The sequence below is a fragment of the Hypomesus transpacificus genome, chromosome 23 (genome assembly GCF_021917145.1).
Source record: "Hypomesus transpacificus isolate Combined female chromosome 23, fHypTra1, whole genome shotgun sequence".
NCBI classification, from domain to species: domain Eukaryota; kingdom Metazoa; phylum Chordata; class Actinopteri; order Osmeriformes; family Osmeridae; genus Hypomesus; species Hypomesus transpacificus.
The window spans coordinates 4,415,813-4,487,901 of NC_061082.1; positions in this window are offsets into that span (position 1 = coordinate 4,415,813).

Here is a 72,089-nt window from a genome sequence, read left to right on the forward strand (position 1 = left end):
AATGAGAAAACTGGATCTGCATGTACAAATTGACTCAAACAAATCGCACGGAGAACGAGAGGGATTCTTCTGCATGAAATCACCCCCCCCCCCCCCACAGCTTGAATGTTGTCTCTTTATTTCTCACTCTGTCTCTCTCCTTCTCCATGCTCTAGAGTACTGTAAGTGATGAAGGGTGTGTGTGTGTGTGTGTGTGTGTGTGTGTGTGTGTGTGTGTGTGTGTGTGTCTGTGTGCGCACATTGATGTGTCTCTGCCTATTTGGAAGTGTGTGTGTGTACACACAGCCAGCTGGTGTGTGTGTGTACGCGCGTGCATACACAAGTGTTTGTGTGCATGCCTGTGCAAGTCAAAGACACTGTGAGAAGGGATGTGATAATGACAGCAGTGAGACACTGTGAAATGGAGACGTTCTCAGGGTCTGGGCTCTGACACAGTGAACATAAAGAGGTGGGGGATATTTAGGGGCTCAGAGCTATAAACTATACCCCTGGAAGCCATCATTGTCCTCTCAAAGTCACTGCCAACATCAATCTTTGGCCTCTAGGGTCTGAACGAGCCTACACCTGGAAATATAGCGTGTCAAAACAATGTCCCTTTAACTTCATCTGTACCTTCCTCACTCTACACACAGACAAAGTTTAGGTTTCAAAAAGTGCTTAAATGCGAAAAAGAAGGGCAAGTTCTTAGTTCTGTTTTTTTGGGGGGTAGGCCGCCTGAACATCAATAAGTCGACATATTGAGATTATTATACATTTTTTACGCTCCACTCTTATCGCTGTACTGTAAACGTCTCTTTAACAGTCTCTAGGTTTGATGGGAGCCTCTCTCTATCACACTTCCTATCTGTCGACCGCCCTGCATCCTCGTTCCAGCCGAGCGAAGAACAAATGAATTAATCATTCCTTCCGCATCGCAGACTCCGCAATCAGAATGGTGCAACTCCATTAATTTCTGCCGCCTCGAATGCCTCATTTTTAATTATCGCTGCATTAGCAATGATAAAGTATACATGGCAGGCTTGCTGTGCAGGTGTGACCCTTGACCGCCCACTCTTTGTTTAATTAGCGCTGCCAGAGTTCCAACTGACAGCTAAAACAGAGGCCTGAGGTAGAAAAAAAACACAATTCAGACAGAGGCATCGTCCTCCAACACTATCTCTCTACTCGTCGCTTCCCTCTTTGTGTTGAGGTGCTTTGGAGAACATGCTAGAAGGTGAAGCTGGGCACATGCCTGTTTGAACACAAATGCCATATGGAGTTAGTTAGCATGCGCAACAAGGGCACAATTAAAGCTGATGTACGCCTCACGCGCAGCTGTTGAGATTTGGAGAGGATGCCGGTCGGGGATGGATGGTAGTGTTTGCGTGAGCTTCCTGCTTCCTGGTTGGGTCCTGCAGGAAGTAGCAAGGATTTATCGGATTGTCGCGACCATCAAAGCAGATTATTTATCATCATCCACACACCGCTGGGTCATGTGACTGGCACCAGGACCTCCCTCATGACACTGATGCTGGCAGATGTATCACGCAAAGTAGATTGTGTTACTTCTCGCATGAATCTAGCAGAGAAAATGCTGCTGAGTGCTCATCGTCTATCCCTTTATACATTTCCTAGAAGGTGATGTTATATGTTTTGTTTCAGAGAAGGGTCTTGGTACGCTACTATTACAAGCAGATGCTAAAATGACCCACGCCAAGCCTTCTCCTCTTACACAACCCTGTACAACTAAATTGGTTACTATTAATTGCCCCCATTGAGATATTAAAAACGATACTGTATGCCACGCAAGACATCGAAAGAGCAAAAAGGTTCATTATTGATGTTCGTACAGTCTTGGCATCAAAGTCTCACAGTCCTTGTTTATTTAATTATTGTACATCATACATTAAAAATCCACATTACAAAATGAAAAGCCAAACGATTTTTATTGAAAAATGAATGAAAGTTAGCCGCACATCGAGATACAATTCATTGAGTGCATATTCATTGACTTGCCTTGAATTCGATCTGTGGGTGCTCGTCTGTTTAGTATTTTATATGATTCCCCTTGACACCTTTTGTTATGAAGGAAGAACAAGAGAAAGGATAGAAATGAACAAGAAGAGAATTCAAAACAGATCTGGAAGAACAGACAGGAGCTCAGAGACTGAGGCAACAGACTGGGTGCTACCACTATATTAACACACACACACGCACACACACACATCCTTGGTTAGCATGCTAATTAACACTACATGTAATTTGCACATTTTTACAGGAGGTCTGTTCGCCTCAGTGAAGGCTGGCGCTGGCAGTTTCCACAAACACAGAGAGGCAAATATAGAGATTCCTCAGCGCCCCTTTGGCTGTTTCCCTCCCTCAAACGTCAGGAGGTCCACAAAGTTCTCCGCTTCATGCTTCATTCTTTAATAAATCACCCCCAACAGATGCCCGTTGTCATTATCCTGTGCTATGTGGCTACAAGCCATGACTGTCTAATTGTTATAGTGGTGTTGACTGATAGAACTAGTGTCTTTCACAGTGAGCCACTGGTTGTATTCTGACGAGGACGTCTTGTGAGATGGAAAGAAGGTTTTCTACAGGAGCTCTAAACTCCTCTTAGGTCACATGTAGGGGGATCGCAGCAAGTCTACAAGACAGTTGCTGTCTTATTTACAATAGTGAATGATGTTAAAATGTGTTATGTCAAAAGGAAAATAACACAGTTACTGACAGGAAAAAAAGAAAGATTTGGGAAGTATTGCAGTGTTCTGTGCCAACACTCAGGCACAATAGTTTTGAGAAGAGATAGTTTAATGTTTACAATATTCACACTGTAGATAGAACCCGATGAGTGGGATGAGAAGAATATCTGCCAAATAAGAATAGTTGCCAGGTTATTTCACTAACTGAGTTAAGTGTATTTCACTTTTGCTCTGTTGGCATTACAAGCAGAAGGGTATTTTGGCAGATTGTGAGCTTGGCATTCACTTGTGTCTTTGGTCTGCTGAATGAGTAATTGAGATATTCACTCCTCATATGACCTCACCAAACTGTAGTCAGGGATGCTAACAATGTACTTTACATCTCAATTCTTATTTAAATGTGACAGTTGTTGAGCAGTTTTGTACACTCCACACTCTGTAGTATGCATAATCGTTATCAGTGCTTCCTCCAGTCAAAGATGAAACATCACATTGTTTTTTATTTTATTGCATAAAAACCAAAAGTGATTTTTAACAGCCAGTGGTTGATATTCCTGGAGAAGTTGACAATGACAGCATCACATGTTCACAGATCATCCGAATTCTCATTCATGGGAAAAACAAATCGAGACTCCTTTGACAAGAACATGAATTCAGGCTTCCCCTGAGGATCACTCTGGCTTCATCCTGGCGTTGTGTTAACAGCTACAACTGAATATCTTTCAAATCCGAGACAAACTTCGACAATTTAAAGGAAACAAACTTGCTCACGACCCTGTAGGCATCGTCGCCATGTCCCTGGCTTCAGCCTTTAGTTCCAGCTCCTTCCACCAGCATACCTGTTCAGTTTAACACACCTACGCCATTCTGTCGCCTTTTCCACGTGCGTTTGGCAGCCCTGCGACGCCGCCATGCGAAGCCTCAAACGTTTTCTTCCACATCTCTTCTGCCACTTCTCTTGCCATCGTTCACAAGGGGTTCGTAGCTGGCTGCTGGGTTGCCATGGGAACTCATTTTTATTTTTTCTATCACTTTGTTGAACTTGGCAGGGGTTCCTCTGTGCCGACACTTAAAGGGGTGCTGTATCACTGTCTGCCGTGCTTTGGGAAGAAATTGCCTCAACAATACCCAATTATTCATTGATGTCCTCTTATTTTGACATTGTCTGTGTGTGTGTGTGTGGCCTTGTGTGACCGCGTGAAACTGCGAGCATGTTTGTGTAACAGTAATGTTGAGGTATTTGTGTAAGGCTTGGAGTTATTAATGTCCGTCTGCCTATTTCAAATATGCGTTCAATGTTAGTGTTTTTACCAGACAGGCTCTTGTTTGTGATCTGCCAGCCCGACTCCCAGTCCACCCCTGCAAACCATCAGTACAGTAGGTCACACTGTACTGATCCCATAACATCTCACAGTTTCGTCCAGACAATATTGATCGGGTATTGAATGGCCCTCCATGGGTTGTATTGCATGTATTGATCAGCCATGTGTGAGGCCTTGTCTTGACTTGTCCTTAACTCAGATCTATCTCATGACGGTGAACCCATCAAACACCCCTTGATGGTATTCATCATCGTGACCCTGTGACATGCATGCTAACACACACACACACGTTTCAACAAAGAGATGTTGGTGGCCTGGGTTCAAATCCAGCCCAGGCCCTTTGTAGCCTGTCCTCTCTCTCTCTCTCTCTCTCTCTCTCTCTCTCTCTCTCTCTCTCTCTCTCTCTCTCTCTCTCTCTCTCTCTCACTCTCTCTCTCTCCCTGCCTTTCATTTCACGGTTCACTTAAAAATCCATCCAAGAAAGTATAAAAAAAAAAAAAATGCCCCAAAAATATATCTTTAAAGAGAGTCAATACAGAGGTGCAGGGCAACCTGGTCTTATTTATTTATTTTTGATACTGTTAGCCCAGTGTTGACAGCAAGGCCCTGGTCTAAACACGTTGTGTCTGGCCCCTGGTCTGGCCAGTCGCTGTGTGGACATCCACCGTCACTACGACCCCATAAATCCCAAGGCTTCTCCCCAGGTCTTTCAAAGACAACAATGGCAAGGACATAAATCTCCAAATATAGACCCAGGCTTTGATACCCGGGTCCCTGAGAGCTTGTTTAGTTAACTGTTGCACGAAGGCCTGCACTGACGTAGGTCTCCTTGGTCAAACACGGGCGGTATTTTCGCTGTGTCACAGCTAGACATTGAATCATCTAGCCTGTCTGTCAAAATGTCCGACACTAGTAAAAAAAATTAAGGGTTGTGAAGCAAGACTTAAAAATGGCAGACCAGATGACAAACTGCCTTTATATCGGTTTTGTATGAATCTACATAAAAGGATAAGTTAGACTTTTGCTTTTTACAAATGTTTATCTTTGTTGTGTCCTTAGTTAAGAGGAGTCTGGTGGCTGAGCGGTTAGGGAATCGGGCTAGTAATCAGAAGATTGCCGGTTCCCGGCTGTGCAAAATGTCGTTGTATTCCTAGGCAAGGCACTTCACCCTACTTGCCTCGGGGGAATGTCCCTGTACTTACTGTAAGTCGCTCTGGATAAGAGCGTCTGCTAAATGACTAAATGTAAGTTGAATTTTGCGCCCTGTTAAAAAGCAGCGAAGCCATCTGAAGAACTTCACTCACACCCACTCAACACACGATAGGGTGAGGAGGCCATGTAGTCACGGAAACACAGAAGATCTCTCTATTAGAGAAGGGGGGAAAACTGCAGAAACGATATTTACTTGGGAAAACTTTTTCTCAAGCATTTGACTTTTTGAACTTCTAAATGGGTTACTATCCATTAATGCACAATATGCGTTAAATCGCTGAAATCACTCGAATGCTTTCCACGACCTCGGGAACAGATACAAGTCTCTGTTATCTATTTATTTTCCCTCTCAGTAAGTCATTAGTCATTCTACATCTCATGTGCTCATTCTCTCTCTCTGCCGTAGTTATAGGAACACGCAGATGAAACGAGGATTGGTTTATAAGTAATAGTCTCCTTCATTTCTCTCCCTCCTACGGTGAAGACATAGGAATCATCGCCTGTTCTACTCCAGAAAGGACTGGCCCGTCTCGCCATTGTTCTTCCTCCGGCCAAACCTAATTAGACGGCTTTGATTCCGTATGAACAGAGGACGAGCCCAGTTGGTGTCTTCCTTCTAACGCATCCTCCAGTGGCTCCCTGCATTGATCCACGGCCACTCTGAAGTCGCTACGCTAGCTTTTGCCACGCAGCGAGGGGCTATCATAAAAGACAATGAGCGCATGTGAAAAACCAACTAAAAAAAACCCCAAGCCGGTTTTTGTTTTTAATAAGGGTCGCCCAGGGGCGCCCAACACCTGGAGGCTAGGTTAGCGTGCTAATGTAATGCTAATTGTTACACAAACAGCTAAGTGACATTTGTTGGAGCAGTTTAACAGAGGCACGCGCTCCTTGGGGGAGATTCCATTGTGTGGGGATTTACAAACCGACTGTATATTTGGGCTTCCACTGTGACAACTAAACTAGCAACGTCCAAACGGGGGTCTTAGAAGAGCCTGAGTTACAGTTCTAAATCATTTGCAGCCAGTGAGGTAGTTGGGCTGACAGACTTGTGTTTGTTTTTCATCAGCGGCCTGTTGAGCTTGGCTGTGGGTTTACAGGGGCAGACTGGGGGGGGGATGCAGGAGGGGAGATTGTGGGTTTTGTGTGGAGGGAGACTCCAGTGGAGTTGGGAGTGTGTGGTCATGGTGGGCACCCTGTAAAGCATTATGCTGGGAACACATCAACACACACAAGCCTGGACACACACACACACACAGACACTGGAGAGCATGAGTACAGTACAACCCCACACACAGACTCACAAGGGTCTCTGCCAGCTCGTAGTCAGAAATCACCACACCCGCACACTCACACTCAGACTCAAACAGACTGGCGTCGAAGCCAACAGTCTGCGATGCTTTGGAAGGGCAGAGATTGGGACTGTGGCTGCAGTCACCTCTCTGGGGAAGAAGGTGCCAAGTACTTGTCCATTACAACTGGATCTGCACACTTTCAAGTCCTTTTCCCCTGCAGTGGGCCCACTTGAGTGCTGCGAGGATACAGACTGGGAGGAGGGTGTTTTTGACATTTACCAAAATTGCCTCAAAGCTTTTCTGGTCCAGCAGTAGCACACACACTGACTCTTTGGAAACCCAGAGACAGGGTTCGAGAATCTCTCCAGGGAGCACCTCACGTTAATACTCAGGTCCGTCGATTCAGCATGCTGCACATTGTACATTGTTTTAACACTTTGGCTGTGATTAAAAATGTGTATAATCTCCTTCTGCAACAATACGTTCAGAAAGAAGACTTGCTGTAATGGTTTGGGCAAACACTCAAGTGAGATTTCCTTTACCCCATCAAGTCATTATTGGACATAGGAAAGTACACATGTTCAAAAGTCATTAAATGTCAAATCTGCACCAATGATTCAAGTTCAAGTTCAAGTATTTTATTTGTCAATGAGTAGATGAGACTATTTTTAATTAGCACCAGCAAATCGCTAGCATTTACCGCTAACGAGATAACACAGGAAAGAGCTGTATTTACGCCCATATATACCCCCTTTTGCCTCCACCTCACCTAGCTCTTCCCCCTCCTCTCCCCCTCTTCTCCTCCTCCTCTCCTCCTCCTCTCCCTCTCGCCTGTCGGCTCTCTTGATACCGCAGCTTCATTTCTTATGAATACACCAGAATGAGCTTTATTAGCTAGGTCAAGCCTCTGTGGGGATACTCATGCTAATTTAGCTCATTCTGAAGGGATAAGTAGCTGTTTAAGTATTACACATGCAAACGTCGGCCTGTTTATGCTATTTTGAAGCGCATACAATGAATATATGATTCAGAGACGGAGCCCCGAGGACGCCGTCAACCGGCGGACGGATACTATCTAAAGAAGCAGCAGTCGTCTCGCTGGACTCCGTCCAAAGCTTTGTTGTTGGAAAAATACAAGTGGGAAGATAATGATAGGGGAATAAAGAAAAGAACGAAAGAACCAGTAAAAAGAAAAAATGAAGAGGATATGAAAAAAATATTTCTATATTAAGAAGACTAGAAATAGAGATGTCACAAACAGATAGAAAGGTGAGTGCTTTCTGAGGGCGCCTTGTGCTGTCCTCTGGGCCCCTGGTTTGATGGGCCCCTGGTCTGATGGGCCTTGGGCCTGGCATGTCTGTGTTCGTTTGCTACCTGGAAAGCTCTCAGTCGGAAAGGGGGAGAGACAACACAGCAGAAAGACAGAGAGTGAATGAGAGAGAGAGAGAGAGAGAGGAAAAGGAGAAAGGGAGAGAAAAAGAAAGAGAATGACTAGAAAGAACAGCTGAGCCAACAACAGTAGCTTCAAACCCCAGGCCTGAGGAAAGAGTCAGAGAGCGAGAGGGAAAGCCAGACATGCTGAAAAGAAAGGAGGAGAGTGTTCCAGGTCTGGGGCCTGGGGCTGGAGCTAGGTCTGGGGGCTGGGGGCTGGGGTCTGGAGCCTGGGGGCTGGGGGCTGGGGCCTGGGGGCTGGAGCTGGGTCTGGGGTCTGGAGCTAGGGCTGGGGTCTGGCCAAGATAAGAGGTACAGTAGCTATCGGGGAGAGTCGGCCAGCCTCTCTCCACCCAGACCCCACACATCCTCCAGCCAGCACCAGGATCCATCTGGAGAAGCCTGCAAGCAGAGCCTCTTCCCTGGGCCCCCTCAGCAACATGGCTCACCCTTGTGTACTCAGCACATGATAGTACAGTCAACAGGGAATGTTGAAATTCTGGACACAGACACAGAATGCATGTTACTTGGATTGTGTTCATGCATGATGATCCTGGGTGAACTTGTTCAGTCCATCACAGACAGAGGTCATACTGAACTGGTACGGAATACTGAACGGGCTAACATTGTTTGTAGCCAAAAGTGACCAAACTATCCTTGCCAAAATGAAACACTAAACAGAAAATCTTTTGTATTCTAAAACAAACTCTATATTTACAAAGGGCTTGTTATGTTGTTTGTCTTGGAGATGCTCCGACACATGATTGCTTCTGGGTTGCTAAGGACACGCTTCCATCCACATTTGGCAGACGGTCGACCTAGCAACAGGAATTGATCATTTCGGCGTGACCACAGCTACATTCCGCTGCATCACGTGATGGCTAAGTCACGTGAAAGAGAAACATGCATGAAGGCCAAAATAAAATTCACGTTCCATGTCATGTAGTGTGCTCCAGACAGGAGTGTAGGCTTGGCCCACAGGCTGTAGAGGCCCTCGCCTTGAACGCAAAGACGAGCTCCATTAACTGAAGACAGCACATCAAGGAGATAGGAGAATGATGCATCTCCCCGAAACTGTAATTTCCTTCCAAGAATGACCAGATTTAAGCTCTGAACCAGACTGAACATCCCAGACGTTCGGCGGTGCTAGATGGCAACATTTCTTTGTGGTAACTCTGTAACAGCTCTGGTTCACATGCAGTCCTGGTTCACAGCGTTCAATACAAATGTGCTGGGGCACGTGAGGGCTCTGGATGTTTTGGAGGCAGAGAGAGACGCACATGGAGGGAGTGTGTGGAAAGAGTTTGTGTGAGTGGGTGTAGTTTGTGTGAGTGTGTGTGGGTGAAAGGGGAGTGTGTGTGTGTGGAGGGGGGGAGTGTGTGAGGGTGTGTGGGGTAACTTAGACCCTAAGCAGAAGATGCAGCCCATCAGAACCTCAGATGCACCCCTCAGAACCTGATGACATGATGAGAGAAGACCTCTAAGTGCTTTGCTCTCTTTCCACCGCCATCTCTTGTCCCTCTCCATTCTCTCCATTCTCTCCCTCGCTCCGTGTTCCTCCAGGGAAGATGAAAGGACATGTGGGGAGGGGGATAGTGGGGCGTGTGGCGCTCGGACTGAGATGGAGTTGAAAAAATATTGTTTTCTACCTCATGTTGGTTTTCTCCCAAGATGGCTTCCCGGTTTTTTAAATCCATGTAACTGCCAACTGGAAAATTATGTTTAGCTTAGACTTGGATTTATTTTAAATCTTGTGCTTCCAGTTAAATAATTTGTCCAACCACTATATATTTTTATTTATCTAATTAAATTTGGATAAACGTGTTAGCAGAAGGTTGACACATGCATCCTTACAGTTCATTAACAAGGAGAAACACTTGCATTGGCTTTACAACATGTATCACAGTTTTTGGCCTGAGTTAAAGTCTCATTTTATTCCCCAGCATCACATCGGCACATCTGTTTGAAAAAGAGTAAGAGTGAATTTTGAGGCTGAACAAGCACATTCACATTCATAGTATTTCTGCTCCACAAGTGAACAAGCTCTCTAATGTTCTCTATCCAGGCAGGATGAGTCATCAGAGGCCCTTCGTACGGTGCGCGCTCTCAAACCGTGGCGGCTTGTTTTGGACTTCATTGACAGGGAGGACTGAACCTTCAGAGGGAGACGAGGAAAGAAAAACTATTATGCATCCAGAATGTGGAGGGCAGTCTCTGTGGAGGTGAGGGGGGTGAGGGTGAGGGGGGTTAGCAAAGCTCAGTGTGCCACACAGACCAACCAGTGTTTTTCCACGCCGAAAAGTGCAGCGCTCCCGAATTTCACTTCACAGGGCCATTTGCCAATCACAATGTCTTGCTGATTATTTTCCGAGGATTAGGGGTATTTTTCCGGTAGAATGTAATAGCCTTTGTATATATTTTAACCTCCTTTTAATCAGCGGGGAAAGGGAACAATCACTTACATCACTGAGATCTGGACGCTGGTCTCCTGCCCCCTCTACCAGAGGGCGCTGCTTATTGTTCCTAGGTCTCAGTCTGCCCTGGTTTATTTTATCTGACTGAGAGAAATTCCAGTATCAGCCCAAATTCTAGGGGTTCTAGAGGTCTGAAGTGTCTCTGCTGGCCCCCTCCTCTAAGCAGATGTGAACGGGGAGGAAGGAGGGGGAGGAGGGGGTTGGGTGTGGGGCTGGAGGGGGGTGTACTGGGTAGGAAGGGTTGGGAGAACGAACCATGTTCTCCAAATTGGAAACATCTCTGAAGCTGAGGAGTGCGATCTCTTAAAGGGCCGGTGAGAGACATGACTGGTGCCGACGGATGGAGAGGATGTTGGGATGAGGGGCGGGGGGGTTGAGGAACAAGCTGCCGGGACGCTTGTGAAAGAGGGAGCTCTTCAAACGCCATCGCAGGACCGCCTCGCCGCATTCGCCTGCACACACGGACAAACAAAAATAAAGTATGTGCACATAAAGTAGTCTCAATATCTCATATGATCATGGTGACTTGTATTCATGATGACAGACTACTCTAGAGAGTAAGATTCTGAAGATTAATGTCCAAAAAACACATGCACTCGGTAGAAGCCCCTGAAGAATTATAGCTAAAATGAGGTTATACATTACATAAATCTGAAAAAACTTTTCAAATAAAAGGTTTTCTAATTTCTAATCTAATTCCAATCATTTCCAGAGGGATTAAAAATGTTATTATTATCATTCACCCCTGAGACGAAAACATGGTCTTCAGCTTCACATTGTTCACTCTTTAACTGATGTCTTCTACTCCCTATATAATATCTCTGACATCACTGATGTTTTTGATCAGTATTATTTTGATTTAAGCTCTGTTAGATCTCTCCCCACACCTTTGCTTCTCTGCCAGAAGACATCTCCTTCTGCCTTTGTTGCTGTCTGCGGAGTACAGTAGGCCTCCTCTGCTGTCAAGGGACACTGTGTGTGTGAGTGTGTATGTGTGTGTGAGATTGTTGCAGACAGAGACAGCTCTGTCTAGCACTCACACACGGGCCATCAAAGTCAAGCACAAGACCATTAGAGGCCATTTGGGAGAAAACATCTAAATAAATAAAAGAATGATGAATGCATCTGATGTCAAGCAACGTGGGCCTTTCTGTATTAACAAACCAAATATACGATACTTACATTAATAGATTAAATTGACAATTATTTACTGAATGAACACAACTAATTGTTTGCCACGTAAAATGCATCTTATTTGTATGAATTCGCTAATTTAGGACATTACGTTTCTTGTTCAACCAATTTGTATGTTAAGTGGTTTTCTTCACATTTGTTAACTTAAAAGCATGGCTTGAGTCACTTTGTCAACAGTATTCAGATGATAAGCCATGTTTCATGGACCAACTCATCATCATCGGATCTGATTCCACACAACAAGCTGCATTTCTTTGTCACAACACACAGTATAGAATATCGATCACCCAGATAAACAGTTCCAGACAGTTCATTAAATTAATTTGCCAATTTCACGAACGTGTGACAGTTATATGCTACAGCATGCCTAACAGTTAAAGATATGTTGTCTAAATTACAACAATAACACAGCACACTAAACAATAATAGAGTAAAGCTTTGACTGAATCACAAAGACTGCAGCCACTTGAATTTATAGCGCTCGAGTCAGAGCACAAAAGAGAACTAAACAGCAGGTTCTCACCACCATAGAAACATCTGTGAAAAATGCGATTCCACCGGCCTCTCTCCTCCTGTGTGTCTGGGATTACGGCCCCCATGAGCCACACACCCCGGCCTGCTGGCCTCACTGCCCACTCTCACAGGACCGGTCAAACAGGACCCCATTCATCGGGCGGCCATTGCAAACGCCTGACTTATGGCCGCGGTGCCATTTCGGTGACATCTGCCAGACATCCAGGAATCCGCTTAAAATCAGCTCTCTTGCTTTTCCTCTGGCCCCCCTCACTCTCTTTCTGTCTCTTTCTCTCTCTCTCTTTCATTAAGTCTGTCTGGGATGACACAACTCACCTTTTTCATCCTGCCCTGTGTGAAATTGTCTTTAGTTATATTGTGAGGAGCAGAAGGGGCGGCGGGGTGGGGGTGCCCGGGAGCCCAAACGGCGGCGGCACCCGTGGGGAAGCAGAACGAAGGCGACCTGTGTGTTTACATTTGTGCGGTGCCACCTCCCCACTGAGACATTGAGGTTGTATTATAAGCCTGAAGCGAGAGAGAGAAACAGAGAGAGAGAGAAAGAAAAAGAGAGAGACACAGAGAGAGAGACACAGAGTGAGAGAGATAGAGAGAGACACAGAGAGAGAGACAGAGAGAGAGAGAGAGAGAGAGAGAATAAGGCACCACGGTCCAAGAGACTATAACTTCCCTCTCTCATGTTAAGACTGAGTGATGCTCTTTCAAAGTGGAACACAGAATGAGGGCCCCTCTGCACTGGGAACAGAGAACGAGGTCTGACCTTTACACAAAGTTTCAAACGAAGGCTTATTTTAATGTGTGTGTGTGTGCATAGACCTACATGAACGTATGAGTTAGCTTTTGTTCGTAGGACTCGTCGTTCCCAACACTAGATCCATGGATCTTCTCTAAAATCCTCTCGTCCTCTTTTCGTGCTCGGTATTCACTGACAACACTGCCCCTGCTGGTCGGACAGGGAGCATTACAGCACGTATCTGTACGAACCATCGAATGGATACTCATGCTACTGACTGGGCCCTGCCTCTTGGACTGCCACTGTTGTACTTGAAGTTTTTCAAAACCATATTTAATATTTTACAATTAGGCTGAACGTCTAGTGTCTTAAAAAACACTACTGTGGTGTGCTGTAGTGTTCACTGTTTAACAAGAGACGTTTTGAAACATGAATCCTTTTTTCGTCCTTACCGAACTTCAAAAAAATGCATGCAAGAGCAGGGTTTTTATGAAGTATTTATATGCAACCTTTTGTGAGGTACTCTGGGTCCAGTTGACAGAATCAAAGAACTGGAATGAAGTACAGATGAAAAAAAAAATATGTTTGCTTGTAAATGCTTTTGCCAGTGGTGAAAACTATGCTCTCATGAGTTGTCAGTATATATATTTGAACTCCGACCATTTTGTGTCTTAAAACTCTTAGCCTGAAAGCAACCAACAGTACTTGTTTGCTATGGAGTAAATAATGTGAGGAAATAAAAGCATGCTAAAAATACAATCATAGAAATAAATAAAACAGATGATGCATTTGAGTGCTCCATTATTGATATTGAGAAAAATAGTAACAAGACAAATAATGGATTTGGGATTCTCAGGTCACTGTTTTTATAAACCCGAGCAAATTAGCATTAATGCAAAAGCATTCAAGTCAGGTTGAAAAATACTTTTTTTTCAAGCTTATTGCTCCATCAGAAAATTGATGAAGAGGTCAACCACTCTGAAAGCGTTATAAATGTTATATTTTATATTTGACAAATGGACATGGATATAAAAGTACAGCTTGCAGTGTCTGCACTGTGCACAGTGTGACTAAAACTCAGTGGCCTCTACAATCCTCCAGAGTAGCTGCTGAAATATTAATGTGTTTCATCTCTGCTCTAAGGAGGGATTTCTTATATCAGCTTGTACATTTTGACTTTCAGGTATACAGGTACAAATGTACAGGTACAAATGTATTTTTATTTTTCCTTTCCCATATTTACTTGTCAAATATGGCAGCAAACACATGTTAGTATTGACCCACGTAAAACCAAACTACAGTACATATGGTGAGGTAGCTACTGACGCATCCTTGATTTGCTCCACACACACACACACACATAACTTTAATTTAGAAGAGGAACCAAAGTAGCAGTAACATGATTATGGGAGATATGATTAGCCAGATTAGATGTAATTAAAGGATAACTGCAGAGGGCAACCACTTGAGCCTCTAATCCATAAAACATGAGTTCTTTTAGCCAATATTTGGGGGATTTGCTTCTGACAGAAACTGAAACAGGCTTGACAGCCCTTAAAAGAGGTTCTTACTGTAAAAGATGAAGTTCGATGGATGAACTTCAATATACTTTATTTTTTTATGTGTACCCGATAAAAAAAAAAAACTGAGAACATTGGGCCATCATTGTACATCTTTCCCAAGAAATCAAATATTTTTGAGAGGTGATTTGTTGAACTTTTCCCTCCCCAAAAAAATACAACATTTTAACAGGTTAGGGATAATCCAGATTGACAGTGAAGCACGATTAGTGGTGGGCACATTATCCTGCTACTGTCCTGTAATTTCATGTTCCCAATCCCCGTCGTAGACCATAACAGCGGCCCGAGACTCCATGCTAGAGTCAGGGTTCCAGGATTAACTCTGGGGAGGAAAAGCATGGGGGCAAACTCAGCTCTTAACCGCCAGTCCCCCCCAGCCCCCCACCCCCCTCTTCCTCGCTTAGGTCCCCCCGCCCCCTCTCCCCCCCAATAAAGTCTCACCAGCTGTTGCCCTGTGCTAAATCCAGCTCAAGAGAAACAGATCTAAAAGGCCCAATCAGATAATCTGAATGTGGGGTTAGTGCGCCACCAACACGCCTGGTTGAGACAGACAGTACACCCTCCCTCGGCTGACGAGTCTCTCTGGAAACACACTACCACACAGCTCCCAATGCCAGCCAGCACAGAAAAACAAAATGACTTTCACAGTTATAAAAAGGCACAGCACCTCTTTAGACATTGAAATTGGTCACAGGTCGAGATTTTTTTGACGGGAACGGAGTGAGAGAGGAGAACGTGGGGGCAAGTCTGCAGACGAATGAAAAACTAAAGTATATTTCCTTTGTACAGTTTATTCAAACGTTGTTGTGAGGAGAAGTGAGGGTTGGCGTGGTGAATGCTTGGTGGGACTGGCAACTGAAAAGCATGTGACAGTTTAGGGGTGAGAAATAAGGCCTTGGGACAAACACGTCTGGAGTTCAGGAACGGGGCAGGATGGCCAGGCAAAGAGAACTGTCCATGCCCACAGTCTGGACCCAGAACACCTCCCTCCCCTCATCACCATCAGCAGCATCATCACTCACCTCTCCATGAACCCAGACAAATCTATTTATTTGGCCGGGGGTCAAGACATTTTTAAATAGGATTTTTTTATATACGCTTTATAAAACAATTTAAGAGGGGAATGTAAGGACATGCTGAGCAGAGATAGTGTAAATCTCTGATCTCAATTGTGGATGCAGTTTAGGGACAACAAGATACTTTGGGGGGCAAAGTATATAACATTTACATTATAAAGCAATATAATATTACATTATACTAATAATACTCTATACTGAATTGAAAATGAGTAATATTAGTTATAAGGAAAATATTTACTCAAATTCGGATAATAATACAAGCTGAAATCCATCTATTTTAATAAATAATTACACTGCACATAAAAAAAATAATTAAAAAGCTGTGACAAATATATATATAGGGTTATTAAGGTTGGGATTTTTATCGTATTTTTCTGATAAAAAGGTGTGTATTTGTATAAACCGATTTGAACAGTACCTGATGCTGGCAAATTTGTATTTGTATTTTTACTATAATGTTATTTATTTTAAAGAAAAATAAGTATTGGCTCTGTAGTTGACTCATCTTAAAAAGGAATATTTGAGGATTTTGTGTTTTATTTCATCCATCTGTACTTTATTACTGTCAATAAAAATGTACAACATACTGTTGTACAGTATTCTTTTAGATAAAAATACATTAATAAACTTATAATGTAAAAAACGTATATAAATATCATCTTTAAAATTGAGCAGGAAAACAATTTATACAGTAGCAGTTTATATAGAAAATATGGCACGAGATGATAAAACTGGTGATTGTATTTGTTTTTCATTCAATTTCTCGCGTTTCCATACTTTGGCTGTCGTCCCAGACCTCATCACGAGTCAAACTGCATAATTACGTACAATTTACACAACTTTCAGTGTTCAACATTCACATTCAACCCTTTTGAGACGCATATTGAGATGTCATTTTTGTTGTTGTTATTTTTCAAAACTTTGATTACAAGAAACACCAGATAATATGAGATCATTAAAAATCTCTTAGAGCGATTAAGTTATTCTCTTACACGGGGGATATTGGTGGCAGGCATTATTAAGCGGGTCAACTGAAATTTGGGTACATTAATCTCCCATAGAACCCTGTCCTCAGCCAATGGGACGGCTTGATCTGCCTGGCTCCCACAGTTACCAAGAGTTCATCAGGAGTTCATGATGGTGGCAACGATGGCAGTGAGGATGGCGATGGCAAGTGGGGATGACGCTTCCATTTTGAAGCAGACGTGCTCCACTTTCGGTTTGAACTCTTAAACGCGGTCACTGTGGCCTTAAAAAATCATTTGCGGATGACGGGCGCTGTTGAATGAATAGTTTTGACGTGACAGATTTGTGTTTTTTCTTCATTCATTCATTCGAATGTTATTCTACAATCAAAAAGGACCGCACATCGTTTATTATAATTTTATTTTCTCCATATTCAAAAGTTTTTATATTTACAACTATTTATATCTATAAATTACACCAAAATGTGTACTAAGTAAATACACTTAATTCAAAATAGCAATAGTTTATTATCTTGTAGTAAGCAGTATTCACAGCAATATACTTGTTTTCCCATGCTGATCCCTTTATTACAATTCCACACAAGTTACGTACTAGTTATGTACCACAAGCACTAACCTAGTTACAATACCAGACATCCTCCGTAATCTGTACGTGTCCTCCTTTCACATGTGGTAGTAGACTGGGGAACTACCGCCATCAACAGGGCACCCCGTATGTGCTGAGTTCCCCCCACAGCTTTGTGAAACTCTTTCTATGAAGAGTTATAAAGCCAGACATAGGCACACTGGGTCCCCACATACGTGCATGAACCCACTCGGTATCGAACACTTCCATCCACTGGGACTGTATTGTAATCATGCAAACTGGCGACCTTTTACACATGTCGCGACAGCCATATCCACAGATTCGACGAGGAAAGCCGTATGCCGTGTAAAGAAGGATGGCCCTGGCGAGTTCCCCGTCTCCTCTGAGAGCATTAGAGCAGTAATACCTCAGAGGACGCGTCCCTGCCTCTAAACCCCTCTGCCTGGGCCCGCGGTGAACCTTTCACCCCTGCTAATGTTGCCAAGTTCTTCTCTTTAAATACTAAGGGAGGAGAGATGCTTATTCAGGTCACATCTGAGTAATGGAATGCCAAAGGGACCTGTCTGTGTGCTGAAGTCGAGGTGTCGGAAATCACTCAGGTCCCATTCATAATGTGGATCATCGTGTATATGATCATGCGTTTGTGTGGTGTGTGTGTGTATGTGTGTTTTTGCAATGAAAAACTGTGCTTGATTGAATGGATTTGCCAACAGAGGAGGACGTCTACAACAGCTGAACATGGATGCCGGGGACGACAGAACTATTTATGATCAAAACACAAAAAGATCCTTTTCACCATAAATTACCAAATTAATACTAACATCCCCAGAAAATTACAACCCCAACTGTCACTGGGATGCCATGCCTGTGATATGGAAACAATTCGGTTTTGATTAGTCAGTCCCGTTGTTCAATATAACGTAGCGTGCTTCAGTAGTTAAACTAAATACAGCTCAATCAAAAGGCTGCTTGATATTTCAATAACGATCTTGGGTGCCGGGTGTGATTGAACGGCCATTGTCTTCTTCTTAAGCGCCCTCATCATATCTGTAACCCGGTAGCAGGGTGCGGAGTTTGCGGAGAGCCAAGCTGTTATGTAGGTTACAGCTCCGCAAAAGTGCTTTAAGCTTTAGACGGAAATAAATAAATAAAGTGTTTGGAGAGAGGTGAGTGCTCGGTCAGCTTGTCTGCACATCCCAGGCAGTGCCATGGCTGTGTCACATCTGAGAGCAGTCATTAGGCCGTTACTGATCTAATGTGGAGCGAGTGTGCCGTCTACCGTACAAACTCAGCTTGCCAAACTCCCCTCGCTGAACTTCCATACAGGCTCGTCTCAGAACAGGCGTGCAGTTTTATTTTTTCGATAAGTGTTGTTGGTTGCAGAGATTGGCCAGAATGATTCATGCCGATTGCTCTGCATTTCATTTAAAATAGGAAGGCTAAATCATTTACCCCTGCTGTTTGTGGCATACTGTATGTTATTTGGAAAGTGTTGTAGGGAAGCTAGGCCATGACAGAAAGACAGGAAGACAGTTTCACAGCACGATGCAGTTATCACTGCAAAATATCCTTCGGTTATGAATGACTAATGCAATTGAAAGGCTACTCCATTAGACAGACATTGAATGTGACACATGTTTTCCCCCTTAATAAATGAACTTAGGTGTACAGATCAACACCTGGAAATTACATTACGTCTCAAGCCAACTTCGCCTTTTATCAAAACAGGCATCTTGAATTGCATCGTTTTTATTTCCTGTGATTTTCTCATTATTTATTATATACTCTACCGAACGATAGGAGTGAGGGACAGCGAAGGAGAGAAAAGGTGGCTGGTCACACCTGTTGATCTTTTCCTCCTCCACGAGGTGCTAGCCCAGGGCTGTCATTGGCAGATAGTGTGAACTTTCCCTCCGACGAGCCAGACCATAAAATCACTGCTGGGGCAATGTGTCAGATGAAATACAATTCTACTGCACAGGCAGAAGTGTGGTCTTATGTAAACGTGACGGTAAAGGGCAACGTGACTTCTCTGAGATATCTGACGAGTTTACTTCCTACACTGACGGCAGTGTACCTCGTGAGAGTACATCCTACCCACGGATCAACAGGCCACTTTGAAGCACTTGTACCCTCTTTGACAGAAGTCACAGGAAAACGCATTAAGAGGTGTGTTTGATTTGTATGTGCATTTACGTCTGTGTGAGAATGTTGCTGTTTCCCTGTGGTCATGTCAAACACAAACTTCTCCTTCAATGGTTGAGATGTAGATTGACCTCGCCATGACCAACCACTCTCTTCCACTCATTCGCCAAAGGGCATACACGGAGAGAACACAGACACTAAAAGTAGGAAAGCAGAAAAAAATAATGTTTCTGTGCTTTTTTCCATTTCAAGAATGTTTGCTCTCACCTTGAAAAATATGAATGTTTTATGGTGGTAGATGCAAGTGCAAAGCATTCATTCTGAAAAGCTTTTTTCTGACTATTTGTTAACTTTACTATATCTTTCTGTAACTACCATGGTGCTTCAAGTGCAAAAAAGGAAACAAATTCAAGTCATTGGAGTTCGTAAAATATATTTTTATATACAGTAACTTTATTATTTTCAGCCTTTACAAATCTTTTGTGTGATAGAGACTTAAGACAGATGAAAATGACTCGATATGAAATGCCGAGCTTACACTCATTCTAGTAAACAAGTTAAGTAATATGAGTTTATGTCCATAACATATGTATGTATTGTGTACAGTATGACCACAGGAAAGGTTTTGGCAATCAGTTGCGTTTGCTCTCAAGAACGTTCAACGGTTACACAGTAATACATTATTCACAATGCACAACATTTTTTTGTTGGATATATAAAAAGTGTTTGGAATCGATTTCTGCCTGATGACGTTATTAAACGCAGAAATTATGTGGTTGTTGGCATGCAAGAATAAGGGTGGCTTTTATGAAGGTTATTATGCACATTAAATTCCTGTACTGTTCATATTATGTGATTAATTATGTGTTCTCAATCCAAAATTACTGCGCCATTATCGCTGATTATATATCCACAATAATACTCATATTATAACTTGATGTTGTGTCAGATTGTTTATCCACTTAGTTCTTGTGAACATTACAAGTTTTGAACTTCTCTTTCTTATACATGTACTGAAGGCCTCATTGACCTGAGCTCATATAACTACATGTACATTTACATTTATTCATTTAGCAGACGCTTTTATCCAAAGGGACTTCCAAGAGAGAGCTTTACAAAAGTGCATAGGTCAATGATCCTCAACAACGAGATAGCCCCCAAAACATTGCGGGTAGCCAAAACATGAAGCACATATTTTGAAAAGCAAATAAGTGCTAATAGGAAGAAACATGTAGCATGTAGTCAAACAAATTTAAAATGGAACAACACAAACCTGAAAACTGTAAGAGTGTACCTCTAGGAAAGCAAGCAACAATAATATAATTTACAGCAAGTACAAGTAGTTAATTCAGTAAAAAAAAGCATGACGTAATATTTTGACAACAAATACTATGATATTATATTTTTGAATATGTAATATGTATGTGGAGGTCTAACATAGTAAGGGTTGTCCATTGGAAGAATGAGCATAGGCCTAAACTACATTTTATACTGTAATTGTAAAGAGTCATCCCTTAACTTCTAAAGACCGGAAATGTTATTTGACCGCAAACACCACAGGTGTACAAAAGTTAAATAAAATAAATATAATTGAATGACCTTCTTTAAATATAACTTTGTGTGTTCGGATCACTGTGTGGACAGAGTCATGGACACTTATGACTATCAGATTCAATTAACAATCATAATTATTTGAGACAAAACCGTTAAATCGGTCAGATTCTAGCGGACCACAACAGGAAGGTTGGATTGAAAATTGATCAACAACAATAATGCAAAGATATGCTGCGTGTTCACAGTATTATACTAATTTTCGTAGTGACATAGTAGCACTATTTTTAAGTATGTTAGATTTTGCACTACAAATCGTAATTGTAATCGTAATCTTTGTTAATTTAATTTTAGGTGGAAGTATTTCCAACTATGTCATAAATAAAATATGTTATGCAGTAAGGAACAATTTCTACTGCTTAAGGCAATATGTTTATGGTACATAGAAAGTACAGCGGTGGCCAAAAGTATTGGGAGCGACATACATTTTGTACATTTAACATGATTGCTAAAATAATTTCAGTGAGTCATATCATCAGCACAGGGGAAAGTGTGAACTAGTTCTAGCCAGGTGAAATCACTCTATCATTCTGATTGATTTTTAAGTGCAGATTGACTGCTGTAAAAGAGGGGACTGTTTGCTTATATTGAAACCTTTCGCCCCCAAAAAGCTTAACAAATATGAAATGTGTCTTAATGTATTCCAGTATTCTATAAAAACATGTAAAAACATTTTGCTCAAATACTGAACCAGCAAACTTTCCAAAACAGAACATTTGTCATAAAAAAAAATGTGTTTCAGTTAAAGCAATATTAATTATTTTGACTGAAAAAATAAATAATTGTATTTTCTGATTCCTACATTTCTAAATGCTGGTAATCTAATTACAAATAACAACATATTTATATTTGTAAAATGTATACATAATTGTATTTAATTTGTCTATTGTGTTTAGTGCTAAATGCCATATCATCATAGATAACATGTAACAATTTATTAGATAATAGTTGTTGTTTTCTTGCTTTTAAACATCATTTATTCTCATGTAATTGATGCAATTCATGATGATTCTGTGGACATTTCTGACTTATTAGAGTTTAGACTTGTGGCATCTTTTATTTAGTTAACATTATTCTAATTTACATGTTATACTATCAATCAATGAAATGTGTATTTTTACAATATTAAATTACACAAGTTAAATAAAATGGTGACCAAATTAAACATATCTACACTGTAGCCAGGCTGAGTAGGACATCAATTAAATGTACGTTAAACTTATTGCACTAATACAGATAGTTATATATTTTAATGGCAGAAAAGGACTTCTAATTTTACCCCTTTACATAACCTAATGGCAAACCTGTACCGATCTATCCTGTATTTACAGCACTCACGCAAGTCTAACTCCCAGTCTGACAGGGGCCAGAGCCCTCCTTCCCTGGCAGGTTAGTCCCACCTGAGGCACAGGCTCTACCCCAGCTTCACACTGTTACGTAAAGGCCTGGCCACCTCTCTGGAGATTCAGACAGACACAGTACTCAGTCTAGAGATGGGCGGTTGAGAGAAAGAGAGAGAGGCATCACAACCCCAAGTAATTACGGCCCATAGCAAAACGGCCATTTTACTAACGCAGGCACATGCTGACCTACATACAGCTTGATTGAGCTTGATGAAACAGCGTTTCCCTTCGACCCGCACTGTCGTGTACGTACAGCACGTAAGGCCGAGTGTGTAAGCGCATGTTTATGTGTGCGGGCGGACGTGTGTATCTGATATGAACAGTGGGTCTACTATTTTCCAGCTGTGAGAAGCCGCCCCGGGTGAAATGGGATAGGCCGCAATCACATAGGTATGGCTGTAATTGATGGTCTCCACTGATGATAATTGCTGCGTTGACTCTTATGCTGGTCCTCCGGTTCACCTAGGCTAGGATCCCTTTCTGAAGCAAACCACTGGCTACTCAGGATTTCACCTTTGACCCCGTGTTTTATCAGTCTCGTTTTTTCCAGGAGTTTGCTTTCCAGACTGATGATTAGGGATGAATCACAGAGAGTCAGGAAACCAATAGAATAGTGTTTTTCTCCTAAATGATGTTTCTATACTGTACAGTGTATGTTCCTGTACTTTGGAGGAGATCAAATAAACTGTTAGGGTTGAGTAATATTGTATATGTTAACATGTGCATACTCTTGTTGTTTTAATAGTTATTAAAATAACTATTAAATATGTTAGTTTGAATAAAACTAATTATAAAAACAGATACTGTATATATACTGCTAATAATACAGCTATTACAATGACTACTCCAAATAATTATAATAATAGTAATAATAGGTAATAATTTGATCATAATGAAATTTGATGACAAATGTAATAATAGTAAAACTAAAATTGTATTTGTGTGATACTAATGATTTAAATGGATTCCGCAATGGTAATTAAATGTAACCGCATAATTAAACAGCCTTGGGTGGACTGTGGGCATGTCAGGGTGAGGATAGCGGGGTCACAGCACTAACCACACTGAGGGCAAAGCAAGATGGATTCCCAAGTTTTGCTGGAGAATACAGGTCAACCAGTCATAATGGGAGTGAACTTTTGAACTTGTAAAAAGGTGTGTGTGTTGTTCTAGTAAAGGGATGAGAGCACTTGTTCTTTTGTAATCATCTGATTTTTTTGAAGGCGGTTCTTTTCATCATCTTTTAAGAACATTCGGAAATTGTGTGTAAAATCTGAGGGCTGAACAAAACAGTTGATTAGTGGATGACAATGCAGATTTAGGAGATGAGTGTCATCCTGTTTCACAGAAAAAAATCGACACTTCAGTACTCGACACAGTAATTCACGACTGTAATTTGTTGTGCGACAGAGAATTCACGATTTTCACATACAACTGTGAGACTAGGATTTTTGGGGATATTTTAAGAGTGGGTTGTTTTCAGTCCCCATTTGAAGCCCCTCCATCTGAACCTCAACAGGAAGCTCCAGACAGCTAAACTGCGTTTTTTTTCAGGGAACGCTTGCATCACGCATCTGCTTCTGACCTGATTTTCTGTCGACGTGAGCCTCCATTTGACACGGTCGAATGGTTGCTTTTATCCACACAAGAAACAAGATGGCGGCTTACAATACCTTGTGTGTCCAACACTGCTTTCTTCCTGTGAGTGACTGTGGGATGTCGGCGGGGATGTGTTTACAATAGTTCCTTTTTTGGGCGCATGAAAAATTTGCCCCCGAAACCCTGTCTGGTAATGTCTGGTCCTTGTGGCCATTATGCTTATTCTACAGCGTAAACCGTACAAGCCATTACAATCGTGATAATCCATTTTTAAATTAGTAGTTGTGCAAACTAACCAGGACAGCGGGCTTCCATATGTCTTGCGTACAGTTTCTCTCCCTCATTCGCGCTCCGTTTTGCTCTGTCTCACCGTAAATTTTTTAGTGCTATTTCGAGCCCCCCCCTCTCTCTCTCTCTGTGGTGGACTCATAATATCAGATTGCACAGCCTGCCACGGCCAAATGTGAATTTTATACTCTGGTGAACACAGGCTTTACACTTTCATTAGCTCACATTCTCCTCAGCGGTGCAAATGCCATGTCGCAGGACGGAGGGGCCTGTGCTGAATGAGGCTGACAGGGTGGTGGAGGCACGAGGGAGGGAGACTGGGGGTGGAGGTGGGGGGGGGGTTTAAGAGGGGCCCTGGGGATGCGTTTGGAAGGGAGGTGGGGGTAAAACTTCCAGAAAATACTATTTGCCCCAGAGACACTGTGTTCAAAACCCCCCAAAGTACTGTCATCGGAATGGCCTTTATGGCCTGGGAATACCATGAGAGATAAGATGAGGACAGGCAAGCACAGTAGGAAATGTGTGGAATGCAGGAATGATTACATGTGTGTGGTAATCATTATTTCTTAATATTAAGTCTTACGACAACAAAGAAATGGTTGTCTTGAAAATATGCAAAAGATCACATATCAATTAATTTGACACTGTTGTTTTATCTGAACTCAATATTAGCAAGAAGACCATTGTTTCAGTTTGATGTTTTATGTGAAGTTCACAAGCCGTATTCCAACATTGTACAAGTCCCTACGTGCTGAGTCCGATGAACAGTCAGGCTAGTCGATTACCTATCAACTACACTGCGTAACAACCATCACAAACAGAGTAGGTGTAAAATATTTAATTTGCAGCCAGTAGTTGCACCCAATTTTGGAAGGAGAATGTGTACAATTGAATTATTTCTAAAGTAATTAACAGAAAATCTGACCAGAATTAGAGTTAGACTAGACCTTTAAACTCACTAGGACATAAACCCCGGCCCTATATCCGGTTTGCTAACTGGTATGTTTAACACACAAAGCTAGAGCTGCACAAACCCTCCATCACGACACTACCATCACCCATCGCATCCTCGACTTGATACCATCGTGCTGAAACAGCTCAGTTCCCTCTTAACTCTTCTCTGGGTTACCCTTCGAACGGTGACAAATAAAGAAGAAATCTTTTTTTTTTTTTTTTTTTTTAAGTCTGACAAAGCATTTATTTTCTTTATAAACTTTTTTAAGTAAAACTACCTTGTAGTTGTTGATTCCCTTCCAGGCCAGTCCTCAAGTTGGTGTGTGTGTGTGACAAACCAAACAAATTGTTTACAAGAAGGAACGTACATGCACATAAACATTGGCAGATAGGGAGGGGGAGGGTGGGGTGGCATGGGATACGAGAATTGTTTCTGTCAGTGCTCCCCTTGAGAGATGAAAGCAAATGCTGCCTGTGTCTGTAGCTATTAAGGAGAGAAGTGCTACTCGGTCGATCCTCTCTGTATCCTCCTCTCTCTCTCCTCCTCTCCTCTCTCTCTTCTCTCTCTCTTCTCCCTCTCCTCCTCTCCTCTCTCTCTTCTCTCTCTCCTCCTCTCCTTTCTCTCTTCTCTCCTCTCTCTCTTCTTTTCTCTCTCTCCTCCTCTCCTCTCCTCTCTTCTCTTCTCTCTCTCCTCTTCTCCTCTCTCTCTTCTCTCTCTCCTCCTCTCCTCTCTCTCTTCTCTATCTCCTCCTCTCCTCTCTCTCTCTCCTCCTCTCCTCTCTCTCTTTTCTTCTCTCTCTCCTCCTCTCTCTCTTCTCTCCTCTCAGAGCCCGCAGAAACTCAGCCTTCTACAAAGTTATTTTCCTCAGTTGACTCAATCGCCTTTGCTTCTTCTTGATAACTGCGATATTGGATTGTGCCGTTACCTTGGCAGCGGTGCGGTTACTAATGACGATGTGGGCCCCCACATGTGTGTACTTGGGATTGTGTGATTTTTAATGAGATGTGAGGGGAGGAAAACTGATGTTTCAGCGGGCCTGACCAGGGCAAAGGGTGACGTTTTCTTCTTGTCAACACTTGTCTCCTGGCTCTGACTCCTCTTGTTGAGTACACAAACATCACATTTCATCTGGTGGAGGGAAGAATGCCCCTGCCAGCCTGTGGGGAGGAGAAACACAAACAGAGGTCGTCCATTGGGGGAGAACAGACAACAAGATGCCATTTAAGGGCAGACGTACTGCTTTCTTCTTTGATTTTTTTGTTCCTTTTCTTCGTCATCTTTTTTTTTCTCTAAAGAACAGCGAGTTCATGTAGAGTGTGGTGATTACAGATTTGAATGGAGCTAAAATGGAACTGTCTCTAGGGCACACTCTGACCTGTCATAGTCTGTCCTCCACTCATGGATCTGATGAGTGCTGCTGTTCGCCTCCCTCCCTCCCTCTCTCTCTCTCTCTCTCTGTCTGTCTCTGTCCCTCCCTCTCTCTCTCTCTCTCTCTCTCTCTCTCTCTCTCTCTCTCTCTCTCTCTCTCTCTCTCTGTCCCTCCCTCCCTCTCTCTGTCTCTGTCCCTCCCTCCCTCCCTCCCTCCCTCCCTCCCTCCCTCCCTCTCTCTCTCTCTCTCTCTCTCTCTCTCTCTCTCTCTCTCTCTCTCTCTCTCTCTCCCTCTCCGTCTCCGTCTCTGTCTCTGTCTCTGTCTCTGTCTGTCTCTGTCCCTCCCTCCCTCCCTCTCTCTCTCTCTCTCTCTCTCTCTCTCTCTCTGTCCCTCCCTCTCTCTCTCTCTCTCTCTCTCTCTCTCTCTCCCTCTCTGTTTCTGTCCCTCCCTCCCTCTCTCTCTCTCTGTCTCTGTGTCTCTCTCCCTGTCTCTCTTTCTCTTGCTCTCTCTGTTCCTGTCTCTGCCCTTAACTTAGCCCGGCCGGCATCATGACATGACAACGCGTCATGTCCATCTCTCCCTTTGTCAAGTCAACTACATCCCATAGTCTCTCTCTCTCTTTCTTTCTCTCTCTCATTCTCTCTCTCTTTCATTCTCTCTCTCTCTTTCTCCTCTGTTCATCCTTGGTGGTGAAGGAAGCAGATCTGCTCTTTAAACTAATGGGCCGTTACGTGAAACAGACCTGATTACAGCCTGACAGAGGGAATTAAGGCCAAATGACTGCGCCCTCATCCTAGACCAGGTGCGACACTAAAGTTGGCTTTTATTTCTACTGCCCGTTGTGTTTGTGTATTAAATTGATGGCCCATGGCAGTAAATAAAGACTTGGGTTGTATTGGGTGACCTATTTTTGGACCCGTATTATTTGTTTCTTGATATTGTTGTTATGGAAACCATTATACAACATTGTAACCAAGAGATCAGAGAACGTATGAAGACATGCATACCTGTGTACAAACACACATCTGATGTATACATAGACATCCTTATTATGTTTTGTGATTGAGTTTATAGTTTCAACATGATCATTTTGATATCATTCAAATGGGCTTGGATTGTGTGAGGTTAGAATTGAACACATTTAAGCCGATTTCATGTGTGCTCTAAATATTTATTTAGCCAAAAATGTATTTACATTTTAACATTCTTTTGCAATTCATAGTTTACACAATTACATTTTGTGTGTTTTGTAATCTGCAATAAATAACATTTAAATTATTGAAATTAACTGTCAGTTTATTTTTGTTCAAGCAATATTGGAAAGCTCAAAGAAGTTGTCTGCAAACTGGATTTGAACTGCTGTTATAAAGGTCAATCATTAAAAATTATTTAATTATTATATTTATTTAATATACATGTGAGATAAGAATACTTGTTATTCAATCAGGTTACAAAAACATTTGTTTCAATCAATACACTGTGGAAACATACTGTAGAATAATGATTGTGTGTTAACATTGTATTTTATTTCTGGGGGAATATTTCCAGCAGCACTATGGAGACGCCAGACCAATGATTTGACCACAGAGAGTTGTGTTCAACTCAGGCTTGAAGCACAGTGTGTCCCAGTCTAAAGTTTGGCCGGTAAACTGGTGACGCAGTGGGACTTACTAATGCCCTCCCTTCTGATTCTGAACTGGCATAACTGCCCTTTTTAATACAAAACCTTCGAAAAATAGAAAAAAAGGGAGGGGAAATATATTAACAAAAACAGAATTGTTAAATAATTCCTCTGCAATGCCATTATTTAAGAATGTCACATGCAAAAAATGAAATACATTTTCATGTCCACAACACAGTAAAACAGCTGTAAAAGTGGGAAACACCTACACATGGATACGTGATGATAAAAGACATAAGAAAATACATATTCTATAAGAACATTCAAAAAAAATATCTGGAAAAACTAAATCTGTAAAGAAATTACCGATTATTTCACCTTAATTTAAGTGTTGTTTAAAATTGTAAAAGAAAATAATAATAGAAAGTTGTCTTGTCACGCGAGAGCGGCGGGGTCCAGACCCCGTGTGTGTGCAGATGGAGGGCTGAGAGTTCCAGGGAGTCCCTATGGGGGGAAAAGCTGCACATGAAAGAGTTGAGTTGTAGGTCACGTATTGTCGTTCCCTATCTGTCAGCTTGTTTCTGCATCAGCGGCAGAGGAAGAGGGCTCATTGTGGGAGGAAGTGGGCGGAGGAAGGGGAGCTGTGGCATTCTATGTGGCACGGGGGAGGGGGGAGGGAGGGGGGGGGTGTAGCAACAGGGTTGGATGGGAAATGTAGTCAGGTGACTGAGCTACCACAACTCCCCGGATGTTGACCTATGATGAACTTTGGGTGTTGCGGTGGAAGTGATGTTGTGCAGTTGTGACTTATGGTTGCAAACCCAATGTACTATGGACACACATGCACACACACATAATGCACTTCAGACGGACTTACGTTTGCTTAAGCAGTTGTAATGTTGCCGAACAGTTTGAAATCGTCTGGGTACAACAAAGAGACGATATATTTTTGCGAGAAAACAACGTTCTCTTGTTACTCATGTCTACACGAAGTGACAGCTCAAGCGGCCCTATCCAATTACAGCTCAGAGATTCGATGATGCATCTGTCAAGAAACGAGAGGTGATTTTTGAAATTCTCTGTTTGTCTCTCGTAAACTATGTTGTGGGAGACAAAAAGGTTATGTTGGTTGTGACTCAAAGCTCAAATGCCGCCTTTCGGCATCTATAGTAAGATGAACCAGAAGAAGCAATGAAGCAGAGCGCCAGGACGAGGCAGAACAAGGCCTTAATATGCACCTTCCTGTTATCTATTTTGCCCGTTTTTCAAGGTATGCTGTATTTTATATGATATCATATACTGCACAGATATTTTTGGCCATATACAGACCTTCAGTGAATTATAATGTAGGCCACTGACAAGCAAAAGCACATTTCAGTCATGACCTTGAATGCCAAAGTCAGATTGTACCGAAGGCCATTACTCTTCAGCTACCAAGGCCACTGCTAACCCTGGTCAGGAAGTTCACAGGTGCACACACATAACACACATTTAGGAGAAATACACACACAGAAGAAACACACTTATACAGAAGACACACACACACATAAAACACACGCACACACAAACACAAAAGACAAGCATGCAGAATGCTTGTGGGAAAAATGTACTGAATAAAACAAATATGCCACAAATTCGACCAAGGTTCCATTCATTATGTAGAAGACATACAAAGCAATAGCTCCTATTACAGTTTATATAAATACATATTTATTTTATATTATACTCAATTTACCTTCACTCATAATAGAAAGTCACTCATGACTTACCTTGAATATCTATAATCAAGTTACATTTACAAATAGAAACACAATTTACTGTGTTTGACTAAATAATGACAGTTGGATGTCATTAGACCAGATGTTTAAAATAACTAATGAACAAATTACAGATTTATAGTTCCCAACTGTGAGAATACCACAAAAATAATTTACAAAAATAATAAAGTTACACGATGATATTTGGTCTGTGGATAAATGACACCATATAGCATGTGGCAAAGCTAACATTGGCTTGGATTCAGCCAATCGGGTTAGAGACCCAGGGTCAGAGGTCACGGAGAGGTCCTAATCATGTAGACTAATCACCTCACTAGCCTCACTCTTGGAAGGGGCATGCCAGACTGGAACACATTTCCACCCCGAAACATCAGAGTTTCCATCCTCCACCGCAGTAAGCTCCAGGAAAGTGCCCAGTGTTTAGAATACCATTCTGTTTATGGTTTACAGACAGTTTAATAGTTGAGCAGAATTTCCCTCTGCTCCAAAACGGCGCTATTTCAGTCACCCCAATGACGCATTCAGTCTTTAGTTCACATATTTCATTATTTCAGATGTGTTTCATTATGCGTGATTTTTGGTTGAACATAATGTCATTACGCATTGCTGAGCAGGCTGTAAATAGGTATTACAATTATATGGAAATGCTGGACCTGAAATGGTTTCATTAGCAGTACCACACACAGACACAAAAGCATATTGTATTTGAGTTTAGGCACCTCTCCACACACACACACATATACACATTCCCACGCACACACTTATTTCTCTTCTTTTTTTGTTTCTTCTTTCTCCCTCACTCACTCTCTTTCTCGCTCTTCTTCTCTCTGTATCACTCTCTTTGACTCTCACTCTATCTATCACTCTCTCTCTCCTTTCCCACTAAATTTCTGTGAGTTTCAGATCCTGAAATGTTGATTGAGATTCATGAACTCTCTACAACTGGTAGTTCAGTCCAAGTCAACATGTGAACTTTGTGATTTCAGTCTGTTGTTACAACAGCCACCACCTTTCTGCATCACTGCAGTGTACCCACGATGTGTGAACGTGTTTGTGAACACCGAGGGAGCGATGGTCGTAGCAACAGGGAGGGGTGAAGGAACATGAGGGTTAGGGACTGAGAACGGAGGGCCAGGTCTGCAGGAAGACACACAGCAATGGGGGGGGGATCGGATCCAAACAGCCAATTTCTCTGCTGACTAAAGCACGGTCAGGAGATCGCAGGACAGATTGTTTTCGATAGAGATACGGTTGTCCCTCCCTTTAAAAAAAGGGCCTTTTAAATTGTGTTCGGCGAGGGTAGCAGTCGGGGAACGATAACTCTGTCTGGGTCGTTACTGCTCACAGGGGATGGAGATGGACTCAAACACGTTCGATTGAAGCCGAGGGCAGGGACCGCAGTTTCAACACGGAGCGTTATTGCGGCCCATGAATTTAACGTTTATTTCAACAGCAGGACAGAGGGACTTTGGCCACCGTTAGCGATGCTAAGACTGATTTGAGACGCATTATTCTAAGGGAAGCAACTAGAATGACAGGCTCAACCCTGGGATAAAATTAGATAGAAAAATTACAGAGGGATGAAAATGGTTTCATGGCACAATTTGGTAGTATATCAGTCCATAGCCTATAAAACACCTGACACAGTTAGGCTAACAGCGTCAACGTTAGCTACTTTTCGAATGTCTCGGAATACTCTGCATTTTTGCTCCGTCTCGGACAAGGAGGATGCAAAATGTTATTATTACGATAGCTAATGTAGCAATAAGTGTAGCCTACTGGTAATAGTAATATAAAAACAACTAATAGTATATTAGTAGTTGAAGCAGTAATAGTAGTAGCAGCAGTAGTGGTAAAGTTTGTAGTAGGCACAATTACCCTTGATCATGTGTTATCAAAGACCACCAGTATTCATCACCACCAGACCTCTCTCCTATCAACCCATATCTCAAGACTACTATACAAAACCAATTCACTGGCTGATTCAGGTCTTTCACCATTCATCCATTATTCCAGCCTCTCTCCTCTCATTGGCAGCAGAGGGGGAGAGTGTGGCCTGATAGGTTTAGGATGCGAGTGAGAATGGGGGTGTTCGATTGGACTGATGAAATTACCTTCTCTCAGCAAGTTATTTGGAACAATGCTAGATAGAGCTCATTATGGACTCATTTACTGGCTGAAGGGTTGGTTTGCTGTGCACTGGGGCAGGCAAGACAGTGTGTGTGTGTGTTTGTGTGTATGGACATGTGTGTGATACAGAGTGAGAGAGATAAGTGTGTAACCTCTTATTCCACACACACACACACACACACACTTTCAATAAGAGCCCCATAAGTATTAAGATGAGGCTATCTAAATCAGTGACAACATTTGTTTCCTAAATTGAAACTTCTTCACCTATGCAAACGGTACAATGGTACTGGCAATGGTGCCAGTAATAACCCTGGTCTGACTAACAGCACAGTTAGAATGTATGCGGTGTCTTGTTTGTCTGTAAATAGTTTAGTATGGTATGACTTGATTGTACATGATGGTTGCTATGGTAATCTAATGCTTCCAAGTCAACAGGTTTTGACAATGTGTTCCTGCATTCTCTTGTGAGTTATCGCTTCATTAGCATGCCAGTGTGAATACAGTAAACATACATAGACAAAACAAGAGAGAGAGAGAGAGAGAGAGAGAGAGAGAGAGAGAGAGAGAGAGAGAGATGGAAAGCTCTGTAAATGTATGAATGCAGTACTGATGAGGAAATTAGAGAGAGAGCATTTACCTTGCAGTCTGTTTTCCCAAGGTGAATAGCGATTTTTGGTCATTAAGTGGAACTGATCTTCTTATTAATATAGGAAAAAGACAGAGAGATAGAGAGAGATACAGAGAGACACAGAGAGAGATACAGAGAGAAACAGAGAGAGAGAGACAGAAAGACATAAGCACAGAGCATGGTGATTTAGGATGTATTCTCTTATTCTGAAGAAGTAGTGTTTGGCTTTACTTCTGAAACAAATATGTTTTGATGTAAATGGAACGTTGCCCTGGATAACGTTTTCAAAGGAAATGCCTTTCAAGATCGGAACAGTAAGAGTCACAGATTACAGGGTTGGATGAGACAACAAACAGGGACCAGATTGGTGCTGTACTGAGTCCATGAAGCTGGCCAAGAGTTCACTAAGCTGCAGTCTTTACCTCAGATGGAAACGGAATGACCCGATCAGACTGCACTGTAGCTTACCACGTTGTACATACAGTACAGCAGGTGTTCTTTGTTTAACTTTAAAGTCCATTTTAACTCCATTTAAAACTCAGAAGGGCTGTTTCTACTCTGTACATTGGATATTCAACACACATACACACCACACATGCACATATACACACAGATATACACACACACATAATACATGCTTATTGCACATGCAAACCGAGAGACTCAATTCTCTCATGTACTGGATAATAAGTACATTATGGAAACACACACATATAGACACACGCGCATGAACACGGACAATTGACCCTTAATGGTCTTTGTCCATGGATGCTTGTGCACAAATGAGCTCATAATGAAATGAGTGGGTCCTGTATTGGAGATAAGGAGGAACAGGTGCAGTATAATGTGTGTAGATGAGGCCCCTTGGGTTCTCATATAGCTCACCTCCCATGGCTCTCTCTCCTAGCCCCCTCCTCTCTGGGTGTCTGTCTCTCACTCTCTCTCTCTCTCTCTCTCTCTCTCTCTCTCTCTCTCTCGCTCTCTGTCTTTCTCACTATCTCTCACTCTGTCACTCTGTCACTCTGTCCCTCCCTCCTTCCTTCCTTCCTTCCTTCCTTCCTTCCTTCCTTCCTTCCTTCCTTCCTTCCTTCCTTCCTTCCTTCCTTCCTTCCTTCTTTCCTTCCTTCCTTCCCTCCCTCCCTCCCTCCCTCCCTCCCTCCCTCCTTCCTTCCTTCCCTCCCTCCCTCCCTCCCTCCATCCCTCCCTCCCTCCCTCCCTCCTCTCTTTGGCCTCTCTGGGTAAGGCCTAGCAGAGTATGTTCTCACTGCATTTACATTCATCAACCTAATGGCTGTTGTAGGCAACACACGTGTTGTGGGAAACGTCAAGAAGATTTATTAGATGTTAGATGTAAGGTAGGACTGATTATGTTGGTGGTCTGATGGCATGGACACTCCAGGGGTGCTGTTTCTGAAGTGAGGTTGAAATGCCAACGGTATTGTAATAACGTCATGGGGGGGAGAAATCATTTTCATACTACTTAGTTTTGCAGGCATCGGTAACAAGCTTGTGTTTACGAACGTCACATTGCACAAATCGTGCACTATGCCATTCACTGGATTGAAAGGTTGCATCTAGAGTACTTCAAAAATATGGACTTGGAGTCTGTACTTTCAGTGATAGCTGTGTCCACATTCCCCATCTCCTAGTTTCTTTGTTTGTTACATAGTCCTTATTTGTCCTATATAAATACACCAATCGGCTAAACAATCTTTTCATCCTCATCATGTTGTTACCAGGATTTGAAGCGCACATAAACATGCCTGTAAGCGCTATTATTTAACCACCTTGGGAAAGTGGTAAAAATCCCAGAGGGACGATTACCACTGATCTGTAAAGCTGAGGGTGTGTATCTACCAGGATCCATCTTGAGTCTTCATCCATTCTTCCCAGCTACCCCTCATCGCCACGCCAACAGCTCCTGTGTGACGCGTCTCGGTTTCATCGCCGTGGTTGTTTTTGTTGTTGTTGACACTGAATCTCCTCCCCGTCAACATCTCGGCCCCGATGCTGATTGTTGTTTTCCCACCCTCTCTGGATCCACTCAGAGAAATCTGACACGTCGAAGTGGGGGGGTGGGGGGGTGGGCCGCTGGGGGGGTTGAGGAGGAACGTCTGTGTTTATTTTGCGGTATAATTATCTTGGTGTGACATCAGAGTGGACAGTCACTGTCTGGACCAACTTGGGAGAGGGTGGGGGGGAGGGAGGGGGGGGGGGGGGGGCGGGGTTAGGGCAGAGGGGGGGTGGGGGGGGGGGGTCATCATCTGGGAGCGAAGCAGACGAGCAGTCCATTACTGAGGAGACCATGGCTGCCAGGAGGAGGGGAGGAGGGGAGGACGGGAGGGGTGGAATCGCCCAAGCCCAAGCAGATGAAAGCCAAGCCAGTAATGACAAACAAATCAGGCCGGGCTGCAGGGAGATGGAACCTGCAGATGTGCTTGCTGTCCGTGGCCAGACGTGGGAGAGAGGGGAGAGAGGCTGGGAGCCTAGATTGAATTACATTACTCATTTGCACAGCGGCCTCTCTTTTCATGGGGGGCCGGGGCGAGGGCTGGCAGGACAAAAGGGCCACTTTATGAGTGCTTTGCTGTACATCGAGAGCAGATGCTGGAGGCTGGGTGAGTTTTACACCTCAGTGACTCTTTAAGCCCTCTCCCATCCCCTGTCACAGAGCAAACTGCTCAGATTCCCTCTATTGAATGCCCAACTGTACCCCCCCCCCCCCCACACACACAGATTTCTCTCTCTTGGAGACAGGTGTCCAGGTCTGTCCACACTAAAGTGAATTCTCTACCCAAACAGTACATGTTACAAAAATGTGCACAATTGTTATTTTCTACTATCGGTTTCGGAAATGTTCTAAGGGTTGAAAACGGATTTCTCTGCTGTGTTGGCCTGCCCCTGATTGAGAGCTGATCCTCTCACGGCACTTGGCCTGGTTGGGCTTCACAGAGACAAAGTTGAACTTGACTCTGACTAAGTAGCACCCATAGATGGCTGGGGTCTCTGAAGGAAAGTGGCAACACAACAGCACAACACATGGGGTCACGATAGCGTAGTGTCATTTTGCACCACCCACACTTGCTTTCAGCAGCAGTGAGCATCAGCTTCTTAACATGAGCAGACAATGAGTCATGACAAGGTGAAAGCAGACCAAAAAACTGAAAAAAAACACAAGGTCAGATTCAATGTGACACCGAAAGCTTCAAGTCTCCCAAACTTCATGTTGTGAGAAAAACAAGAGCAGGGGAAAGCGAGGCGTAGCGTCCGCAACCTGGAGTCGACGACGGGAGACGTCTGGAGAAATTAATGAGGTCACTCGTTTGATCGGTTTACAATATATCTCGCCGTAGGTGGCCCAGCCGTCTGTCTGGAGGCGTCGGAGAACGCCTGACATTTGCCTAATTAACGCGTGGCCGTTTTGGACGCCTCGACCCCTGTCTGTCACGGCGGGAAGCCGCCGATGACAGCGGCCACTTCGCCGACGTTAAGCCCTTCATTACAGCAAATGTCATTGGCTATTTTCTCCAGCATCCGTCTACCGATTGGTCGCGCGCCCCTGTCTTTGCTCGTGTGGGTTGCGGCTGTGTGGGTGTTTCTTCGGTGGCCGGAGCCCACGGCGGCCAATCAGGTGTGGGCGGAGAGAGGGTTGTCAGGAGGATAAGGGAGGGTCATGGTCATTGTGTGTTTACAGCTTGATGGGAGAGAGAGACAGAGGTGCAGCCTCTGCCATATGGATCAGTCTAATGCTCTCTGATGGATGAAGATGGGGTCTGATAGCAATGTCTGAAGTGCATGTGAGTGTGTGCGTGTGTGTGTGTGTGTGAGCGCCTGGGTGTGTGTGTACCCGGCTAGCCATCTCATCAAGTCTTTCTGCATTTCTGCATTCATCTAAATTCTCAGCTCATTGCCAAGATAGCGATAGCACGTCCCCCTGCCGGATACCTCTTACTGAGCACTGCACCAGAGCCTGTCAACACCCCTCCATGGGTACATGTCTCCTATGTATCTGTGCTGCCTTGGGGATCCTTTTAAAGGGCCTGTGTCCTCTCAGGCCATGTGTACCTCTGCCTGGCTGGCTTATCTAACAGGCTCCAGCACCACAAAGCTGATACAACTGGCAGGCTTTCCCCTACCCACCCACCCTCACCCCCCACCCCCAGCCCAAAAGACGACCCTTTTAGTGGCAATAAACGACAGGTTGACTGACAGCTTGGGGATTTGAACCCTAATTACACCTGCTAGCTAGCCGCGGACACAGACAAGGCTCCCTCTAAGGGCCGCTAACCCCACGAGAACGGTTCCCGCCCTGCAAGCATCCGTTTTGGGAACTCTAAACCCCACCTCTCTCCTGTCCCACTCTGGTCCGACCGGCACAGGAACAATAAGAAGATGCTATTTCGTATCTGCCTTTGAAATTGGACAAAAGTGAGTTTCCTGGGTTCCAGACGGGCATGTTTTGTCCTTTATGTGACAGTTCCAGGGAGGAAGATATCGAGCGTGTCCAGTGTTTGGTTATCGGGCTATCTGGGTCTTCAATGACCACCAACCCCCGCCCCCCCCACCCTACCCAGCCCTCCGGTTATCATGTACATGTGAAATGGAATCATTGAAGCCTAATCTGTCCCAGACTTCCTCCAGCCAGCAGAACCTCCACTGAGGTATGATGGAGAGGTGATGACTGGGGGATAGGAGGAGGCTTCTCTCTCTCCTGCTCTGCCTCACCCACTCTCTCTCTCTCTCTCTCTCTCTCTCTCCTGCTCTGCCTCACTCACTCTCTCTCTCTCTCTCTCTCCTACTCTCCCTCACTCACTCACTAACTCTCTCTCTCCCTCTCTCTCCTACTCTCTCTCTCTCTCTTTCTCTCCCTTCTACTCTCCCTCTCTCTCTCTTTTGTCTCCTCACTCTCTTCCATGCTCTGATCCATTATTCTCTCTCTCTCTCTCTCTCTCTCTCTCTCTCTCTCTCTCTCTCTCTCTCTCTCTCTCTCTCTCTCTCTCCTGCTCTGCCTCACTCACTCTCTCTCTCTCTCTCTCTCTCTCTCTCTCTCTCTCTCTCTCTCTCTCTCTCTCTCTCTCTCTCTCTTTTCTCTCTCTCTCTATCTTTCTCTCCCTGGTGCCACTTACTTACTGTTTTTGTCGCCCTCCTGCCACCCATCCACTCTCTACCTCTCTTAACACCTTTCTACCTCTCTTTTCCTCCCTTTCTCTCTCACCCTCCCTCTCTCTCCCTCTCTCAACACCTTTCTACCTCTCTCTCCCTCCCTCTCTCTCCCTCCCTCTCTCTCTGTCTAACTCCCTCTCTCTCTATCCCTCCTACTCTCCCTCTCTCTTTCTCCGTCCTACTCTCCCTCACTTTCTATCCCTCCCTCTCTCTCTCTCTCTCTCTCTCTCTCTCTCCCTCTTCGTCCCTCTTTCTCTCGCTCTCTCTCCTTCTCTCTCCTACTCTCCCTCTCTTTCTCTCTCCCTCTCTAGCTCTGTCAGCTGTCCTCACCTTCTCTCTCTCTCCGACTCCTCCCTTCTCCCAGCTCTTACGCTCTCATTCTTTCTCACACGCTCTTCCTCCCCCCCCCCCCCCCCCCCTCAGCGGTCCCAGCGGGGTGATCCTGGCCTGGCAGGGTCTCACTCGGTTATTGAACAGCATCTCCTCATCTTTCTTCTTATCGAGCGGGCCAGCAGCCACATAGCCTGGCAGCCTGCTCCTATTGCTCCCCATTTGTCTTCATGTTCACATCAGCTATTTTCAGTGCAGGACACACACACACATGTGCATGCACACACACACACACACGTGCATGCATGCACACACACACACATGCACACGTACACACACGCACAGAACAAATATTTTAAGACACAAGCACGCACACATACACACACACGGAACAAAAATATTAAAACACACACACATGTACACACACAGAACAGATATATTAAGACATGCATACACACACAGTACAAATATATTAAGACACACACACACGTATACACACAGAACAAATATATTAAGCCCCACACACACACACAGAGAACAAATATATTAAGCCACACACACACACGTACACACTCAGGGTTAGGCCAGTGGTCGTGTTTCACTCTAAGTGTGCAAGCACTGTGGCTGAATGCCTGGGGAAACGATTGTCACCAGACCACATGGTTGGAGCCCCTCCTACCCAAACTCATCTCCCTGAAATGACTTGAAAGACTTGACAGACTGCACTTCAGCTGGGGACGCTTGGTCACGCTTGTCTCTCTGACGCCAGGCTTTGCTTCTGTCTCTGACTCTCTCTCTTTGTTCACCAAACTCCAACCCAATCAGGGAGAGACCAATACCTGACTTCAAATGCTTTGTCAGGGGAAATGCAGACTACATACATTCAGATAGATCTACCTTCAAAAACACACACACACACACACTCACTAAACCCACCCAGCGGCTTGGGATAAATCCCCAGCAAAGTTATGAATGACGCTCTAATGGCAAAGTAAATCGTCCGAGGAGAAAAATCAATTTAGAAAATTGCTTAAATTCTTGCAGGCCTCTTTCATTGTCATTTAGAGATCACAGGGGGAGAGGAGTGGATGAAATGAATGTCTCTGTGCTCAGGGGCGAGAGTGTGTAGAGAGTACAACTGCCTTCAAGGGCACTTTCATTACATCCCTTTCTCCATTGTCTACCTCCAATTTGTTTCACTCTTTTTCTTCTCTAATAATACCCTGTTGAAGAGGTCTTAAGAGAAGGGTTTTAATGAAAGACATGAAGACAGTGGTCCTGTGGGGGTCAGAAGGTCGTTCCTGTCGTGGTCCTGTGGGGTCAGGGGGTCGTTCCTGTCGGGGTCCTGTGGGGTCAGCAGATCGTGCCACGTCACAGTCGGACCCTGTTGTGTTTCGTACAAGACCTTGTTTTGCTGGTTGAAATTCCAAAGAGCAAAACTCAAATAGTGCGCTTGTTAAAACAACATGGAAGGCTGTGCAAATGGAAGTGGAAAGCAATGAACACAAAGATTTTTCACTTTTCTCTTGCTCACTTAAAGCCAACGATTTATGTTTTGAAAACACACAACAAACCTGTTCACCATACCTTCGATTCAGAGGAAGGAAGGAAGAAGGAAGCCGTATTTCAAGCTCTCTTCTTCGTCTCACTCAGATATTTAAGCTCATGGAAAGTATAGTGTTACACACACGTGAGTGGCCGTGTACAGTATGGTAGGGAACACACCAGTCACTGTGTCCTCTGCAGCCATCTGTTCCTGAAACCTCCGTGCTTCTGTCCCTCTGCCGAGAACACATCCCTGGGGTGAACGCACAGGGAACAGAACAAACCTGGAAACTGTTTCACGTGTTATGACAAAACGTACTTTACTTTGATGCTTCTCTGTCGAACCCAATCCCTTAGGTGAGTATAACATGTGCACGTTGCATACACTTTTAGAACTAACTTTAAGATAAGTGTTGTATAGAACATGGACTGGATTGTTGCTTTATTCCCTTGTGTTTTGCTGTAGACCTCGTTGTAGCTTGTGGTGCACATGGCTACAGGCCCCTCAATGTGTTTATTTGAGGGCAAAATATGTTTTTCTAAGTGCAGGCTCATACATTGCATGAGCATGTAAAGAAAGCATGAATATTGATGTGAGGTTGTCTGGGGAGGCCAGTGGGCGTGTTGTCTGTATGTTGTTGGTGTTTGTTGCGGTGTTCATGCTGGCATGTGTGTGTTTGGATCCATATGAGCACATACACAGGGCACGTCTGTGTAGGCGTGTGTAAATTAGGTCTGCGTTATGTCTGCATAATTCCCACTTGTAGACATCTAAACGAAAAATAGATTTCAGACTCATAGATTCAGTTAGCTGGAGTCTTCTGGGCACATCAGCCAGCCAGTGCCAACAGGTCCCTGGTTAATGAGTCCTTCCCTGGGAGGTTTTTACAGTAAAGAGGCCAGAGAGATGGGCTCCATCCACCTCCTCTGGGAGGACTGGGTTGTGGCGAGGTGTGTCTCAAGGTGACACACTCCCCAGAGTGACTCAAGGTCGTTCCTCCTCTCCTCCAGGGTAACTAGGAAGAGGAGAAAGGAACAGAATGACAGCTGTGAAATCGACCAGCCCACTCAGGGCTCTGACAAAGGAGGAGAGTGTTTCGCTTCCAATTCTTTTGTTTGAGATGCGATGCAAGGCCGTTGTGGAGGGTACAATTTAGCCCCTCGCAATTATTTCAACCAAGGGTAATGATCAATTTGTTATATTTTTCGGAAGCGCAAACATGTTATTATTATTTTTTTTGGTTTGTGGTGAGCATGGTTCTGACAGCCTGTACACCCATGTTCTATAGTCTGTGGTAATTGAGGTGGAAGGAAGGAAGGCTGTTCATAGCTGTTGGATAATCGGAGGTGGTTCAGTAATGTTCATGAGGGAGTACAAAGGTGTGTTTAAATACACAGGGGATGGCGTGCCTGTGCAGGAGCGTGTCCGGGTGTTAACCACTGTTTCAGTCCAGTTTGCATGATGGACAACCTATCCTGCTGCATTATTGATTGCTTCCATATTCAGTTTGCCTTTCCATTTGTCATCTACACTCAGACTCATTCGTAACCACTGGCAGGGCCACAGGAAGTGTAAAGACATTTAACCTGGTCCCACCCCAAATCCTTTTAAATGGATTCTATTAGCATGTGATTACTCTGCAACACCGAGCGGTGAAGAATATCAGACCAGGATCAAACCATTCCATGGACACATCACCATACTCTCCAGCTATACTATCGAGCAACAGCATTTGCCGCTTCCAAGATATTGTACAGAATGATAATCATGATATTAAATGATGGAACACACACACACACACTGAGTCATGACAAGTCAGCAAACAAATACAATCTCCAGGGCACGGTTAACGTGTTCTACATCTATAGTATTTTGATTTGATATAAACATCCTGAGAGTTGACAGGGAACATCAACATTGTCTTCTTATCACTTGGAAATCCAAACCGAATAAAACATGAATCCCACCACACGCGTTAGTCCCCTGAGGCTGCAGCCTGCACATTACTCTTAATCCATCTAGTTTGACAATGTTTTCGAAAAACCAAAAAACCTGTCCACCTCAGATTGTCTCTGTAGCTGCAGTCTGGAGGTGAGAGTGGAGATAAACAAGCTCTCATAGCCCAGTGGAAGACCGTTCGAATCGCTCCAGTTTGTTTGTGTGTGGCTCCTCTTCAATTTGAAGGATTAGAGCTTCAGGTCTCCCCCATTACTCATCATCGGGGTCCACTCAAGCAGTCCACTAGGTGACCTTCTGTATTTAATGCTAGTATAATGAGAAGATTGCTCTGACATTTGTGGTATTGCACTCCGGGTCTATAGATCCTCAAATACCATCTTGCCTCATATTTTATTCATAATACGGTGATGTATGGACAGATGAATGCAGAAACCACACGTCACTGCCCCTTCCACTGGTCGTTTTCCTTCCTTTTCAACTCCTTGGTGTACACAACCGAAACAGGCAAACAAACTGTCTGAACCTGTGGGCTTTTGTAAATGTTTCCTTGTGGAGATTCTCCATCGATGGAAGTTCTATCTGTCCTGCTGACTGGGTGGTAGCCCTCAGGAAGGTGGGTGTGAGTGAAGCTGCCGTTCTAGTCTGCTAAAGGTCCCAGAACACGAGGAGGACTGAGGACATCTATCTGACCCTCCTGCGACTGCGGCGCCCTGGTCAGAGAAGAAGAATGTTACATTGAGGAGTCGTAGCTTTCTTTAGCTTCGGTATCAACCTGTGATCCTGACTATAATATGATCTGATCTGAAGAACAGCTCAGATATATGACAGTTTCCATGTCCGCAGTCTTTCAGGTCGTGTCTCGATCCTCGCGTCGGTTCTTTCAGCATCAATTGGAGGAAATTTCGAAGGTGGCTAACTATCATGGGCCTTGTTAATGGCCATTGATTTATGCCGGTGGTGAAGCTGGATATCCTCCAGTGGTGCGCAGCCTGGATTCATTCATGAGCGCTCTGCTGTCAGAAGGAACAGGGCCTGTCAGCTAACCACAACAAAGAGTCCATTTGGAGGGTAAACACAGGAATTCGATTAGCATCACTCACACATAGACTGGACACACGTACACACACACTATGAGCATGTTGAACTTTGAACCCTTTTGATTACAAGGGGAGCGTGTCTTTCAAGAAAAGCGAGAAGGCAAAGGTGGTGTCAACTGGAAGTGCTCCAAGTATAGATACTGATTTTGTGTTGTACTTCTATACCATGGCGTGATACGATAGTGAGAGGACACGATTGATAAACTGGAAAAAAGAGGGCATAAGATACAATAAAATACGGATCTAGATGTGAGTGGACTTGGAATGTGAGAGGGGTCGGGGGGTGTGGAGCGAGGGTGAGGGGGTAGGGGGGACTGGTGTGACCAATTGTCATGCTGGTGGTACAGCTTGATAATATATGTTCCCCTGCAACGCTCTCATCTCTGACACACGCTATTCATGAGTTGCCTTGGTGATCTGTGATGAGCAGATTGACTACCCTGGGGGGGCCTTGTCGAGGACAGAGGAACGCAGCTCTAATGGACGACGCCTTCCCGACGCCATAACAAATGCCACGGAGCTCGTTAAGTAATGCGTTCGCGGCGCTCCGCGTTTTCACGTGACATCGTCGGCGAGGGGGGGCATGAGGAGGCATGTCAACGGCAAGGCATGAGGAGGAGGGGGGGCAGTGATGCCTCATAATCACCCCCCCCCCCTCCCTCCCAGTCCTCTTCAAGTGTATGTCCCTCCCTGCCGGAGCTGGGGGGGTGATCTAAGGGCGATGAGGATGATGTGGCGCTTGCTTTCAAAGGGTGGCCATAAGGGGTCATGTTGGACTGTGTGGTCATGTTGGACTGTGTGGTCATGTTGGACTGTGTGGTCATGTTGGACTGTGTGGTCATGAACCCAGTGTGGTTTCCAGACGAGGACTCGACACCCCTTCACGAGACGGACAAGCATGCGTGGAGACGCCTCTCCAGCCTCCTCTCTGTCACTGTCATCTTCGATGAGAATTTCAATCTGCCTCTCATTCAAGTAGGTTCCTTGTAGCAGAGCACCCATTCAGACTGTTTTGTCTTTAACTTGATTGTTTAGTCCAGAGATTTAAATGAAACATCCACTACAACATGTCATTGAAAGAGCATCTGCTACACGTCTCCTTGTGTACACGTCCGTGATGAGCTCTATAATGAGGCTGGATACCCTTGAAGTCAAGAGCCCTCTCCAACACTCTTGTCCCATTACACTTACCATGGCCGGGCCAAAACCTCGGGGGCCATTTTGAATCCTCCTGAGGTAAATAAGACATGCAGCTAACCATGCTTGTGAGTGGTGCACTCACGTCATCCACACACTGTATCAATTCACATGCCCCAGCTGCAGACCAAAGGGATACTAATATGCTGTCATAGACTATAGGAACTGGAGAGATGTGATTTCCAATGAAACCCCCTCTGACTTACTGGTATTAACATGTAAGAATGAACACTGTGAAGCTGAACAATGACTTAACAGTCATACATATGAGCTTAGAGTCACATACACATGCACATGCACACGCAAGTCTCTTGGCCTGGTTTACATTGCCACAACACATCCTCAGACAGGGCCCTTCATAAACGTTTTATGCATCTTGGTAGTGAGAACATGAGGATGTGCTCTTACCAGAGGTGCTGCTCAGCATAACATGACAGGAGGGGGGAGGAGGAGGGAGGAGGAGGAGGAGGGAGGAGGGGGGAGGAGGGGGGAGGAGGAGGGAGGAGGGGGGAGGAGGAGGAGGGAGAAGGAGGCAGGAGGGGGGAGGAGGAGGCAGGAGGGGGGAGGAGGAGGTAGAGGCAGGAGAAAAAAACAGCCAGTGCCGGGGGAAGTGGATGAGGGATGGGAGGATGTCTGGCACATACAACACATCTGTCCCACACGCACACATACACACACACCAGCACACATGTTACAGAGCATGGCTCACACAATCATACATACGTGTACCCACCAACACACACACCAATTCACAGACACAGGTTTTTAGAACAGAACGGGAATGTTGTTAGATAACAGAATGAAATGTTGCACTCATCATATATCAGACTTTGAGTTTGACTTAGTAGCCTTTAGGTGGAGAGTACAGTGAGAGGAAGAGTGTGTGTTTGTGTGTTTGTGTGAGTGTGTGAGTGTATGAGTGTGTGTGTGAGAGTGTCATGGTACTGTAGGTCTCAGCCTGGGAGACAGCATCCATATCAACTACAGATTACATTAATTTAAGCAGCACTTAAAGTATTTGAATCTGATTAGACCTCGTAATGAAATGAAGCCAGACACTAAGATTCCCTTTAGATGGAAGCTGTCTCTCTCCTCTCTCTTTCTTGTCTCTCTCTCTTCTCTCTCTCTTCTCTCTGTCTGTCTCTCTTTCTTTCTCTCTCACTCTTGCTCTTTCTCTGCTTCGTTTGTCTTCCTATCTGCCACAACCCCCACCTCTCCGTATGTCTCTCTCTCTTCTCGCTCTCTTCTCGCTCTCTCTCTCTCTTCTCTCCTCTCTTCTGGCTCTCTCTCTCTCTTCTCTCTCTTTCTTTCTGGCAGTCTCCAGGTCTCTCCATCCCTTTCTCTCTCATGTATGGAGTGAGGGTGCTCCCTAGTGTTCTCTGTTCATCAAAAAGGAGAGCGAGAGAGCAGGGGAAGGGGGGGCACATCATTACACACGCTCGAATGCCACAGTCGAATACAAAGAGTCCACTAATATATAGATGTCGCACCTGCACACACACGTCGTGTGCGTTACGTATTCCATTCATTGCACGCTGATATACCGTGAATAAATGGTGTCGTGTTTGAAAGCCAATTAATTGTAGAATGTGATATGGACACACAACTCAGCCGATGAGGATAATGCTACATCCACATTAAATGTACAGTAACACATGACAGGCACTGTATGTTGCACAAGGGATTTACACACACACACACACAGTACAGACACACACACACACACACAGTACAGACACACACACACACACAGTACAGACACACACACACAGTACAGACACACACACACACACAGTACAGACACACACACACACACACAGTACAGACACACACACACACACACAGTACAGACACACACACACACACACAGTACAGACACACACACACACACACACACAGGAGGATCAGCTGTGTTAAATGGATAAGTGTCACATTGCACTCGTACAACCCTCAGACTCACAGCTGCACTTGTGCTGAAAAGCATTTCTGTCATCAACTTTTTTTATTTGACAGCTGCTCAAAAAGACCCATGGTCCTATCTGTTGCTTTTTATTATCGCCATGTTTTCTCGGCTCCAACACTTGGTGTGCTTAAGGAATGAGGGAAATACCCTATCAGTTACTAAATCCCCATGAAAATGCATGTAACATACTCCATAACCCCATTGTTAACGTGAAATGATAGACACCTCCAACACGTTCCACCGTTTACGAGCTGATGGCCGTTCAGGGCACCCTGAGGTTGCGTTCTCGCTAATTCAGCCACAACTCGTCCATAAATTCTCTTTTAAATGACAGCCATGATACTGGAGGAGTACGGTATTTTCTGTGAATTGCAAAGGTTGTAACTGTAGCTGGGAGTGGTGGGGCTGGATCCTTGATGGGGGAAAGGTTGTCTTCAGCTTGTGATAAGAACAACTGGGTGGTCTGAAGAGCAGGTCATAAATAAAGGATTTTAATTCCAGTGAATCTACTGTACTCAATATAGTATGAACAGAGCCCTTGGTTAAAGTGACTTGAATCAACAAGAGTGGATCAGAGAACATACTGAAGCTGGACTCGCTATCAAAGTAAGCGTATATTATGCAGGATGTATTGTGTGTTGTGGGAGAAATAATTGGAACATTGTGTTTGTGTCGGCTCATTTTGAATAATTATAGCTTGACTGTGTGACCGTGTTCCTGTGATATCATCCTCTGCTTGCTGTTTGAGGATCACCCGTGTGAAAGTCTGTCTGCAGAACCACAGCTGTACTAAACAGAGGGACGTGAAATATACACTCATTTACTCTCAATATCTCCCATAAACGTTTTTTATGTTACAAACCATAAATCTATTTTAAATCACTAATACGTGTGCCAGAAAATATGCTACAAGCCTTGTGGAACACCTGGCAAGACCTCCACTACTTTCACAATCTACCAAAACACTTATTGCTTGCAAAAACAATAATAATGAAATGGCAGAGTAATCCTCACAATCCATGAAACAATCCATGACTATGAAACCCTTCTGCCAGACACATCTCAGGACACCGCTGCCTGCCACACGTAAGTCATTTGAGAGAGCTACCCCCAAGGCACTCTTTTTAAGAAGCTAACACAGATACTGCATACATAACAGCTGTTTTTAAGTGTCTGCCATTTTAAGAACTAACTGAGAAACAGGCCTGGTCCTTCCCTTCGCCGACGACACAACCCCCCAGGAGAGAAAATGGAGGGGGTCAGAGTAAGAGAGAAGAGGCCTCTCTGTGTGTGTCTGTGAGTGAAGAGGGGACTGGGGTCCATTTGATTAGCAATTACCCCTCAGATTATCAACCGCCGTTTGAAGTTGATTGGCTTCCTGGAGTCTCGGCTGGGTTACCAGTCTTGTGGGGAGTTGACCCTTGACCTTCAGGGCTGCCCTGTGTGACTCTGGATGCACCCCAGGTACATCAGTCATGCAATCCATCCTTGTCAGACAGCAGATGTCATTTCCTGCTCGCCCCCCACCTTTCACTTCCCTGACCCAGACAGCGCACGTGCGCACACACACTCACTCACACACACTCACTCACGTACTCACAAACACACACACACAAATACTCTCACACAAATATACAACGCACTCACACACACACACTCAAGTGAACACTTACACACACTCGAAAAACCTTTAATAGAGCAGCTGTTTTCCAGGCAAATCTAATTGACAAACCCTGCCATGTTCTATAATGCAATAGTAACTGCTGATGGAGAACTAATGCTATCATCCTAACCCTGGAGATGACCAGAGGTGAAGGATTTGATTACCTAGTGTTGGTAATTGGTAAATGTGTGAAAAGACTGAGAGTGCAAGAAAGAGGAAATCAGAGGGGGTAGGGAGATTCAGGGTGAGGATATAATTGGCTTCTTATCCTCTAGAATTACTAACGTTTATTCCTAGAAGTTACTCCATGTCCAAAGGTCTTTGCCCTCATTTAAATCTCTTCTTCTAAGACAATATTCCACCTCCTACAGTTTCACACAGAGCCAGTAGATTTACGGATCGTGTTTGATTGGCCAATGAACTATGGGCGTGCAAGCAGACCGAGGCCCTGAGAAACGAGAGACAGACTAGCAATTACTCTCAAACACAAGAGCGCAAAAAAAAAGCAGTAAGGTATTAGGATGCGTGTCACATTGCACTCGTACAACTCTCCTCAAGTAACACGCCGCTCAGAGTCGAGGAATTCCTCCTCCAGTCGTAAAAGCTAAGAGGACGCGACAAACTAGAAACGCCGTCTTCTATCTGCGCGCTCCGAAACCCCAGCCTTCTCCCTCACCAGGAGCCGAGAGCAGTGAATAACAAACTGTCTCATTCGCTGTAATTAGAATTTCTGTTAGTATTTCCCCCCGCAACCCCGACCCTCAATCTCCGCTCCATTCATCAGGACGGGAGAACCAGCGCGTGCGGTGGAGCAGCAGGCCTGTGTGATGACAGAGCCCCGCTCATGTTTGAGTCGGGGTAGAAGCACGCTGATGAGGCCTACTGAGAGAGAGGCTGTCGCTCAGATCCACCCTGATGATGGGACTCACCGGGAGACAGCAATAGGGCTTGATGATGAGAGTGCGGAAACGGGTGGATGTGATTCGCGGTCCTGCTTGGCTTCCGAAAGTGGATACGGTATCATGGGTTACGATTTTTTTGTCTTTCTCGTGAAGAAGGGGGGTTGGCTGCACGGGGTCGAGGAGGGTGGTGTTTTAGTCTCACCAGATGGCTATGAATTTTCATTTGGGTGAACATGAATAGATTGTATATAAAGCCGGAGAAGAGAAATGGGAGGGGAGTTTGACATAGTTTGTAATTGAAGCGGTCACATCCTTTTCAATAAACATTAACCGATTAATTGGTAAAATCGCCCGAAGCGATAAATACATCTGTCTACAACGCTGTCTACAGCCCAATGTGTGTGTGTCTGTGTGTGTCACTGGGTTTGCCTCGACAACGTTTTTCTCATTTCCCATCCAGACAGATCAAGAAAATGTGCTGCATTTCCAACCACTGTCCGTCTTAATTACCACATCTCCATCCCTCCTCCAGAAGAAGGGTTACAAGGTCAAACATGGCCCCCTCCCTTTCCCCCCTCTCTCATTTATCCCTCCCTATCTACCTCGCCCTGCTCACACATAAATAGAAACGTCAGTCGTGTACAAAGACTAGCGATTTGTGGTGACGGCCGGACAGAGTGACAGAAACAGGTAATTCATGAAGCCTGCGCGCATGTGAAAGAACCACGTGTACACAATCTCCAGCTTGATTTATTAGCGCTACGCCAGCGCCTGTAGCTCATTCGTTCTCCCGCTCCCCATCTGAGGAGCTCATTCATTATACATTAATGAGTTGTTGATAACAGGCTCTGTGCGCTGTGAGATCACGCCAGAATACGGGAATGATGGCATGGTTGGAGTGCAGTGCCAAGACTGGAACGACTTGAGGCTCTGAAGTCGAACGCCTGGACAGGCCTAGAAAACAAACAGTCTAGTATGAGGGAGAGTAATGCTTCATTGTTGTCACAAACAGGATGTTCAGAAACGTATGACATGTGAAGACAAATGCTTTTTGGTTTTGGGTTCAAGGCTTTTGCAATAGGTGTTTACAGAATTTTCCAAAGACCCATAATGTATTTGGTATTTCCACTTCGGAACTTGTTTAAAGATAAGCACCACGACATTTCTCATTTCCCATAGTCTTAATATAGGTATTACAAATGCCACGCACTGTGTTCTCCACTGTATATGAGGGGAGTCCATGATTGGAATAGTTATTTCCCAGAAGTTAAGCCAGTAGGTAGGTACTTTCAATCAGGAAATCTTGATCCTGAGTAGCATGAACGTTATCAGAGCGATTGGAGAAATCTGTCACATCTTCTCTGGTCATCAGCTGATGAGCATATTATTTACTAGAGTTCCGGGGAGGAGTTCAGCTGAATAGGAGAATCAGTGAACTCAACAGCCTTTTGTCCCCTGCGGGATAAGAGGGCTTTAACATTACCGACTCGAAACCCTCCTGTAAATACCACGAAAAAAAAGCGGATAATCGCTCTCTCATCATGTCTCACTTCGACGGGAGCAAAGGATGATGGCAGAGGTGTGGCGGTGGAAGCGGATGAAGGGAACAGTGAGATCCCAGCTTTTGGGGGGTCATGGAGAGTACCAAGGCCCCCTGGGGAGGGCTATGTGAGGACCAAGCTACCCCCCCCCGCCCCCCACCCCCTTGGAAAAGGCCCGCACATGTCTCACTCCGCTGCTGCTGTCATCACGGAGGATTTGCATGTTGGCGTGGCATTAGTGAAACACAGAGCTCTTTACTCTCCACCTTCTGAAACGAGGTGTGATGGAGAAGCACGGAAAGCTCTCAGCACCCGTCCCCGCGCAAAGAGACTACTTTCCTGCACGTCGTATCCATGACACCGTGCTGCAGGTTTCTCAACTCAGTTGTTTATCAGACTCTATTTTTAGAACGTTCCAGATGTTGGTATGAAATGAGGCGCCCACCAAAGAACCACCAAGTAACAACAAATATGTAAAACTGTCGAGTATCTCATAACAATGATTCAGTGGTTCAAAATGTAATTTTACTAAACCTCGGCTTCTGTGTTTCCATTGCCGGTGTAAACCCCAAGTCAGATTAACAATTAATTTTCAGGTGAAGGACATACACTCTTGTTTATCTTCGTTCAATTAAAATTCATTTCGACTGATTAAAACGAAAGCTTTTTTTAATTAACTGCCACCCCCTTATCAGTATTCTAGAATTCAAGTCTCAACTACAGCAAAAGCGAACCTATGTTATATCACTTCGTATTCCTCCAAGTTACTTTGCCTGACAGCATTCCCCTACAAACACATTCTCTTGGTCAGGTGACCATATCAGCGAAATGAAAAATGTTCCCTTGTTTTCGCCTCACCTTAGCACTTCGTCTGACAGACGAGGCTGTTAAAAATCTGTATCTTTAGTGTTTCCGTGACGACGACTCTCACTTTCCTTCTCAGCTTACATTGCTTACTGGCGATGCCAGTTCTCAAACATGCACCATAAATCATGTCTGGGTGTTGGCGCTAACTGGCACCACAGGAAACAGCGCCGTTATTTAAACCAGTGGCTTTGATAAATTGGTCTGGGATTGTTAGAGAGGCAGAAGTGGCAGACTGTGTAAATGTGGTGTTTGGGGGGGGCGCCTGCCTGCTTCTGTCAGTCACTACCTCCTGGTGGGAGTAGAAACAGGCTGAGTCCGTGCAGACCAGTCCTCTGCTCAGCATGCATGGATGCACTCATTAGCTGACCCACAATATTATTATGTACTGTTCAAACCTTGTCTTCATCAATTCCCTTTCGTTTTCTGAATGTACCGGTGTTTAGCTAGCTGATTATGCGTCTATCACGTGACGTTGATTGCCGTCGATGGGGAAGGAGACCAGGGATGGCAGATGTTAGCAGGGATGCCGCTACGATCGGGCATCACATGTAAACCATTACCATCACGCTGGCTAGACATGCTGCCTGAGTGGCGTGTCAGGTGTCGTACATCCCCATCCCTCAGTGATTGGACCACTCTGGTCTCTTCTGAGGTCAAGGTTAGATCCACCCCATAAATCAATGAAGTGTAGGAAGAGAGGAAGGGTTCAGGAGATCATGGTGGATTCACTGTACAACAATAGTGTGTCCTGCGAGAGAGAGGATGGATCTGTTAGGCTCGTGGAAATTCCTCTCTTTCACGGTCACGCCAAATACCATAGCTCGCTTCCTCGGAAAGAAGATGGTTCGAATTGACCGCCAACAAATAGCGTTTTGGTTCCTACACCTGACTCCGAAAATCTTGCTGAAGAAAGAACAGGTATTTTCATTCTGCAGCAAACACTGAGCTATTACAACTGCTCGTTCACAGGTAGACCTTCATCCTTGTTTTCCATCCCTCTAATCCACCCATTCTCATGCTTGTCCACATCAGGCTTGACCACATTAAAGCAATGATTAACGATGTATTGATCATGCTGCTTTCTACCACTGACCAGAGGTGCTGAGTTGACAGAACACTTCCTTATCTGAGCTGCCCAGCTTGCCAGACAGGAATGTTCTGTCCAGTAAGTACAAAAATGTCTTCGGAGACACATTAAAGTCCCTTTTTGCACATCTGCACACCCTGACAAAATGGATTGAGATTGGCCTGCTCGTCCATGCTGCGGACGTCGCTGTCTGTCGTTTGTGTTGTTTTCCGATCGTTTTTTCGCCTTCAGCTATATTTCTGGAAGTTTAGCAGGAGTTTGGCCTGAATTTTTAGTGTTTTTTTCCCCCCTCGTTTGGAGATTTTTTTGTCCGCTTGTCGCTCCTCTTCACCATTCTTCCCCTGGCAACTCTGCCACACGACTCCCACCTCACACGTCCGTCTACCCATCAGCCCCTGCTCTCCAGGCTCCTGCCATTTAGGAGAGTGCATTTTTAAAAGGGAGACTAAATTACTTCTACAGAGATGACATTTCCTTCTAATGTCTAATTTTAGGGGGAGATTGGTATGTCCTCTACCTGCGGACGCTGATGAAGAAGCACATTTCGGATGTTCTCCCTCCATTACCTTTCCCTTTCCCCATCCCTGTCAGTTGTACTTTCCTCCTGCTCCCACTCTCGCCAGTCCCCGTCTTTCCCACCCTCCCACAAATGTCCTCTTTTTGGCAGCAATCTATCACCACTCTTCGGCCTCCTCTCATTCTCTCCTGGATAACCTGGATGTCGTGTTCTACCCCTCTTTCTCTCTCTCTCTCTCTCTCTCTCTCTCTCTCTCTCTCTCTCTCTCTCTCTTCTCTCTCTCTCTCTCTCTCTCTCTCTCTCTCTCTCTCTCTCTCTCTCTCTCTCTCTCTCTCTCTCTCTTCCCCACTCCCCAGTCCATCTCGATCCCTCTCTTGCTGTCCCTTACCTCCTCTTCTCTCTCTGTCTTTTACCTTCCCTCTCCCTTATCTCTCTGATTGTCAGATAATGGTTGTCTCAGAGTGCTTCTGCTCTCCATCCTCATTTCCTGTCGAAAACCGTTTTCCTTCTCAGTGTCAGTGATCACATGCCGCATTCCTGGCGTTTAACCTGCAGCGGCCTGATGTATATCTCCTTGCCTTGAGAAGAGAATGTTCTGGGGTCACTTTAACAGAACTCGCCCTCTCCGAAGAGGTGACATGAAGCTCTGGGACCAGAAGTGGTCTTTTGTCCGGAAGTGAAAAGGTGACCGCACTGGCACATACAATGTGAAAGCTATGACATTACGAGGGGTCTGTGACCGTAGGCCAGCTAATGGGGGAGTGGGGTAGGGGGGGGGATGGGTGGCAGGGGGGGATGGGTGGCAGGGGGGGGGCAGGGTTGGAAACAAGGGACAGGTTTAGTGTGTGAGTTTGTGGGGTGGGGTAAGAGTGACAGGGGTTTAGCAGACATCCTTTGCCCCTCCCTGGGCATGTTTCCCCATGTCCTCTCCATGCCCTGCCCCTCCTGAACTAAAGCTGTGTCCTCTCCATGCCCTGCCCCTCCTGAACTAAAGCTGTGTCGTCGTCGTCCGCCCCGCCCTTCAACTCCAAAACAGTACGGGTTTGAGACTGTAATGCCCTCTCAATGCCCAGTCCTTCTTCTCAATACAAAAACACCCAAAAAAGATTCAATCAGTCAGACTCCCCCTGCAACAAGCTGTCAAGTTTACACAGCGATGAAAAGATGTGACAGACAGAGAGAGAGCTGGCGAGCGACATGCACTGGCTGAAGGAAAGAGTGGAGAGAGAGAGAGAGAGAGAGAGAGAGAGAGAGAGAGAGAGAGAGAGAGAGATTGAAAGAGAGAGAGAGATTGAAAGAGAGAGATTGAAAGAGAGAGATTGAAAGATAAAGAGATTGAGAGAGAGAGAAAGAGAGATTGAGAGAGAGAGTTCCTGGGTCCTAGCTGTCATTTGGGGACAGATATGCATCTGATGGGGAGAGTGATGCAGCGCTTCTCTGACCTCTGACCTCCTGTGTCAGTGCTGCTGCCATCATGAGAGGCTGAAACACACACTGAAACCGTGGCCGACCTAAGCTCACGCACACACGGGGGGGGGGGGTCACACGCACGGGGGTGCAGACCCTGCGTATCCATTGTAGCGTGTGTGTGTGTGTGTGTGTGAGAGAGAGAGAGACTGTTTGCTTCTTGATGTGTCTCTATGGATCTGTCTGACTGTCTATTTATCTGGTGGCCTGTTTGTCTGATGGTCTTTCGCTCTGAGGAGGAGGGAGAGACGGAGGAGGGGCGAGAGAGGAGGGGGCGAGGGTCGGGCGAGGGTCGGGCGAGAACGTTGGCGCTCTGTCAGAGCCCACGCTGACGGTCCCATGAACTGTCTGTAACCTCCACTGATACGAGACAAGCCTCAAAGCAGAACGGGATCTTGTAAGCCGGAGTAAGACGGAGACAACAAACACAGAGATAAGAGTGGGAACGACAGACATGTCAGACAACGGAACGGCCGGAAGGTTACTCTAACATGCCGTTTAATGAGGAGTAATCTTCTTGAATGACTAAAGAGGTGTAGTCGATTGTGGATATTTTGATTCCCTGAAAATATAAGTGCACTTTCTTGTACTCAGATTTCGGTACAGATTTAAGTAGCAATTGAAAATCCAGAGAATTCTACTTTTGTCGTAAAGATCTTTTTTCATATTTAGCTGTTGTTGATGGGTACTGGACCCATATTCACCAACCACACTGACTGAGCCAGTTCACGGCAACACAACCCAACCCAACAAAAAAAGGATTCAAACAGTAAAGGTGTCCCTGACTGAGGCAGGAGACCTCAGGGAGAGGGCGAGGCCATCAGACCACCTGACTGGCTAGCCTCGTCCCACCCCTCAACACGTCCGTGAGCTTGTATGTTTTCCACGCTCTGCATCTCCTCGTTTAAATACGTAAATCAACAGTGATTTGACCGCAGAGGCCAACCTCAATGTGGCGTCGAAAGCAAAGCAGTCCCACCGACCAACCGCAAACACTGTTTTATATTCACCCCCCCCCCCAAAAAAAAACACATGCCACAAACCTCCAGAAGGAAAAGGCCTTTGAATGCGGTTCAGTTTCCCCCGGGCTAATTGGAGGGATGCTTTCTCCCATGTGAGGCCACACACAGTCACTGTGTTCTGCCTGAGTAAGCCAGTAAGTTACAAGTCTGTGTGTTGACTGAATAACTATCAACTAACTATCAATCGTAGAATACTCATGGATTTATAAATATATAGTACATTCCTATTATTGTCTTTTTCAACACAAATCATTTTTATACCATTCACAATCTATCCAACAAAAATTATAGTAGATTTGATTATATAGTCTGTTTTTACCGATAAATACATCATTTGTAGCTGTAAAGTGAAATGTCGCTTAGATCAGAACACATGTCGCTCTGTGACTCAGAGAGGTCACTTCGGCCATGTATCCTCATGGGAAGGTATGACAGAAGGACATGTGTGTGTGTGTGTGTGAGTGCATTAGTGTAAGGTTAGCTCTCAAAGCATTTGCAGCAAAGCCTGGCATCTCAGAAAACACAGTAATGTGAGTAGATGAGCCTCCAACTCCACCACACAAAAGAGGGGTGAAGAAGGAGAGAGAGAGAGAGAGAGAGAGAGAGAGTGAGGAAGGGAGAGAGGGAGGGAGAGAGGGAGGGAGGGAGGGAGAGGGAAAGGGAGAGAGGGGGGGGGAGAAATGGTGGGGGGGGGGGGAGGAGGGAGGAGAGAGAAAGGGTGGGGGGGAGAGAGGAGGGTATGAGGGGGGTGCACTCCATTACCCTCCCAGCTGTCTCAAGGTGCACTGGACCATGGAGAGGAAGAGGGGGAGGAAGAGGAGAGGCAGTTTAGGGGCACTTGTGTCAGTTCCAGAAACCGAGGATTTCAGAGTACACGTTTCGCTGTTCCGGTTTTTCCAATGCATGCTGTAATTAGTCTATACCAGGAGAGACAGAGTGGGTGGCTCAGTTCCACTGTTATGACAAAGAAATGCTGGACATTAGCAAAGTGTGGGAGGACAGAGACATGAGCAGGCTAGCCAGAATAACAGTACTTAACTGCATCTCTGTCGACGTCCAGAATCACACAAAATGTTTGATAACACAAGGACCCTTCACCTCTTCTGTCTGAGGACAAAGAGAAAGAGAGATAGGAAGGAGAGAGAGAGAGAGAGAGAGAGAGAGAGAGAGAGAGAGAGAGAGAGAGAAGAGAGAGAGATAGATGGAGCCAGAGTGAAACAGGTCTGCTTAGTCATGTGTGGTGTGATACGAAGGGAGCTAAATCAGCTCGCTGAAGAAGTGTAGGATCAGCAGGTGTTTCTCCCTGGCAGGAAGTCTGACTCCAGGCAGGACTGGAACACTGTCCTTGGTCTGAGAAGACGCACACAAGCTTGTCCGACAGACACTGACACACACACACATTAGACACACACACACACACACACACTAGACACAGACACACACTAGACACACACACACACTAGACACAGACACACACTAGGCACACAAACACACTAAACACACACACATATACAGATGCACACCCCAACCTCCAACAGGAAGTAAATACCAGTATTGTATGAAGCAGAGTACTGTATGTATGTGTTGTATGATACACAGCAACATTTAGATTACTGGGGCTGTGTAACTCACGGCCATTTTACAGTGTGTTAGACAAGCATAAACATACAAGCTCTTAAGTATGACAACCCTCCACTTACCTGTAGTGTACGATTAGTATTTTTACAACCAATCTATTACACAAACCATAACAAGACTAATAAAAGGAAAGGTCGACACTGACCTATCACAGACAAGCAGAATTGTGATAGCCAATAGCGGAACAGGAACAGATAACCTATATTACAGTAATACCCAGGACGTTCAGTCAGAGATGATTAAAGCTTGAAGTGTGTTTGGGGACCCGGTGAGGGGAATGAGGATATGGGGTGATTAAAAATAGAATGAGAGCATAAATACAGAGTGTCATGGAAATGGCCGGAAAGAGCTATCAAAGTCCACAGTGCCATTAGCTTTGGAAAATGGTTAGAGTTTTTATTGCAAAGTTATGGGTATCCTGTCATTTTCAATCTACCTAAGGATACACAGAGCAAGCTTTTGGCTGATGGAATCAGAAAGGGCTACTCAGCGCACCTGTATTTTCGCAGAAAAAATATGTTTTATTTCTTCCAGTTGGTCTACATTATCATGGAAATCTGATGGTATAGGTACTTAGGAATGGTTTGACCAGTTGTATTTTTATTTATTTTTTACATTGTCATTTTTTACATTATTACATTTAGAATAATTTGCCACTGTTTAGTTTTATCTAAAGAATTTGTAGGCAGATCCAGGTATATTTTTGTATGGCCTTGCTATCTTTATCCTTATCATGTGACAGAGATCAGTTCCATTTTGACAGTCAGGGTTTACTTGATTGGGTGAAATAGATCAATGTGTCTTCTTCAAAGAGCTCTGAAGGAGAACGTAGTCAGAGTGAGAAGCGTTTCTGCTTGTGGAAACTTGAACCATTGAACCAAGATAGTGTCCCTGATGAAAGCAGGCACATTAATGTGCCAAGCATGTCCTTGGTTGAGTGTTTTTAAAGGGTCACATTCAACATATCTATTCGATTCTGCTGCCAAGTTAGATAAATAAATCATTAAAGTGCAACTCCATTCCAGAGTCCCATGTCAACACTGTGTTGAAGGCAGTTTGTGCATGCCCCTGGTCACACGTTAATAATGGCTCTCACATGTTTCAGAGTCTTACGTAAGAAATGTTACTCCACTGGGTTTGGAAAACTGGACATCCATTTGTTACAGTTTTATATTTATTCATAAAGTTGAGTCGTTTGCAGAACTGTTCCAAATGTGTCCGCCCTCAGTGGAAAGTGATTTCCCTGTTGTCGACTTTGCGGCGAAAATATGCAGAAAATATGCAAATGTATGTGCTGCCAATCCAGTCCTGTTGATTCCGGTTTGTCCCCCTCTGCGCCTGTCATAAACCATGGGGGGAATCAGTAGCGTTGATTATAATGTGTCAGATATCATCATCAGAATCAGACTGAAGGCTGTAGGGACGATATTAAGAGGGGGGGGCGGGGGGGGGGGGGGATTGGGAACAGTCAAAGACAGAGGAAAAAGGGTAAAACGGCAAAATAGACAGATTGACAGATTGAGAGAATATAAGACAACAGAGAGATAAACAGAGAGAGAGACAGAGAGACAGAGCGGTGTGTTTTTGAGAAGTTCATCTGGTCTGTTTTAGCGTGATGCCATGTTTTTTTTGACGGCTGAAAGGGAGCTACGTGTCGCGGGGTCTCTCGATCTGGCAGACAGCTCCTTGCTGAGGCCCGTCAGCCGGTTAGCGCTTTAAAGTCACCGCTCTCAATCTGTCTCACGAAGGGGACTGAGCAAAAAGGATGAGGGCAGTTGGGGGGGGGGGGGGGGGGGGGAGAGCAAGCACGGAATATGACGGAATATAACGACTCATCGTGAAGAGAGGCGGCCATTTTGTCCCTAGAAAACTAGAAGGTGCTTGATGTCAGTCATCTAGAAGACTTCCATTTGAGGGAGGGCTGCCTGTCACAGGGTTGAAATAAAAGTGAAACAGAACACATTTTACTACCCGACTATGCTGTTCAAACACATTGAGTCAGGCCAAAGTATTACAGCCTCTATTTTGAAACAGTCAATGCATTATGCATGAAATACGTTTTTATATTGCTTTTAAAAGGTAATAACTGCCATGTAATGTCGGACTGCTGGTCAGTCTGAATAACTAAAAACACCCACGGCCTAAATGAAAAGTGAGTTACATTTTAGTAATGTCTGGAAACTGTTCCCACGGAAACGGCACTAAGCCACAGCAACATCGTTGAGAAGTACTTCCTGTTGGACTTGGCATGTGTTTTCGGACACTTTCTACATACCTGCGTGATGGGGTTCCTTCAGACCGATCCAGGGGAGTCAAAACTGTAATGTCATTGTGGCTTTCACTGATGGTACGGAGCCCAAAAACTGCCGGCAGTTCTGGTGAATGCAATTTTTATGTAGGTACGTACCCGCCGAAACCTCGCCAACTCGCCCTTCACCGAAACTGATCTTTATTTTTTCCCCAATCCATACAGGAACGTATTCCTACCCAACTCCATGTAACCCTGCAATTCAGCAAGCCTTGTCCATTTAGTTCCCCCATGAATATGAATCCTGTCATTATTAAAAAGGCTGTATAGTCAGACTCTCCGGCTAATGAAGGTGTTTTGGCGTTGGCTAGCTTAGTGAACATTGTGTAATACCGTCCAAAAAAAACACTTTCACTGAGCTGCAGTCTTGAGTGCCTTCGTTGTGTGTATGTTTTAAGCGTTTCCAAGGTGAGAGATCATGGTTCATTAGATGGAGCCCTCTCACAGCGTGCCCCCTTGCATGTTTTTGACATTTCGCTGAGCGTCAGCATGTTTGACTTTGGTACGGTTCCTGTTGAACTGAAGGGGTTTAGCAGTGGGTGACCTGTGTACTGCTGAAAGCAACGATTCATAGTGTAAGTTCAGCACATCACCAGGAGGGAAAAACACAACGTACTGCTCTCACAGCCCTCCATGTTAGCACCAAGGGACATGGTTTCACACAGGATTAGAACAGACTTTTACAGGCTTCGATTAACTATCGGTTCAGATATTACATTTACATTTAGTCATTTAACAGACGCTCTTATCCAGAGCGACTTATAGTAAGTACAGGAACAGTCCCACCCGAGGCAAGTAGGGTGAAGTGCCTTGCCCAAGGACACAATGACATTTTGCACGGCCGGGAATCGAACTGGCAACCTTCAAATTACTAGCCCGATTCCCTAACCGCTCGGCCACAAACTGTCTCTCTGTCTCTCAGTCTGTTTCTTTCAAACTATCCTTTCATCTTTCTGGCTCAATGTTTATTTTAATTTATTTTTGCCTCGACCAGCGGCTCTATAGTTCACTCTGTCAGTCCACAAAAAATTGCATGTGTGTACTGTAGACTACGTGATCACTGCTCTCGCGAATTTGTGCGTTTCATCCTGTCGCTCTCTCTTCTTAAGCCCACAGTTTAAGTTGCCTAATATATGCACCTGCACAAACCTGGCCAGCTGGAGTTCAGCTGTCAACAACCTTGTGCCGGCGGTACATTAACAAACTCTTTCTTTCCTACTCGGTGGCACCAGTTGACAAACTCAACGGAAAATGTTGTTTCATGGTGCTTGTCGGAGTTGTTTCCAGTTAGTGTACCTGTGAGAAAGTCCACTGGCTCGCAGCGGCACTCGACCACGGCAGGGGGGGGATCAGTTAGAGAGGGGAACAGGTTGGCAGAGCTGGATGGAACAGTGAGAGCTCTGAACCGTGCCTTTTCCACACGGAGCGGACAGGGAACACAGTGTGTGGTGCTGGGCCTCCTTCCTGGCCCTTCTTCGCCCAGCGTTTTTTTAAGCAGCTAGAGGAGGGGTGACCTGCTGTGCCGCTGGAACATTTGGAACATGTGTCCCTTCAGGGAAGTGTAGATGGTCAACATGGTGTGTGTGTGCTGATGGCTTTGGTTGCTAGCTTGGTCTTTGCTTCATTCTTTTTCCCTGACCATGATTGATTTATTTTAAAGTTTGACGCTGAGGAGTTGGGCTCTGAAAAGAGAATGCTAAAAATAGCAGCGAAAATTTTGTAATTTTGGGATGAGGGTGAACATTTTGTTTTGTATCTACTCAACGGTCAGGTTGTGGGTGTCTTGTGGATTTCACATCAATATGTTGTGCTCTTGTATTTCAGGGCCGTACATTCAAACTGTCCATTTGTTCGTGCTTTCAGTCCCAACAGAGTGGGAAGTGGGAGTAGGAGTGGGACAGAGAGATAGAGAGTCATCAGCAAACGTTATCATGCGATTAACATCAGCAGGGGCAGGAAGAAAATACTCAGGAGGCCGGGCCTGAACTAAAGAGAGGGGAAGCCAGATCGTTGGTGTGGTCACAGCCCTGAGGTAATGGACAATGAAACGATCTCTTGCCGGGGTCGTCCGAGATGAAATGAGAAGAGATAAAAGAACCGATTCAGAACGCAGCCATGTGAGAAGAGAGAAAAAATGATAGGCCACACACCACACATTTGTGCCTACTGGGTTCAGACTAGGTTAGGAGGGAAGTGATGTGGCGGAATATTGCGGGGTGTGATGCAGGTGTGCTTCTGTTCTAATGCTTCGTTAAGTTCGTTGGTAGTGTCACGTTTTTCGATGCCGACTTAACTCAGCCGTAAAAGCTCTTGTTGATATGAAAGAAGGATATGATGGCACACTGAATAACATGGACCAGAGGTTTCCAGAACATGGCAGATGGGTGTCTATCAGGACAATAAAAGTTAAGATTAATAAGCGGGACCTTACAAATCAGTCATAAATGCATGGGACCTTATTCCCCTTTCTCTCTTCTACTCTTTTATGTCAGTTATGTAAGAGGGATACAAACATCCATATCTTGCGATGTGTTTTATGTGGACAGAGAAGATAAGATACACAGATGCACCCATCTGCCAGCTAGCTATTGTTGCGGGTACAGTCAACCATCTCACCATTCAATAAATGCTTAGCATTTTGTAACAGATGAGACTCCGTAGCTGAAAACAGTCGGTGGCTTGTAAATAAGCTTTTCCGCTTTTGAGAGACACAAAGAGGGAGACCTAAAAAGAAGTAAAGATGGAATGCATGAGCATCGATCGCCCCCCCCGGCCATGTCTTGTCTCCACAATAACACACTATTGATGTCCTGGAATTGCTTTTGAAGACAGACAGATTGATATAATGCCGGAGAGTTGGCCCCCTTAGGCAAAGCCTGTCAGTGCCGTTATCTGATTGGTCGACCTTGGATATCTCGACCAGTTGGATTGCAACACCCTCTCTTCATTTGTGATTTGTCTGTTACAGTAATCTATTTTCAGGAAGCCTCGAGGGCTACTGGGGAAGAACATACAAAGTGGCCATTTTGGAGAAATCTGGGCCTGGTTTCACATAACCACAATCCCCGAAGAGGAAACTGTCTATTATTGGCCTTCCATTTTATTGTTAGTGCAAGCAGGTTATCGCTATTGATTAAGTGTCACAGGGGCAACCTCCAAAACCTGTGTGACGCTGCAAAAGGAGAAAAGAGAGAGGTCTTTTAGAGCTTCGGCTGACGAGACAGAGTGCTTACACTACACTTTGCCTTCCTGAACAAAATGACTTGTGTCTGAGTATTGACGTCTCCTGGTGAAAGTTCCTCTTCCTGTGAACTCCGGGTAAGTTTACATCCACGCTTGGTTTTAGTGTGCCGTCACCATTCGATGGAGCTGAAAAGGTCTGGGTTACTGGCATTGTCTGACCTATAGGAAGACCTATAGGAAGTTGCTTTGGATAAAAGCGTCTGCTAAATGAATACATGTAAATGTAAGAGAGAGGAAACGGCATTGTTTCAGATACAGAACTGCATCTCTGTGGTATATGAAATCCTAACCCGTCTCTCATCACGGCAGGTTTGAACCAGGTTAGTTCGGGCGCAGGGTGCAGATGATGTGTAACTGTGGCATGTGTGAGAAGGACAGAGAGGAAATGGGTTATTTCTGACTACAGGAGACGAGGGAGAAAGTGTCTTGTGCAAACTCAGCCAAGGTTAGCAGGGAAACGAGCCGTCCTCTCTGGGAGCCATGACACCCTCTGGCAGGATGGAGTGCTGCTAGGATGGTGTGTGTGTGTGTGTGGGTGTATGTGTGTGTGTGCAAAAGTAAGAGTGATAGACAGAGATTGGGTGTGTATGTATGCTTGTGTATGTGCTCGTATGCGTGCAAAAGCAAGAGTGATAGAAAGAGACTGTGTGTGTGTGTGTGTGTGTGTGTGTGTGTGTGTGTACTGTATGTGTGTGTGTGTACTGTATGTGTGTGTGTGTACTGTATGTGTGTGAGTATCTCCTCAGCCAATTCTCCTAGGCCTTCACCTCCCAGGGCGGCGGCAGAGGCAGCAGAGGCAGCAGAGGCAGCAGAGGCAGCAGAAGCAGGTGGTCCAGTTCTCCTCCCCGAAATGAAAGGACAGCATGAAAGCACTGACCTTCCCTATCCTTCCAGATCCTTCCACAGAGCATCGCTGCTGAGATGCTTCGGGAACTGCACTTTGTCCAGGTGTTTCTCTTTGGTTTTCTGTTATTTACTTCTTCTTCTTTGATCTCTTCCTGTCTGTGCGTCTGGGCCTGGGTCTCTTGGAGGGGGCGGTCTTACCCTGGTCGGACCGTGGGTGAGTGGGGCGCCCTCGGGGGCAGATTCCTCTCCTGTGATCTACGTGTGGTTTCCTCCTAATCGCTCCTGTTTGACTTTGATGCAGCTCAAGGGACAGGCATCCTCATCGGCTTCTGAGCTGTTACGGAAATAAGTGAGCAACGTTGCCTGTAATGGTCCTTGCTTGGTTGTCAAAATCGCTAAGGATACGTCTGAAAACGTCTTAACGCTTGCCGTCAATCCGCATCTGGCCCGTCGGGTTTCCTACTGTCTTGGTTGATTTCTGAGGTGCAGTGATGATGGCTTGTTTTTCAGAGAATGCAATATTTTTACATTACCTGTCAACAAAGCGAGAATAAAAATGGTCAGTGAGTCACTCCCAGGCGGAAACAAGAATAGCATCTGTTCAAGCGCTGTTCTCTGTGAAATCCTGCCAAGACAAGCCTTCCTCCGGTTGCAAATGTAGTTTAGAATCACACCGGGTATTCGAAGGAAAAGTGATGCGTGCCACGAGTGTGTGTGTGTGTGTGAGATTTAGCTGTTCAAAGGGGTTACAAATAGAGTGTTGAGTGGTGTGTGGGGGGACAAGCTTGTCTCCGCGTGCTTTTTTAACAAACCTGGCTGGTCGTCCACACTGCTGCAGCAGTAGAGAGCAGGGCTACACTGTGTGTGCTTGCTAGATAACTGGCACAGGTGGGTGGGGGGGGGAAATGGTGAACTTCAATTCACAGGCTTATTAACCGTACTGTGCATAGCAAGACAAACTTTGCTTTTGATCTATTGTTGTGTACTTACCATGTTGTGCAGTTGTAGTACTGTGTGTGGGAGTGAGCGTTCATGTATGGTTGAATCTTTGTGTGCGTGTGTGTGTTTCTGTGTGTGTGAGCATGCATGTGTGATTGAAAGTGTGTGTGTGTTTCTCCTCGAGACGCATTGAGGCCAGGGTAATCAAGAGAAGGTATTTCTCTGTAATCAACCCGTTGTGAATGTAAGTTCTGAGATTGTCATGTTCTCCTTATTTGTTGTTTTCCCGTACTGTGCACCAAACTCTATTGTGTACTATGCAAACATCCACTGTTAACCAAGACAGGGTCCCTCCACACATCTGTAGCCTAAAGCCCTATGTCAAACCCAATAAAAAATGTACGGTATATTCCTTTACTCACAGTCCTGTGTGATAGAAGTCATTCATTCCAAAACTGAAAGACAGTTAGGCAGGATTGAAGAGGATATGTAGGCCTACTGCATGTTAATTATACATCATTGTTTTCAGCCTGTGGTCTGCACATCTATGCCAAACGTTTCTGGAGCAGGGGAACCTTCGCTGAACTGCCCATCCTAGGTTCCCTCTACCTTTTCTCTCTGTTTCCCAGGAAGTTTTCCCTTGAAGGTTTTAGGTTGGTTTAGGTGCAGTTCGGTGGGTATCCGTGAAGCCCTTTTGTGACATCGCAAAAAAAAAGGGCCATATAAATATTAATTTGACATTGCTTTGAAAATATGTAAACCGTGTCATGAACTACGGTTTGCGCAGGAACGACCTCCAGTGCCTCCGAACGCGATGCTGTGGGATTCCCTGAGGTCTGAACAGGGAGAAAAGCAGAAGGCTCGTAGCGTGCGGATGCCATAGTAACACCGAGCTGCTGACCGTTCCAACTCCAAATGTCTTTGAAAAGGTGAGCGTTGCTTACTTCAAACGGAGAAGAAGAGCCCTGAGATGCACCCACAGTTTCCAATCCTCTTTTCATCTTCCACTCAAATCAGACTGTACACTTCGTCTGACCAAGAGGGTTCGGCCACAACAGTGAACAAATACAACTAGGCTACCTTTCTGTACTTCAGAAAATACATGGATTTTTCATATTATTACAAGAAATTGCGATTTCAAGAAATCTTTCTTCTTATGCAGGAAATGAGTAGGCCTACAGTGGTAATTTTGAATGTTGTCTATCTCATTGTTATTGGGGGCTGTTTAGGAAATAATTCAGACTGTCCTCGCACAAACGCATATGAAACACATCCACATATGAAACGTTCACACACATACTAATGTCAACTCACACCACAAATGTGAAATGCTCATATGCACGCAAAAAATATGTTTTGGTCAAGAAGTTTGCTTCATTGATGAGTAGGCTACTTGATGAGGACTCGGTCGTATTCTGCTCTAGGCTTCTCTCTTCTCCTCTGTCATCCTTTCAGAAAGAAAAAGGCTAACTTAAAAAATAAATTATAAAAGACTGAATGTAACTGTCAAACATGAGTCTGATCACGAGGCTCTGAAGACCATCATGTTCCACCAACTATTTTAAGAGTCGCTGTTGAAAATACAGATTTTATGCTAACGCCAGGGTTACATTACAGTCTGCTCGGCTCATTGAAGTTCAGTGATGTTACTGACCAACAGGCTACGGCGTAATTAACTCCGAAGTCTCTGTAGCTGTCATGCCAAAAGCTGTCCGTAACAGAGCATTTCAGCTGGTATGAGCGTGTGACCCGAAAAGCAGCTACCCAGCCTTTCCCTTTCCCTCTACCAATCAGTGTCAGTGTGCTTTTTCCCTCCACTGTGGCACAATGTCAATGTGATTTTTGTAGCGCTAATGCTAACAATATTTTGGGCACATTAGCAACCTCAGGCTACCTCCCCACCTGTGCCCTGTGTAAAGGCGATGTAGCGCAAGCCCAGCGAAAATACCGTGAGAGCCAGTCCAGTCAGGCTGGCTTATTATCGAGAGCCAGCTGGTTCCGTGGAGTGCCCACTTCACCCCGTAAAGCGGCCTTCATTCAGGTACAAATGTCCTGTAATGTGTGCGCCCTCACTTTCAGACCATCTGCTCTCAATTACGCTGATTTGTATCTTTTTAACAAGGGGCTTAAACAGGAGTTTTGACTTGCATGCGTGTGGACGAGGAGAGGAAAAAGGGGGGATTTTGAACAGAGGAGGGCGGGAGAGCTGGAGTAGCCTAGCCTGTGTGCAGGTGTTTGTGCTTAGCATTAGCTAGTGACAAGGTAGAAATGTTGACAGTCATCTTCTGCATATAATATATAATAGGTCTAGCTACTTGCAACAGTTTCATCATATCCTTAACTACACCTCATCACAAATTTACATTTAGTCATTTAGCAGACGCTCTTATCCAAAGCGACTTACAGTAAGTACAGGGACATTCCCTTGAGGCAAGTAGGGTGAAGTGGCTTGCCCAAGGACACAACGTCATTGGCACATCCGGGAATTGAGCCGGCAACCTTCAGATTACTAGCCCTACTCCCTCACCGCTCAGCCATCTGACTTCCATTTGCATCTCCATGGACGACACACTGCCGCCAAAGACCGTGGAACGTACATTCTAAAATGTTGACAGTTGGCCGTAAATACTCTACAGTTGTTGAGCGTTGGTTGCGATGTAATACTAATTGAATTTGTGCTACTACAATGGGACCTGTAATATCCCAGATTCATGGGTGCAGTAAACGAGATGGTAAATCAGACACGTAGAGAGAGAGAGACATAGAGGCGGCTGTGCTGACTCGACAGCCTATGGTTGTATATCTGACACAACATTGATGATTCAGGCCTTTAGTGTTTCATATGGTGGTGCACAGATGGCCTAATAACATGAAAGCCTTGCTGAAATGGAAACTGCAGTTAGGCTAAATGTGCAATCACACCGGAATCTACCGTAATGTACCCCCGTCTCTGTGGAGGGCTAACAATATGTTTGGTCTTTGATCAAATACATGGTAATGTAGGCTACGTGCACAGAAATGGCACTAAACCTATGGCTAGCATGTGCTAGTCACTGTTTGTTGGCATTGTGTTGTTTTTTTTGCATTAGATGTTTTCTTCGACTTGGCGTGCAACATCTGGATAAAAAAAGGACTCATTGTAGGTTCAGTGTGATGAGTATAGCCTAAACCGCAAAGATAGAATAAGGTGACAAGTAAAGACTGTGAACGTGTGAAATAGATAAGAAAGATGATTGAATACTGTGTGTTTCTGTAAATTTTTGCACGATACAGTAGGTGTTATGGTCTTGTTGCTCTCAGCAGAATGTATGGGCACATTATAATAATGTATTAGTTTAGCAGGTGTCCATATTCATAATTTTTTAATGTGATTGGACGCAGGGTGGATTTGTACTCCTGAGGACCCCTCAGAGGACTCGGCAGAAATTGTATTGTTTTTTATTTTACCACAATATAAAAAGTTAATTTCTGTGGTTCCTGATCCCATGGGTCTGACCTAATTGACTTTGTTCAGAGAAAGCTTTTTAATTTTATTTTTTTATGCATCTTTAAATGCTGTAGCCCCATGAATTAGTACAGTTTGACAAGGGTACTTTAGGATCAACTCTGAGTACAAGGGGAGGAAAGACAGGGTGTTCTGAGTTCTCTGCTGTTGAAGTGGTTGAAACTTTTTGTGTTTTTTAGGGTGGAGAGAAAAGGTTGCAGTCATATCAAATGAGTTTTCAACACATCAACATCTACATTATACAAAGAGTGAACTATTTAAACAGGTAGACTAGTTCAGTGAATGCATGACTGAATGAATGAATTAGTAAAACCTTGCTTGGAGCAACTCCATGGTAATGTGACCGTTAGATTCTGCTTTAAAGGTATACAACACACAAACACTGTATATTAACCCATATCAACTAGTATTACAAATATCTAAGGCTCTGTTTTTCACCTTCAGTGAAAGGTCTTCAGTATGCAACCCCTCCAATAATGTTAACATTGTCTCGATGTTATTTTATATGTTCCTTGCCTGTATTCCCCTAGCATATAACCCATAGCTCATTTCTTCGCTTGCGTCCCTCTGTACAGCATCCTGTGGAGTGAGAAAGATGTGAGTTAAATAAGAGTAATTGTTTTCATTATTATTTATTTCTTGGATCAGTAAGAGATAGGAACAGGCGCATTGTCACAACAGATAAGCATCTTTGACAAGCAGAATCCTCAAAGGCTCCCAGAAATTAATTATGATGCTTTATATTTGTTAGTTACGACTCAGTGAGAGCTCCACTGTGTTTCAACGTTGACTGGCTTGGCAGGCACGGGGGTATTTCTTAGTGCCAGATATTTTTTTAACCTTTGTCTCGCAGGAGAGACAGTGTAACGTTGGCTTTCTCAGCTGGATGACTTTGAAATGACACCAAATGGAGCCAGAGAATTGATAACCACAGTGTTTTCAGACACAAGGACTTTCAGTCACCTTTTTTGTGTGTGGGGGACAGGGGGATGGACTATGGAGTCTTTTAGTTTTATCTGAGAATAACCCTTGATGTGACATTCCTACAGGAAGTAAAGGACAGTGTGACAAGAAGGGATCAAGCTGCATTTCTGATCAAACGACCTTTGACCCCAACCAATAGATTTTCCTGTCGAGTGAAGCTGAGGCGACTCGACAGAGCGTGACGGGAGCACATGCTCGGACAAAATGGCTGTCACTGCAGCCGCCACCGCGGAGAGACTTCACACGCACACAAACACACACTAACACAGGCTGCACAGACGCCTGCATCCACAGCATTCTGCCGCAAACATCGAGACTTTACAAATACAAGCTCAAAATGTCCGCAGAATACCACACACACACACACACACAGTTTCTCACACATATCCAGCTAAATAACAAGACAGATGTGCTGCACATCTATCGATTGAGGGGATACTCTCCAGGGTGAATGTTTTGCTGTCAGCTTCCTCTCCTCTTACGGGTTATTCCTCGGACAGGGATAAAGATGTTGCAGGGACGAGTATTCCCCGACAAACCTCTTAAAAAAAAATACGAAAAAAAGAGATTTATCGGAACCCTCCGTGTATCTCAAACCTCAAGTTTGCAATCAGACTCCCGTAATGAGATGAACATGATATGGAAGTTTCCGGTAGTGATGAAGGGTGAGTCAGGTTACGGTATACCAAGAGTGCCACTGACGTGTGTGTGTGTGTTCTCGATTGTGACAAGCTTTTACAGTGACACTAAAACATAATTAGATGGATGGATGATAGATGGATGGAGAACAATAGCGACACCAGTTGCTGTTGTGAAAGGAGAAGGAGGGAGGGGGTGCAAAACAAACTAATTTTTAATTTCTTCATGTCTCCGGAGAGGTTTGGCATATTTTTGTGATTTATGTGACATGGTATGTGTGTGTGTGTTGACAGAGAATCAGCAGCGTGTGAGACACCATGAGCCCAGCAGGGTGTCCAAAGAGAGAGAAAGAGAGAGAGAGACACACAGAGAGAGACACAGAGAGAGACACAGAGATTTGAACACAAACATTTCCTTTAATCAATACATTCCTTGATGAGTTTGCTTTCATCTCCTTGACTGTTGTGAGAAGGAGGCTCAGTAGCAGGCCCTGGAGAGGGAGGAAGAGGGGAAGGACAGAAGGGATGAAGAGGGGAAGGGAAGCTAGCTGACAGTCTTCAGTGCTGGGCTGACAGGGTCGGCACAGGGTGACTGGATGAAGCCCTGGTAAAGATCGACAGAAACGTGCCAGTGTTGCTGTGCAGACACTAGCACATCCTCCTGAGTGTGCAGAAAATGACAAGCCTGCTCACGTTTGGGCAGATTGTGGGGGAAAGCCTGCTGTATTTTTAAATGTATTTTTTGCCAATTATTGTAAATTGATGCGTTTTACATGTTTACACTGGTATCATTTGAGAGTAGAAACTTAAACGGTGAAAAGCAAGTAAATCTGCAGTTTGGATAAAGGATTGATACTCCATATGGGCTCACTTCTAAATCCATAGGATAGAGGAATATCAAACACACACACACACACACAGAACTGCAAATAATAACAGCTGGGATTGTTCAGAGGTAAATAGAATAGCTTTTTTTTTTTACATTGGAAAGGATCTTCCTTGAGTGATTGGCTGCTATGTGACCGCTGGAGTGATATTGTACCAACGCTCTAAAGAGAAAGGGAGGCAGAGAGGAAGAGAAGAGAGGAGGAGAAGAAAGAAACCATCATTGCCATCTCTCACACACACACACACACACACACCTCATACTCTCACAAACACGCACAATAACCCTAATAAAAAAACATACTGAATGAAAAAAAAACACAATAGAAAAAGAAGCAATTTCAACTGTAATTCCACAACAACACCAATAATCCTCCTGTTGACTCTCCCAGGACCAGGTGTGGTAAGATGGATTCCTCAGGACAGTGAAGGATTGTGGGATTGAATTCCCCCAGAGTGTCGAGTGCCCTGTGTCACGCGTACAGGTAACATATCATGAACCCTGTGCCCTCCACCTTTCCAACAGCTCCAGATATCACTCAGAACCTTAGCATTCCCAAATTAGACAACTGCCTGGTGGTCCCACCCAACACAAGCTCTTCTCCTGCCTGGCCCCCCAATGGTGGAACCAGCTCCCCACCTCCATCAGGGACACTGACTGTCTCCCCACCTTCAAGAAAAGGCTCAAGACGCACTTGTTCCGGGAGTACAACGGCACTTAGGAATGCTTGATTGGACCTGATGTTAGTTTCCTCAAGGATCACAATGACTCTTATTGAGAGACTTGTTCCTCTTGTAGGTTAGTATAACAAAGTTAACTCTTGAAGTTTTGTACTCGCTGTGAAATATTTTTACTGTTGACTGTTCTTCTATAGGTACAGTCTTGCACTGTTTGGGGTTCATGTTTTAATTTGTAACTTGTATAACTGCATGCTTTTATGGGTCTTCCCTTTGGCACTTGTTTAGTGTTTCACAATGTATGCTTCATGTTTTGGCTGCTTGCAATGTTTTGGACTACCTCGTTGTTATGATCAGTGACCCATGCTCTTTTGTAAAGCTCTCTCTTGGAAGTCGCTTTGGATAAAAGCGTCTGCTAAATGCATAAATGTAATGTAAATGTAAATTACATTCATGCAAATCTAGATGGAAAAAATCAATGTATCACTGCATTCAATATTAAAAAGTTCAAGCCGCTTAGGTTTATTCCTTAGCAACCCTTAATCAGCTTTCACTGCGGTAGAGTAACAAATGAATCTTCACTAGCAGTCATTTTACCGGTGAGGTGTGTTGTCACCCTAGTTCTGTAAGACTGACTGTGACATGTTTGCTATCAAGAACGATGTGACATCATAATGACACGCTAGTGCAACGAGTATTGATGATCTCACTAACCTCTATCTGGTATCAGTGTATCTGGCTCCCAAGTGGTCGTTAACTGATAGTGACTGTTAGGGTTAGGCTCATTACTATTCAGCGTTACAGGGAGAACCGCTTTGTCGATAAATAATGGTTTTCAGCAGGTTAGACTTAAATATAGATATCCATATAACCTTTTCTGGACCTTTTCTTGGTTGTTGGTGTTCAAGTAGTCTGCTGTTTGGAAGCAAATGGAAACAGAACACTCATGCCCTAAAACTTTACTCCAATTTGACTATCTTTATGAAATAATCTGAATTTGAAACCAAGCATAAATGTTAAAGAAATATATGCTTCTTGGCCCATTTAGATATATTTCAGTTATTAGAACAGATATTTATTTGTTTTTCTGGGCCTAGAAATTAATATTTTGACAGTTTGTGTCTGGGCCTTATTTATAGTTTAGAGGAGTTGGTTTATTAGTGTGGCTAAGGCAATTTTTTTCGAATACCCTGTAAAATCTCAAGTTTCCAGTCTGATGAATTGCCTGAGGTGCCTAAGATTGTCCTGTTTACCTGTCAGTTTACTTAGATCCTTGAAGTGTCTGGACAAAACAGGAATTCACTCCAGATAGCCGTTTTGATAAAGAGAGTTACCTCAAGTATCGCCATGTGTCAGAGAGAATGATGTCTCCACACTGACAAGCAGAATGAAATTATTGGTTGCAACCTGAGCGCCTGTGAGGGTCTTGGCTGAAACGGTGAGGCATTTATCATTTACAGTAATAGC